The sequence below is a fragment of the Arachis hypogaea genome, chromosome 1, assembly GCF_003086295.3.
Source record: "Arachis hypogaea cultivar Tifrunner chromosome 1, arahy.Tifrunner.gnm2.J5K5, whole genome shotgun sequence".
Lineage (NCBI taxonomy): Eukaryota > Viridiplantae > Streptophyta > Magnoliopsida > Fabales > Fabaceae > Arachis > Arachis hypogaea.
In genome coordinates, this window is record NC_092036.1 from 89,786,201 (window position 1) to 89,858,289 (window position 72,089).

Here is a 72,089-nt window from a genome sequence, read left to right on the forward strand (position 1 = left end):
ATGAGTTCATCCCAGTCGAACATCCAATCACCAAGAAGTCAATGGAGGGACAACAGTACAAGAAAACTCTATCAAATGAGGCGCAGGAGTTCCTCCCAGAATTCCCTCAGATTGATACTGGACCCGCCTAGAAGCATCTGTCACCAAACTGCAAAAACTATGGATCAACTCAAGGAAAAGCAGCAGAATCAAAATTTTATGATCTGCAACTGCTTAAGGAACAGGAGAAGCAAGGGCGTGAACTACAGGAGCTGAAGCGCCAGAAGCTTTCCCTTGAGGCCAGACAACCCACAAATTGAAGGACATCCACCTCCCAAATAAAGGTTGTTGAGTCCTAATCTTAATTCTGTGATAATTCTGCTATTAGAATCTATCTTAGGAGTCATATGAGTATTAATGATTAGTATTTTTATTTTTTTTTATCATTCCAAGTAAGCTATAATTTATTTTTCTCATCATCATTAAACATGAATAAAATAGCAGATATTTTTAGAATAAGGAGGCAATTTTTTTTGAGTTCTTTAATAAGAAAAATTCTAATTATTTATATGTGGTGGCCAACACTTTTTGTCTTCTGAATGAATGCTTAAATATTGCAATATTTTTTATCTTGTTGTTTATGAATGTTAAAACTGTTGGCTTCTTGAAAGAATGATGAAAAAGAGAAATGTTATTGATAATTGAAAATCATAAAATTGATTCTTAAAGCAAGAAAAAGTAGTGAAAAAAAAGAGAGAGAAAGAAAGAAAAAAAAAAGCCAATATCCCTTAAAACCAAAAGGCAAGGATAAAAAAGATCCAAGGCTTTGAGCATCAATGGATAGGAGGGCCTAAAGGAAATAAAATCCTGGCCTAACCGGCTGAACCCAGCTGTCCCTAACCATGTGATTGTGCATGCAGGTCCAAGTGAAAAGCTTGAGACTGAGTGGTTAAAGTCGTGATCCAAAAGAGTGTGCTTAAGAATTCTGGACACCTATAATTGGGGACTTTAGCAAAGCTGAGTCACAATCTAAAAAGGTTTCACCCAGTTATGTGTCTGTGGCATTTATGTATCTGTGGGTAATACTGGAAGACAAAGTGCTTAGGGCCACAGCCAAAACTCATAAAGTAACTATGTTCAATAATCAACATACTAAACTAGGAGAATCAATAACACTATCTAAATTCTGAGTTCCTATGGATGCCATCATTCTAAACTTCAAGGGATGAAGTGAGATGTCAAAACTGTTCAGAAGCAAAAAGTTACTAGTCCCGCTCATCTAATTAGAATTGAGCTTCATGAAAAACTCTAAGATTGCCTCTTGATCCTCGTACATCCTATTTTATTTATTAGTGCTTGGGGACAGCAACAGTTTAAGTTTGTGTTGTGATGAGCGGATATTTTATACGCTTTTAGGGGTGCTTTAATATAGTTTTTAGTAGGATCTAGCTACTTTTTAGTATATTTTTATTAGTTTTTATGCAAAAATCACATTTCTAGATTTACTATGAGTTTGTGTGTTTTTCTGTAATTTCAGGTATTTTCTGGCTGAAATTGAGGGACTGAGCAAAAATCTGATTCAGAGGCTGATAAAGGACTGTTGAGCTGTTGGATTCTGACCTCCCTGCACTCGAAGTGAAATTTTTTGAGCTACAGAAATCCAAATGGCGCACTCTTAATTGCGTTGGAAGTAGACAACCAGGTCTTTCCAGAAATATATAATAGTTTATACTTTTCCCAAGTTTAGATGACGTAAACTAGCGTTTAACGCCAGCTTTCTGCCTTATTCTGGTGCATACGCCAGAAACAAGTTACAAACCAGAGTTAAACGCAAAAACAGGTTATAAACTGGCGTTTAACTCCAAGAATAGCCTATGACGTGAAGCTTCAATGCTCAGCCCTAGCACACACCAAGTGGGCCCCAGGAGTGATTTCTGCACTATCTATCTTAGTTTACTCATTTTCTGTAACCTAGTTACTAGTTGAGTATAAAAATACTTTTAGAGATTATTTCGTACCTCATGACATTTTACATCTGAAATTGTACCTTTGACGCATGAGTCTCTAAACCCATGGTTTGGGGTGAGGACTCTACAGCGTCTCAATGAATTAATGCAAGTATTTTGTTTTCTATTCAATCTCGCTTGTCTCTATTCTAAGATATTCGTTCGCACTTCAACATGATGAATGTGATGATCCGTGACAATCATCACCATTCTCAACCTATGAACACGTGCCTGACAACCACTTCCGTTCTACCTTAGATTGAATGTATATCTCTTGGATTTCTGGTTCATGAGTTTGACTGCCTCTCCTGACAGCAGAGCGTTCAATCCGTGAGTCCAGAGTCTTCGTGGTATAAGCTAGAACCAATTGGCAGCATTCCTGAGATCCGAAAAGTCTAAACCTTGTCTGTGGTATTTTGAGTAGGATCTGGGAGAGGATGTCTGTGACGAGCTTCAAACTCACGAACGTTGGGCGTAGTGACAGACGCAAAAGGATCACTGATCCTATTCCAACACAAGTGAGAACCAACAGATGAATAGCCATGTACATGGACCCTTTTCACTGAGAGGACAGCTGGTAGCCATTGACAACGGTGATCCACCAACATACAGCTTGCCATGGAAGGAGACCTGCGTGCGTGAAGAAGAAGATAGTAGGAAAGCAGAAATTCAAAGGACAGAGCATCTCCAAAACTCCAACCCATTCTCCATTACTACGTAACAAGTATTCATTTCATGCTCTTTCACTTTTCACAATTAAAATTAAGAACCCTATTGATATCCTAACTAAGAATAATAAGATAATCATAACTTGCTTCAAGCCGGCAATCTCCGTGGGATCGACCCTTATTCACATAAGTATTATTTGGATGACCCAGTGCACTTGCTGGTTAGTTGTGCGGAATTACAAAATGTGATTGTAATTTTCGTGCACCACAAGTCGCATACATGTTGAACAGATCCTGAATCAAATTCGATGCAACCGTCGTGACAATCTTCAACCATATGTCACAAGGAAAAGATGCAGCGGACATTCGTATTGGACGAATACATTTCCTTTTTTTTTCTGTTCCTCTTGAAAGTTCCGGTCATTAGCAAGAACTTGGTGGGGGTATTATTGGAAAATATCAAGGGGAGAGACGACCACCAAAGATGCATTCTGTTTGTTCCTATTATATATTTTTAAAATTTTTAAAGGACACTCCTAGCATTTTCCTTTTAATATACTGGCATTAGGGGTACACATCTCCCTAAACGTTTTCTTCCTTTTACCGATGCTTCCAGGTTAAACCAGATATTAATAAAAGTATAGAATATTATATTATTATAATTTAAACTTATCGCAATAGTATATATTATATTAATTAAAATTGTGTCATATCTATCATATTTAGCTGCTTCCATGAACACATATAATACTTTTGTTCTATCCTATTTAACTACTTTGGTTTTACAAAGCAATAATTTAATGCTTCTGTTCGATTGTTCATCTACTGAATGGCTTAATCGACTTTAATGTTCTATTGTTTATAATTTAATTGTTTATTTTAATTACTCATAAAATAACAGTTATGTTTTGCTTTTTTATTGTTCACTTACCTAGTTTAAATTAATCTATTATTTCTCCAAAAATAAAAGACAAAAATTATTTACACATGTTAAAAGAGATTATTTTATATTTTGAAAACTTAAATGTTAGATTAAAAAATTAAAACATGCTAATTACAAAAAATACAAAACAACTTTTCACTTTCCACTATAATGCACAGCAAATACATAAGAAATGTAAAAAATCCTTTATATATACATACATACATACATATATATATATAATATATATATATATATATACACGTTATGGACAAACCTCATCTCTTCTAACTCTTCTTCAGTTCTTTTTTGCTGTCACTCCTTTTCTCAACTCTCTAACTCTCCTTCTCTCTACCACCCTTATCTTATCTCATCGTCGTCTACCAGACTGCCACATTCATCTCCTCTCGCAGTTTTCACTTCTCACTCTCAACGTCACCTCACAAGGTAGAATCGACGTCGCGAGCCTGACACCGACCCACCCCGAGGAGAACCATTGTTGCCAAAAGCATAATCGTTGCTTGAAGCATCGTCGTCGTCAACCTCGTGTCGCCATCTTCTTCTGAGAGAATATTGCAGGAATCTATCACGGACCACAACATTAGTGCTGACAACCTTCACTACTAGAAATAGAGCTTTTTCGGACAAAAATTTCAAACGAAATTTATTCCGTCTGAATGACTTTTTCATTTCGAACAAATTTGAGACAAATGTTGAATAATTTTTAGTGGAGATATTGAAATAATATATTCTGTCCTAAATTTGTCTAAATTTTGTCCCAAATTTTGGCGCCAAAATTTTCATACAGATTAGCAACATATTTTGGACAAAAACTATAATTCGTCCGTATTTCATCTGAATATGCGCAATAATTTCAGACGGATTTGGGACGCATTTTGAAAATGTTAATTTTATCCCAAATTTATCTATAATTAGTCTTAAATGTTTTTACTATAACTAACCTTCGAAGTAGACAAAATTTTTTCCCACAAATTTGAGACAAAAATAGCATCATTTGTAAATTCCGTTTGAAAATTCATCAATTTTCAAACAGATTTCAAATATTTATCAAAAACTTTTAAAATTTAGTATAAAAATATTATTTATATTTTAAATTAGTCTATGATTTGTCCCAAATATTTTTACTATTCTAAAATAAAGTTTTTTTCCTAAATAACCTTAATTATATATAACTTATAAAAAGGTACAGTTTTTGTTTGCACCTTTCAACTCCAAAACTTCTTGATCAAAATATGAAATAATCATCATACCAATTAACATCTTATTCATTATTATACATATTTTTTAAAATTGAATTAATAGGTACGTTAGCGCTTATTTATGCAGGCTTTTTTTTATATAAATAAGTAAATAAAAAAATTCATTCTCATAATACGCATGAAGAGAAAGCTTTACAAAATGCGCAGGCCATTGTTCGCAAAGCACCCACGAAATGGATTTAGTGTCATCATCTCAGGAGAGGCGCACACGAATTGGAACTTCTAGTGGGGAAGCCATTTTGTGCCTAGCGCCAACGAAATGGGTACTTTTGATGGGGTTACCATGAATTTAGTTGGTTTATTTTTAAAATATATTTTTAAATATTTTAAAAATAAAAAAATCATTTAATTTTTTATTAAGTTAATAATTTATTTTTATATAATATCAAATATGAAATAAATTACAATCTTAAAATAATTAATTGAATCATTATAGATCAACCATTAAAATATAAGACTAGTAAATTAATCTATTATTCACCATAACTCTTTTAATTCAGGTAGTACGTACTCAATACTAAATAAAAAAATTTAACAAATATACTTATTTAATCCTAAATTTTAGAACTAAATTGACTATATTAGTTTTTTTCTATCATTGTATATTATGTTTGACTTTTTTTTAGTTAAACTTGGGAGACTCTATCTTTTTATTTTTTTTATATACTCTATCTTCTTTTTTTTATTCTTTTATTTTTATTATATTTAATATTAAATTTCTCATACAAATTTTATATACCATCTTATATTTAATTTTGATTTTTTTAGTTACCTCATATTATTTTTAATTTATTCTTTTAATTATTTACGTTATAATAATTCACATTTTAATTTTTTAACAAATTTAAGATAAAGTGTATCAAAGAATTACATATGTAAAATTCTTAAAAATAAATTAGAAGAGTGCTAGGGGTCAGTAGATTTTGTGATTTGTAGTCATCAATTAGCCATCAGTAGTGTTTTTAATGGTGTGAGATTACATCTAATAGTGGACAATTACTCATTTTTCCTCTAATGATTAAATGCTGGCCAAATTTTAATAAAAGTGCTGGCTCTTAGACTTTCTCAATAAATTATATCCAATCTTCTAAAAAAATAGTAAAAATAAAATATAATAAAAAATCACGTAAAATAAAAAAGTCATATACTTTTTCATAAGATTGTAGTATATTAAAAATTTAAAAAAATACAAATAAATACATTTCTTAGTGGACTTTTTCATACTATTCATTTTGATCTTCATCCTTATTGTTCTCGTCGTCATCCTCGTTCTCATCCTCATCCATATCTTCGTCTTCATCCCAAGTGGCTCATCATCATCATCTTCTTCTTCTTCTTCTTCTTCTTCATATCTTGTACTATTGGTATCCAGTAAATCAACAACAATATCAATATCATTTGAGATATGATTGTTAGATTGATTTGTACCATCTTATTGATATGCAAAATCCTCCGTTGTTTCAATCTCAATCTCACCTCTTGCTTTAGTCTTGAATACAAACCACCATTCTGCTTTTTCCTTGGTGTTGCTCATTGGACGAGGTGCAAAATATACTTGAATTGCTTTATGTGCAATGATAAAACGGATCATATTTACCATATCGTTGATTCTTTCGAATCTGTATGATTCCATACTCTTTGTTTACCTTTGTTCCTTTGCCAATCGTGGGATCAAACCATTCGCATTTAAATAGTACAACTCTTTTTAGTGGTAGCCCAGTATACTCAACTTGGATAATTTCATTAAGCTGGCCATAGAAATCATTTTCATATTCACCATAACCTGTGCCTTTGACATATATTCCATAATTCTGAGTTGACTTTCCACTTGAGTGAGATCTTGTGTGAAACTTGAAGCCATTGACTTTGTAGATAGGCCAACATTTAACAATTCTCAAAGGACCCCATGCCAAGGAATGAATATTCGAATCTGTCACATTATTTAAAGGATCATGAACCTATATTAAATAAGAACCAATAAGTTAGAATATAATATGTCATCTACCAAAAATTGTGTTTACAATAAGACTATCATATCATGTTGACTTACATAATTTTTAAACCATTTTGCAAAATTCGCTTCAATAAATTGATTAACTTGTTCATCACTTAAAGTAATATGATCTTGGCGTATGAAATCCACAAAGATCCTATAGTACATGAATTTCAAATAAATTAAAATTATTAATATAAGAAAATATTATTAATAGTAAGAATATATATAGGAAGATAAATACTCACTCAATATATGGCTTAATTTCATCACAGTTTATTAGTATATGATTCATGGCTGCACTGAATTCTTTGTCATCTAAATAACGAGTTTTGCATTCACCAGCCAAACAACCAGGCAAATTAAAAATAGATAAATTTTGCTCAATTGAATCATCACCTTCATCATTTTGCTTTGCGTCGATGCTAGTTTGGTTAAAATAGTACTCACAAAAATAAGAAATCTCCTCAATTAGGTATGATTCAACGATAGATCCTTCAACATGTGCTTTATTCTTGACCTTTTTCTTAAGATGATGGAGAAATCTATCATGAAAAAATTTATAACAAAATCAAATAACAAATAGTTGACTTAATAAAACAGTAAAAAGAAATTTGAGAGTAAATATAGAGGTGTGAATAAGGTACCTCTCAAAAGGATACATCCATCTATATTGCACAGGACCACCAAGCAATGCTTCAAATGGCAAATGAATAGGTAGATGTTCCATTGAGTCAAAAAAATTCAGGAGGAAAAATACGTTCTAGCTTACATAGCACAATTGGAATATTTTCATTTAACTTATTTAGAACATCATCTCGTAATGATGTTGAGCACAAATCTCGAAAGAATTGACTTAACTCTGTTATTGGCTTCCAGATCTGCTCTGGCAATGAACTAAAGCAATTGACAGTAAACGTTCCATAAATATATGACAATCATGACTTTTCATTCCATATAACTTGTCCTCTTTCATGTCAACACATCTCCCTAAATTTGAAACATACCCATCAGGCATCCTTAACTCTTTCACCCATTCACATATTGCCCTCTTTTGCTGGAGGGTAAATGTGTAGTTTGCTTTAGGTTTTATAATTTTACCTCCACTTTGTTCTGGCAGTTCTAAATTTTTTCGCTTGCAGTATAATGATAGATCCATTCTAGCCTTTGCATTATCTTTAGTCTTCTCTTTGATGTCCATGACAGCATTGAATATATTATCAAATACATTCTTCTCAATATGTATTATATCAAGGTTATGACAGATTAAATTATGACACCAATAAGGCAAATCCCAAAATATGCTTCTTTTGGTCCAATTCTGCATACTTCCATATCCTTCTATCTCAAGTTGCTCAACATCACTTATCTTATCATAATTCTGAACTATATACCATATTTGCTCTCCAGTCAATCTTGGCGGAGGTTTTGATCTCTCAATTCTATTCTTATAGAATGCATCCTTGTTTCTTCTAAACATGTGATTATTTGGCAAGAATTGTCTGTGGCAGTCAAACCATGATGGCTTTCTTCATTTTTAATTGGAATGCCTTGGTTCGTTCCATACAGTATGGACATGCTAGCCTGCCTGCTGTCATCCATCCAGACAACATTCCATATGCAGGAAAATCACTAATAGTCCACAACAATGCAGCTCGCATTACAAAATTTGACTTGGAATGAATATCATAAGTTAAAACGCCATCTTCCCATAGTAGTTTTAGCTCATCAATCAAGGGCTGCAAGTATACATCAATCCTGGTTTTGGGAATACGAGGACCAGGGATAATCATGGATAAAAACATGTAAGGAGTTTTCATGCACATAGAAGGAGGCAGGTTATACGGAGTGACAATTATTGGCCAACATGAATATTGTTTACCAGATTGACCAAAAGAGGTGAATCCATCAGCACATAATCCTAGTCTGACATTGCGTGGTTCTTGAGAAAATTGTGGATGTTTTCTATCAAAATACTTTCATGCTTTTGAATCCGATGGATGCTCAAGAACTCCTTTAAACTCGTGATCAAAATGCCATCGCATGTGAGATGCTGTGTTCATTGAAGCATAAAGTCTTCTTAAACGAGGTATAAGCGGTAAATAGTGCATTCGTTTCAAAGGCACTTGTTTACCCTTTTACCTATCTTGTACCTTGGAGAATGACAAAATTTACATTCCTTTCTTGGTATATCATCCTCCTTGTAATACAGCATACAACCATTAATGCAACAATCAATTTTATTGCTTTTCATGCCAAATTTCGATACTAGCTTCTTTGCTTCATAAAAATTGGAGACAAGTTATCCTTAGGAATCACTTCTTTCATAACTTTCATGAAATTATCAAATATTTGTTGAGATATATTCCCTTTAGCTTTTATACTCAACATTTTAACTGCCATTGATAATTCTGAATGACTAACACATCCCTCAAATAATGGGCGCTGAGCAGACTGTAATAAATCATAAAATTTTTAGTTTCTGCATTCGGAGGCTCCTCCATGTGTTCTTCAAACTGACTCATTAATTCTGGTCCAGCAGCATCAACCACCATAGATTCATATGAATTTCTTGTTGGCACACTAACATGCGGAGAAGAACATGTGCCTTCTTGGTTATCATGATCTACATTCAAATGCAATGGACTCTCTCCATGTGAATCCCAACACCAGTATCTTGGCATGAAACCATATTTATATAAATCTAGTAAAACTTCATCCGGAGTTGAGAAAATTTTATTTTTATGTTTGTTGCAAGGACATCTAAGTAGACTGCCTTCAAGTACAAATTGAGGTTGTTTTGTAACTGTATCAATAAATTGTCGAACACCATTGATAAATTCCTGTCGTAATCCTCCTCGGTTAGGCAAATTTCTATTGTACATCCACTTTCGATGATCTAGAATTTCCATATCTACATATAAAGTATATAATAATTTTCATAATCAATAATTGAGTATAAAACTAAAATTCTATAAATTCTAAAGAATTAAAAAAAATTGAGTATAAAACTAAATTAAATTAAATAAATATAAAATAATTCAGTTGTGTTTATATATAATATATAGAATAATTAGCACATAGATTTCCAAATGAATATACTAGTATGGTGGCATTCCTTATCCTTGCCTTTCAAGAAGACATGGGTTTGAAACCCATTGCATGTCTCATACATAATGACATAAAATTAAATATTATTTTAAAATAATACTAGTTAGTTATTTTTTATTCTCTTTTTTCCTCCGTTTTTTATTCTCTTTCTATCTTCTCTTCAATCGCAGTTAGTTACCATCATATATTAGTTCATAATTATTACACTCAAAAGTGAATACTAATACGTAAAAACAAAAATAAAAAATATTGTTTTAACTTAATAGAAAAGCGGCTGAAGAGACAGTGTAGTGCCTGTTGAGCCGCTAGTATATATATACACAAAAAAATTGAATTTTGATTTCTTGTAGCATTTATAACCAAAGCATATAATAATTTTGATCTATGAAAACTTTCATATATGTTTCTCTTTGTTTGCAAAATATATATCTTAGTAACGTTTTTTGTATGACAATAATATAACTAGCATCACCGTAACATCGAGATGCATATAATTAACTCGTTTTAATAAGTAGGGATTTTCCATGAACCTTTAAATTTAATCTAAAAATTTACTGGTTAAATTAATCATGAAGTTTTTGAGATAATGTTTATCACATATAGATTTTCAAATACAAACATAAAGCACCTATAAAGTGATGCTGAGAAGAAGAAAACGATATAACTAATACGTTATGTATATATGAATCAATTCATCATCGGGATAAAATTTTGTTTAGACACAAATTTATATTTGACATTAATTTAATGGAGAATGTTAGGGAATTAAAATTTCTGTTTAATATAGAAAATACAAAAATTAGATAGTAAATAGTATTATTTTATAAATATAAGATTAAAACATTAAAAAAATGTTGACCACTTAAAAGTTTTTTTTCAATTTTTTATTAAAATTTAAAAAATGTTCTATCCGTTAACATTTTAAAAAATATGAAAAAATAAATTGTGTCACGCATACAAGAATTATATAAACACTATAAAGAAATTAGAGAAAAATTACTTATTTAAGAGTCTCTGGTATGCGCTGTAAGATGGATTAGAGACTTATGAGTGTTGGATTGTCTGACTGGAATGACGGGGTGGGTACTTGAAAAGGACACTCCGATGCTCAAGTAAGAATGGATTTATAAAGTATATGTGTGTGGAATGAAGAACGTAACTGAAGAATCTCTGGTTTTCCTTTATATAATTCGAGACAGTTATCTTATCTTATCTATCTTATCTATTACTGTAAAAGGGATATTTAATTTCAAAATTTGATTTTGTTAAATATTTATCTTTAAAGGTTATTATATAACAAAAATTAAAAAATATAATTTAATTTAAAAACATTTTAAAATTAATATTAAATATAATTTTTTTAAATATCTATCTTTTAGATAACAATATTTCATAACTTATTGAATATATTTTCGTCGTAATCTTATTCATGTTTAATTTGTTAGTGAAAATTAGATATAATTTTAATTTTAAAATTTGTTATATATACTTATTCAAAGTCACTAATTTACTTTGTGCCAAAAAAATAAAACTTTACTCAGAACCGCCTTTTAGTTTCAGGGGATTTTAGTTTTTGAGTGCCTTCTCCCATGTATCACATCTAGGTTACCTTGTCAAAAATCCAACTTTCTTTATCAGAACCCTCAATTTTTGCTTCAAGGTCAATTACGTTCTTGATCTCTTCCCTCCTACTCCGTGCTCCCCCGCTCCTTCTGCGTGCTCTGCCTCCCCTCTGTGGTCGCCGCTGGTGCTTCGCACTCGCCGCTACAACCCTCACACTCTCAGGCCTTCGAACCTCAGGTCTCAGACATCCACCATTCCAGCCTCCAATCCCGCACCTTATACCACCTCCACCATCGTGACTCACGCTTCAGGTAACAGCTTTCAATCGCGAACAACTGCTCTGCCTCCTGCATGTGGGCACCTCCGCCGGTCTCAGAACCCGAACCCCCGCCAGCCTCATACACCGCACCTGAGGCGACCTCCACCCTCTAGCTTCGCTGGATTGGCCTTGTTTTCTTCTTCTCTCTTTGCGTGCTCTGCCACTGCCAAGTTCTAATTTTTGTGAGTAGTGATTGTTACTCAGCTTTGTTTATCAAAAATTTCCTTTCTTCATTGTTAATTTCCTTTCTTCATTATTTATTGTTAATTTCCTTTCTTCATGGCTAATTTTTGTGCATCCCACAGCTTGAGTTGGATTTTTTTTCCTTTATTTATGCATGTTTTTCCTGTTGTTAATGTCAATTTTTCCTTTAATTAGTACAATCCTTTTACCTTTCATCCTTAGAATAATTCTCCTTAATTTTTGACAACAAGCATTGCAGTCAACATTGATTCTCAAAATCATGCAACAATACTGCAAATATAAAAACATGGACTAAAATTAAAATCTATAAAATTATGCTTGAAGAATATGATCAATCAGCTCTTGATATACATTTATGTATGTGAATAGAATAGAAAAAAAATTTACCTTTCCAGTCATGGGGTGGAATTGATAGTACCCAGGATGTGGTTTTATTTTGAGTAAGCCAAAAAGCATACAAATAGAAAAGAAGTTTTTGGCAGTTTTGAGAATATGCATGTTCGTGGAGTATAGGAAACTGATATTCATACCATTTATCTTGTTTCAAACAATAAAATATTATTATATGTTCTTTCATTTTGGAATCTGATTCTTTAATTTGTTGTTGTTTTATGATTTAGTGTGTTTTTTACTTGTAGAAGTGTTTATAGGCAAAAAATAACAAATAATTAATAGAAATTGTAGAAGTAGTGCCTGTGGTCTAGTTTTCAAACATAGTTTCCATGATGTTTTATGAGATTTACTATAGTTTTGATATATAAGGATATATTTTTTAGCCTACCTCATGTAGATTGTTTTGATATATAATGACAATGAAGTATTTGTGTGTGGTAATGGTAGTGTTTAAGTAAATGAAAGAGTGTGAATGATGATGAAGTGTTTGTGTGTGATCAGATTTCTCTAAAAATAGATATGATGATATGATAAATGATTTTAAATTGTTAGCATTCTAACTGTATATTATTTTTGTATTCCTAATTTGACTTACAATAATCAATACTCAATACTTTATTGAATTTAGAATGTCAAGTAGGTTGGTGGCTGAACCAGAGGTCTAATTTCTTTCATTTTGAAAATAAGTTGTAATTACTAGTCTAGTATCCATAATGGTAAAAAACTAAAAAACTTATAAATAAGTCATAATTAATTTATATATAATTTAGTTTGATATTGTAACTTGAAGCCACCGAGGTTCAGATGTGCTATGAATGTAATTTGATGACATTTTGTACTATTAGCATAATATTCAAAATGTTACTAAATGAAGAAAAAAATTGAATTAAGAAAATGCTCCTATAAAAAGAAAGAAATTGAATAAGAAAGAATTAATAGGATACGAAAGAACTAAAAAAATTATTAGATAAGAGAAAAATAAAAAGAGAGATAATTTAAATTATTAATTTCATACTTACCAATTATATTATTATATTATCTCTATTTATAATAAATAACACAACTATTCAAATTGAAATTTTAGACTCACTTTTATTCATTATGGTCAAATGATGTCCACCAACATAGTATCAAGAATAGATTAAGATTCTAGTTTATCCTAGCTAGAATGTAGAATCATATTTCTCCCACTTCCATATGCTTCTTGGGGAACCTTGCACGCAGTGAGTTGTAGAGTAAGCTTTTTCTTCATTAGTTAATCTGTTTTGCTTTCACTCTGTTGCACGCCAAACACAACTGATATTTGATTTTTTACTTTTTAATTAAATGGCACTATATGGAATTGCTGGTAACTTGGCTTGGTCTGTCCCCTTTTCTGCATATAATATATGTGTATATGTATATGTATGCCGACATAAATTTTGTTTATTCTTATTGATTGTTATTATCTTAAAGGAAAAATGCATATTTTTCATATATGTGTATATCACCATTATGGCGCTTAGATTCCACTGACAATATGCAGATGCTACCAATTCTCTATATACTAATTAATTACTCTTATTTTATATATATAGGTTCCGTGCCTTCAGCTATTATTGATTAAGAAATACTTAGTATATAGTCCAATCAAAATGTTTATAATTATTATCAATTTATTACCTTTTTTTAGCATTTTCAATGTTTTCTATTAATCAAAAGCCATGCTATTTCTTCTTTTTTATTTTCTGGGATGATGAGAGTTATATGAGTTGCACATGGTCTCAGGATTGTTAAAGAATTCAATTTACAGATATTACATGTGGCGATGGCTCATTATTATACAGTAGATAGTAGATATTATAAACAGATTATATAAGGCTTCTCCATAAGTATAAATTTTCCTTCTTGTAGATTGAATAGAATCATCCACTGTAGCCATGGATAACAGTAGTGATGTTCCAGCACGTGTTCAGGTTTGTGTAGGATCTACCACTAACTATAATGTAATTACTAGTATTTTCTGTTTTCACCTTTCACACAATCTGCCCCTTTCACACATATAATATTATCCTTGCTATGAATTTTTTAAAATGCTCATGTGTACATATATATTAGTAGTTTAGTACTAAAGCATAGTAGCACTTTATCTTACCTCCTAGTTGATTATTTTGGCAGTTAAGTATTATTTTACGTTGTTATTTTTTTAATTCTTTTGATGATGTACATGTTACTAAAATTTAACTGCAATGTCTTACTAATCTTATAAATCTTTGTTGTTTTAGATGTCAGGTTCTAAAAAAAATAAAAAACACTTGTCAATTAAAGTACAAAAGACTGGTAATAAGAAGGTGATTAGTGCACACAAAACTAAGTTTTCACACCTTAAGCCTACAAAATCACGAGTTCCAGTTCCTTCACATGTATCTAAAAAGCCTTCAGCATTACCACCCTCTTCTTCCCAGCCACCACAAAAATTCAAGAGAAATTTACTATCTTCCCATGCCGATCATACACCATCACCATCACCAGCTGAATCACTGGTGGACGAAATTGTGATCCTCTTTGTATTTGCATGAGATTTATTTAATAGCTATTGACTATATGTGGACAAAACTCCGTTCAACTTAACCAACAAGTGTACTGGGTCATCCAAGTAATACCTTACGTGAGTAAGGGTCGATCCCACAGAGATTGTTGGTATGAAGCAAGCTATGGTCACCTTGTAAATCTCAGTTAGGCAGATTAAATGGTTTATGATAAGTTCGAAAATAAATAATAAATAGAAAATAAAATAAGATAGAAATACTTATGTAAATCAATAGTGGGAATTTCAGATAGGCGTATGGATATGCTGTGCTCCTCTTGAATCTCTACTTTCTTATTACATTCATCCAATCCTTCTTACTCCTTTCCATGGCAACCTGTATGTAGGGCGTCACCGTCGTCAATGGCTACTTTTCATCCTCTCTGGAAAATGGTCCTATGCGCTATCACTGCATGGCTAATCGTCTGGAGGCATTACCCTTGTCGATGGCTACATCCCATCCTCTCAGTGAAAATGGTCCTATGCTCTGTCACAGCACGGCTAATCATCTGTCAGTTCTCAATCAGGTTGGAATAGAATCCCTTGATTCTTTTGCATCTGTCACTAACGCCCAGCCTTCAGGAGTTTGAAGCTCGTCACAGTCATTCAATACCGGAATCTTACTCGGAATACCACAGACAAGGTTAGACTTTTCGGATTCCCATGAATGTCGCCATCTATCTAGCTTATACAACGAAGATTCTGTTGGGGAATCTAAGAGATATGCGCCCGGCCTAAGGTAGAACGGAAGTGGTTGTCAGTCACGTGCGTTCATAGGTGAGAATGATGATGAGTGTCACGGATCATCACATTCATCAAGTTGTTGTGCAACATGTATCTTGGAATAAGAATAAAAGAGAATTGAATGGAAAATAATAGTAATTGTATTGAAACTTGAGGTACAGCAGAGCTCCACACCCTTAATCTATGGTGTGTAGAAACTCCACCGTTGAAAATACATAAGTGAAAGGTTTAGGAATGGCCGAATGGCCAGCCCCCTTGAAGGTGATCAAAAGACCGAATGGTCAAAAGACTCCTAATACACTAGTAAAAAGTCTTATTTATACTATACTAGCTACTAGGGTTTACATGAGTAAGTAATTGATGCATAAATCCACTTCCGGGGCCCACTTGGTGTATGCTTGGGCTGAGCTTGATCTATCCATGAGCTGAGGCTTTTATTGGAGTTGAACGCCAAGTTATAGCGTGTTTCTGGCGTTCAACTCCGGGTTGTGACGTATTTCTGGCGTTTGACTCCAGACAACAGCATATACTTGGCGTTGAGCGCCACTTTACGTCGTCAATTCCCGAATAAAGTATGAACTATTATATATTACTAGAAAGCTCTAGATGTCTACTTTCCAACGCCGTTGAGAGCGCGCCATTTGGAGTGCTGTAGCTCCAGAAAATCCATTTTGAGTGCAGGGAGGTCAGATTCCAACAGCATCAGCAGTCCTTTTGTCAGCCTTTTTCAGAGTTTTGCTCAAGTCCCTCAATTTCAGCCAGAAATTACCTGAAATCACAGAAAAACACACAAACTCATAGTAAAGTCCAGAAATGTGAATTTAACATAAAAACTAGTGAAAACATCCCTAAAAGTAGCTTGAACTTACTAAAAACTACCTAAAAACAATGCCAAAAAGCGTATAAATTATCCGCTCATCACAACACCAAACTTAAATTGTTGCTTGTCCCCAAGCAACTGAAAATCAAAGAGAATAAAAAGAAGAGAATATACTATAAATTCCAAAATATCAATGAATATTAATTCTAATTAGATGAGCGGGACTTGTAGCTTTTTGCTTCTGAACAGTTTTGGCATTTTACTTTTTCCCTTGAAGTTTAGAATGATTGGCTTCTCTAGGAACTTAGAATTTCGGATAGTGTTATTGACTTTCCTAGTTAAGTATGTTGATTCTTGAACACAGCTACTTATGAGTCTTGGCCGTGGCCCTAAGCACTTTGTTTTCCAGTATTACCACTGGATACATAAATGCCACAGACACATGACTGGGTGAACCTTTTCAGATTGTGACTCACCTTTGCTAGAGTCCCCAGTTAGAGGTGTCCAGAGCTCTTAAGCACACTTTTTTTGCTTTGGATCATGACTTTAACCACTCAGTCTCAAGCTTTTCACTTGGACCTTCATGACACAAGCACATGGTTAGGGACAACTTGATTTAGCTGCTTAGGCCTGGATTTTATTTCCTTGGGCCCTGCTATCCATTGATGCTCAAAGCCTTGGATCCTTTTTACCCTTGTCTTTTGATTTTAAGGGCCATTGGCTTTTTCTGCTATATTTTTCTTCTTTCTATTTTTTTTGCCATTTTTTTTCGCAAGCTTTTTACTTTTCACTGCTTTTTCTTGCTTCAAGAATCAATTTTCATGATTTTTCAGATTGTCAATAACATTTCTCTTTGTTCATCATTCTTTCAAGAGCCAACAGTTTTAACATTCATAAACAACAAGATAAAAAATATGCACTGTTCAAGCATTCATTTAGAAAACAAAAAGTATTGTCACCACATCAATATAATTGAACTAAATTCAAGGATAAATTCGAAATTCATGTACTTCTTGTTCTTTTGAATTAAAAACATTTTTCATTTAAGAAAGGTGAAAGATTAATAGAATTATTCATAACTTTAAGGCATAGTTACTAAACACTAATGATCATGAAGTAGAGACACAAAACATAGATAAACATATAATATAAAAACCGAACAGCAGAAAAGTAAGAACAAGGAATGAATCCACCTTAGTGGCATCTTCTTCTTGAAGGACCAACAATGTCCTTAAGCTCTTCTATGTCCATTCCTTGCCTTTGTTGCTCCTCCCTCATTGCTCTTTGATCTTCTCTTATTTCATGGAGAATGATGGAATGCTCATGATGTTCCACCCTTAATTGTTCCACATTGTAGCTCAAATCTTCTAAGGAAGTGTTGAGTTGTTCCCAATAGTTGTTGGGAGGAAAGTGCATCCCTTGAGGCATCTCAGGGATTTTTTGATGATGAGCTTCCTCATGCATCTCTTGAGATCCGTGAAGGGTCTCTCTTGCTTGCTCCATCCTCTTCCTGGTGATGGGCTTATCCTCCTCAATGGAGATGTCTCCTTCTATGATAACTCCAGCTGAGTAACATAGATGGCAAATAAGTTGAGGAAAAGCTAGCCTTGCCATGGTGGAGGGCTTTTCGGCTATTTTGTAGATTTCATTGGAGATGACTTCATGAACTTCTACTTCCTCTCCAATCATGATGCTATGAATCATGATGGCCCGATCCATAGTAACTTCAGATCGGTTGCTAGTGGGAATGATGGAGCGTTGAATGAACTCCAACCATCCTCTAGCCACAGGCTTGAGGTCCAGTCTTCTTAGTTGAACTGGCTTGCCTTTGGAGTCTCTTTTCCATTGAGCTCCTTCCACACATATGTCCATTAGGACTTGGTCCAACCTTTGATTAAAGTTGACCCTTCTAGTGTAGGGGCGTACATCTCCTTGCATCATGGGCAAGTGGAACGCCAACCTCACATTTTCCGGACTAAAATCTAAGTATTTCCCTCGAACCATTGTGAGATAATTCTTTGGACTCGGGTTCATACTTTGATCATGGTTCCTAGTGATCCATGCATTGGCATAGAACTCTTGAACCATTAAGATTCCGACTTGTTGCTTGAGGTTGGTTATGACTTCCCAACCTCTTCTTCGGATTTCATGTCGGATCTCCGGATACTCATTTTTCTTGAGCTTGAAAGGGACCTCAGGGATCACTTTCTTCTTTTCCACAACATCATAGAAGTTGTCTTGATGGCTTTTGAAGATGAATCTTTCCATCTCCCATGACTCGGAGGTGGAAGCTTTTGTCTTCCCTTTTCCTTTTCTAGAGGATTCTCCGGCCTTAGGTGCCATTGATGGTAATGGAAAACAAAAAAGATTATGCTTTGACCACACCAAACTTAAAATATTGCTCATCCTCGAGCAATAGAAGAAAGAAGAGAAGAAGAAGAAGAAGAAAATATGGAGGAGAAGGGGGAGTGTAGGTTTCGGCCAAGGTATAGAAGAGGGGGTAGTGTTGTGTGAAAATGAAGTAGAATGGAAGGTATATATAGGGAGAGGGGAGAGGGTAAAGTTTCGGTCATGTAGGGTGGGTTTGGGTGGGAAAGTGTTTTTGAATTTTGAAGGTAGGTGGGGTTTATGGGGAAGAGTGGATGGATGTGAATGGTGAAGGGGGTAATTGGGAAGAGAGATTGAAGTTGTTGGGAAGTGTGACATGGGGAAGAGTGTTATAGGATTAGGAGGTAAGGTGAGAATATGTTAGGTGGGGATCCTGTGGGATCCACAGATCCTGTGGGATCCACAGATCCTGAGAAGATCCTGTGGGGTCCACAGATCCTGAGGTGATCTTGGGGGTCCACAGATCCTGAGGTGTCAAGGAATTGCATCCCTGCACCAATTAGGCATGTAGAATGCCTTTGCATACCATTCTGGCGTTTAAACGCCGAGGTGATGCACGTTCTGGGCGTTCAACGCCCATGTGAAGCATGTTCTGGGCGTTCAACGCCCATATGTAGCATGTTTCTGGCGTTGAACGCCAGTTTCATGCTTGTTACTGGCGTTCAGCGCCAGCTTTCCTTAAGGCACATTCCTGGCGTTCAAACGCCAGAATGTTGTTTGTTTCTGGCGTTCAGCGCCAGATTCATGCTCTGTTCTGGCGTTGAACGCCAGCCAGATGCTTCTTACTAGCGTTGAACGCCAGTCTGTCCTTCCTCCAGGGTGTGATTTTTCTTCTGCTGTTTTTGATTCTGTTTTTAATTTTTACATTTTTTTCGTGACTCCACATGATCATGTACCTAATAAAACATAAAATAACAATAAAATAAAAATTAGATAAATAAAATTGGGTTGCCTCCCAACAAGCGCTCTTTTAATGTCATTAGCTTGACAGTGGGCTCTCTTGGAGCCTCACAGGTGATCAGGTCAATGTTGTATAGTCCCAACACCAAACTTAGAGTTTGGATATGGGGTCTTAACACCAGACTTAGTGTTTGGTTGTGGCCTCCCAACACCAAACTTAGAGTTTGACTGTGGGGGCTCTTCTTGACTCTGAACTGAGAGAAGCTCTTTGTGCTCACTCTCTTTTGTCACAGAGGGATGGCCATGTGCCTTAAACACAAGGTAGTCCCCATTCAATTGAAGGACTAATTCACCTCTGTTGACATCTATCACAGCTCCTGCTGTAGCTAGGAAAGGTCTTCCAAGGATGATGCATTCATCCTCTTCCTTTCCAGTGTCTAATATTATGAAATCAGCAGGGATGTAAAAGCCTTCAACCTTTACTAACACGTCCTCTACTACTCCATAAGCTTGTCTTAATGACTTGTCTGCCAATTGTAATGAGAATAAGGTAGGTTGTACCTCAATGATCCTCAGCTTCTCCATTACAGAGAGTGGCATAAGATTTATCCCTGACCCCAGATCACATAGAGCTTTTTCAAAGGTCATGGTGCCTATGTTACAAGGTATTAAGAACTTGTCAGGATCTTGTCTCTTTTGAGGTAAAATTTTCTGAATCTAGGTGTCTAGTTCACCAATGAGCAAGGGAGGTTCATTTTCCCAAGTCTCATTACCAAACAACTTGGCATTCAGCTTCATGATAGCTCTTAAATATTGAGCAACTTGCTCTCCAGTCACATCTTCATCCTCTTCAGAGGAAGAATAGTCTTCAGAGCTCATTAATGGCAGAAGGAGATTTAATGGAATCTCTATGGTCTCTATATGAGCCTCAGATTCCTTTGGATCCTTAATAGAAAACTCCTTCTTGCTTGAGAGACGTCCCAGGAGATCTTCCTCACTAGGATTTTTGTCCTTCTCCTCCCTTGTGCATTCGGCCATTTTGATCACATCAATGGCCTTGCACTCTCCTTTTGGATTCTCTTCTGTATTGCTTGGGAGAATACTGGGAGGAGTTTCAATGACTTTCTTACTCAGCTGGCCCACTTGTGTCTCCAGATTTCTGATGGAGGATCTTGTTTCACTCATGAAACTGAAAGTGGCCTTTGACAGATCAGAGACTAGATTGGCTAAATTAGAAGTGTTTTGTTCAGAATTCTCTGTCTGTTGCTGAGAAAATGATGGAAAAGGCTTGTTATTGCTCAGCCTATTGTGTCCACCATTGTTAAAGCCTTGTTGAGGCTTTTGTTGATCCTTCCATGAGAAATTTGGATGATTTCTCCATGATGAATTATAGGTGTTTCCATAAGGTTCACCCATATAATTAACCTCTGCCATTGCAGGGTTCTCAGGATCATAAGCTTCTTCAGAAGCTGCCTCTTTAGTACTGTTGGATGCATTTTGCCATCCATTCAGACTTTGAGAGATCATGTTGACTTGCTGAGTCAACACTTTGTTCTGAGCCAATATGGCATTCAGAGCATCAATCTCAAGAACTCCCTTCCTTTGAGGCGTCCCATTATTAATGGAATTTCTCTCAGAAGTGTACATGAATTGGTTATTTGCAACCATGTCAATAAGCTCTTGAGCTTCTACAGGTGTTTTCTTTAGGTGAATGGATCCACCTGCGGAATGGTCCAATGACATTTTCAAAAATTCAGATAGACCATAATAGAATATATCTAATATGGTCCATTCTGAAAACATGTCAGATGGACACCTTTTGGTCAGCTGCTTGTATCTTTCCCAAGCTTCATAGAGGGATTCACCATCTTTTTGTTTGAAGGTTTAAACATCCACTCTCAGCTTGCTCAGCTTTTGAGGAAGAAAGAATTTATCCAAGAAGGCTGTGACCAGCTTCTCCCAGGAGTCCAGGCTATCCTTAGGTTGTGAATCCAACCATATTCTAGCTCTGTCTCTTACAGCAAAAGGGAAAAGCATGAGCCTGTAGACTTCAGGATCTACTCCATTCGTCTTAACAGTCTCACAAATCTGCAAGAACTCAGTTAAAAACTGATAAGGATCTTCAGATGGAAGTCCATAAAACTTGCAGTTCTGTTGCATTAAAGCAACTAGTTGAGGCTTAAGCTCAAAATTATTGGCTCCAATGGCAGGAATGGAGATGCTTCTTCCATCAAATTTGGAAGTTGGTTTGGTAAAGTCACCAAGCATCCTTCTTGTATTATCATTATTGGGTTCGGCTGCCATCTCCTTCTCTTGTTCAAAAATTTCTGAAAGGTTACTTCTGGATTGTTGTAATTTAGCTTCTCTTAGTTTCCTCTTCAAAGTCCTTTCAGGTTCAGGGTCAGCTTCAACAAGAGTGCTTTTGTCCTTGTTCCTGCTCATATGAAAGAGAAGAAAACAAGAAAAGAAAGAGGAATCCTCTATGTCACAGTATAGAGATTCCTTTATGCTAGTAGAAAAAGAAAGGGGAGAAGAGTGAAGAAGAATAGGTTCGGATTTTTAGATGAAGGGAGGTGAAGAGAAGTGTTAGTAAATAAATAATTAAATAAAATAAGAAAAGAGAGGGAGAATTTCGAAAATAATTTTGAAAAAGAGGTTAGTATTTTTGAAAATTAAAGATAAGATAAGATTAAAATTTAAATTTAAAACAATTAAAAAGAATTTTTGAAAAAGAGAGAGGTATTTTTGAAAATTGAAGAGGGAAAAGTAGTTAGGTGGTTTTGAAAAAGATATGAAACAAACAAAATGTCAAAGAGTTAGTTGAAAAAGATATTAAAATCAATTTTGAAAAGATAAGAAGATAAGAAGTTAGATAAGATATTTTGAAATTAAATTTTTGAAAAAGATAAAATTTTGAAAAAGATATGATAAGATATGTTTGAAAAAGATTTAATTTTTAAATTTAAAATTACTTACTTCACTAACAAGAAACTACAAGATAAGATTCTAGAACTTAAAGATTGAACCTTCTTTAACAAGAAAGTAACAAACTTCAAATTTTTGAATCAATCACATTAATTGTTAGTGAGTTTTCGAAAATTTGATATAAAGATAAGAAAAAGATTTTGAAAATAATTTGAAAAAGAATTTAAAAAGATAAGATTTTTAAAATTGAAATTTTGACTTGACTTGTAAGACACAACTAATTTTAAAAATTTTTTGACTAAGTCAACTCAAATTTTCGAAAATTATGAGAAAAATAAGGAAAAGATATTTTTTTTATTTTTAAATTTTTAATGATGAGGGAGAAAAATATAATTATGACCCAAAACTTAAAAATTTTGGATCAAAACTCATGATGCATGCAAGAACACTATGAATGTCAAGATGAACATCAAGAACACTTTGAAGATCATGATGAACATCAAGAACATAATTTTGAAAAATTTTTGATGCAAAGAAAACATGCAAGACACCAAACTTAGAAATCTTTAATGCATGGACTCTAACAAACGAAAAATGCATATGAAAAACAACAAACAACACAAAACAAGAAATCATCAAGATCAAACAAGAGGATTTACCAAGAATATCTTGAAGATCATGAAGAACACTATGAATGCATGAAATTTTTCGAAAAATGCAAGTAAAATTTTTAAAACATGCAATTGACACCAAACTTAAAAATTGACTCAAGACTCAAACAAGAAACATAAAATATTTTTTATTTTTATGATTTTATAAATTTTTTTGGATTTTTATTATATTTTTCGAAAATAAAGTTTGGAAAAACGAAAAAGAAAAGAAAAATTTTGAAAAAGATTTTTGAAGAGAAAATTACCTAATCTGAGCAACAAGATGAACCGTCAGTTGTCCATACTCGAATAATCCCCGACAACGGCGCCAAAAACTTGGTGGACGAAATTGTGATCCTCTTTGTATTTGCATGAGATTTATTTAATGGCTATTGACTATATGTGGACACAACTCCGTTCAACTTAACCAGCAAGTGTACTGGGTCATCCAAGTAATACCTTACGTGAGTAAGGGTCGATTCCACAGAGATTGTTGGTATGAAGCAAGCTATGGTCACCTTGTAAATCTCAATTAGGCAGATTAAATGGTTTACGATAAGTTCGAAAATAAATAATAAACAGAAAATAAAATAAGATAGAAATACTTATGTAAATCAATAGTGGGAATTTCATATAGGCGTATGGATATGTTGTGCTCCTCTTGAATCTCTACTTTCTTATTACATTCATCCAATTCTTCTTACTCTTTTCCATGGCAAGCTGTATGTAGGGCGTCACCGTCGTCAATGGCTATTTTTCATCCTCTCTGGAAAATGGTCCTATGCGCTGTCACTGCATGGCTAATCGTCTGGAGGCATCACCCTTGTCGATGGCTACATCCCATCCTCTCAGTGAAAATGGTCCTATGCTCTGTCACAGCATGGCTAATCATCTGTCGGTTCTCAATCAGGTTGGAATAGAATCCCTTGATTCTTTTGCGTCTGTCACTAACGCCCAGCCTTCAGGAGTTTGAAGCTCGTCACAGTCATTCAAAACCAGAATCTTATTCGGAATACCACAGACAAGGTTAGACTTTCCGGATTCCCATGAATGCTGCCATCTATCTAGCTTATACCACGAAGATTCTGTTGGGGAATCTAAGAGATATGCGCCCGGCCTAAGGTAGAACGGAAGTGGTTGTCAGTCACATGCGTTCATAGGTGAGAATGATGATGAGTGTCACGGATCATCACATTCATCAAGTTGTTGTGCAACGTATATCTTGGAATAAGAATAAAAGAGAATTGAATGGAAAATAATAGTAATTGTATTGAAATTTGAGGTACAGCAGAGCTCCACACCCTTAATCTATGGTGTGTAGAAACTCCACCGTTGAAAATACATAAGTGAAAGGTGCAGGCACGGCTGAATGGCCAGCCCCCTTGAAGGTGATCAAAAGACCGAATGGTCAAAAGACTCCTAATACACTAGTAAAAAGTCTTATTTATACTATACTAGCTACTAGGGTTTACATGAGTAAGTAATTGATGCATAAATCCACTTCCAGGGCCCAATTGGTGTATGCTTGGGCTGAGCTTGATCTATCCACGAGCTGAGGCTTTTATTGGAGTTGAACGCCAAGTTATAGCGTGTTTCTGGCGTTCAACTCCGGGTTGTGACGTATTTCTGGCGTTTGACTCCAGACAGCAGCATATACTTGGCGTTGAGCGCCACTTTACGTCGTCAATTCCCGAATAAAGTATGAACTATTATATATTACTAGAAAGCTCTGGATGTCTACTTTCTAACGCCGTTGAGAGCGCGACATTTGGAGTGCTGTAGCTCCAGAAAATCCATTTTGAGTGCAGGGAGGTCAGATTCCAACAGCATCAGCAGTCCTTTTGTCAGCCTTTTTCAGAGTTTTGCTCAAGTCCCTCAATTTCAGCCAGAAATTACCTGAAATCACAGAAAAACACACAAACTCATAGTAAAGTCCAGAAATGTGAATTTAACATAAAAACTAGTGAAAACATCCCTAAAAGTAGCTTGAACTTACTAAAAACTACCTAAAAACAATGCCAAAAAGCGTATAAATTATCCACTCATCAATCACCATACTGTTCACCTATCCAACCTCAGTCATTTGATAATGCTCCTAATAATGAATGAAATTTACATCATGCTCACTCATCGGATGAAAATCGTCACGATGAATCTCTTGCTCAAGAAGGTGAACTTGTCACTCAAGAAGGGCTCTTGAAAATAGAGCATTTTGGCAATGAGTAAGTACAACAATCAGTTTTCTGTTTTAACGTTCTCTCTATATTGTTTTTATTGTGAATACATGTGGAATTACTAATTATTTGAACTTCTTATAGGTTTAATCCATGTACTGCTGTTCGTCATGTAACAAATGCCATTAAGAGCAAATTTTCAGAATTCTGCCCTTCTTAGAGACATGCTAGTGAGCAAATGCGAGATTTGTGGTTTACTAAATTTAAAGTAAGTATTTATTATCATTTTTTTTGTTATTTTGATATTCTACATAGTGGATAATTTAATGTATATGTTTGTTTTCTTTTATAGAAAAATTGTATGTGGGAACCTCAACACAATGCAAGAATTTGTCAAATTTTTTAGATTAAAGGGAGTGATCGATTAAGATCATTGATGAATCAGGAGAGACACAATTATTCAAAAGACCCTAACCATGTACCAAAATATATTCCTGAACTCGTTTGGCGTCAACTATTACATTATTTTGCTACAGATTCGAAATTTAAGAACTGGTCAGCAGCAAATACTGTGAATCGAGCATCAAATGCTGGAAGTTTCATGCATACTGGTGGTTCCGTATCTATGGGTGAACATGCACACAGAATGGTAAGATAAAAAATAGTTTATTTATAGTCTTATTCTTATTATTTTGCAATGTTTTCTTATTCATTTTTCTTTCCTATCGATTAAAACTGTTATATTATAAGAGAAAGCTACGGGAGTAAAACCTTCTCTAGAGGAGGTTTATACTAAATGCCACACCAAAAAAGACAAAAGTTGGATTGATGAAAGATCTGAGAAAGTCATTGTATGTGATGCTAATTTGTTCTTCTTTTTGTTTTTTTAAACTACTAATTTTCACTATATGTTAGTATTTGTTCATGACATATTTAGTTGCGATTAACATGAATTGATTTTGTAGGGTGAATTCAAAAAGCGAAAGACAGAACTTTCTCAAGTAGCTTTATCCTTGGATATTAAGGAAGATGTTGAGGCATCTAAGGAAAGCCTAGATATACCAGATGATTATACTGTTTGGAATGAAGTTGTGACAAAGGGAAAAAAGAAAGCTGCTTTTGGCTTAGGTTCTTTTGGTTTAGATCTCTCTTCAAAGTTGGATTCCAGAAATTGTTCAGAGACATCTAAAGACAATCTAAATATTGAGCAAGAACTTTACATGTGGAAAGAAAAAGCAAAGGAGCAAGAAATGATCAATGAAGAGCAAAAGGTTAAGTTGAAAGATGCTGAGCACAAGTTAAAAGATCAAGGACGCCAACTAAAAGTTTAACAGAAAAGAATTGGTTCTACTGAAAAGACAATTCATGCTTTGTATAAAAAGTTGAATCTCCCACTTCCTTCAACCTTGTCTGATCCTACGGAAGATGAGCTTGGGACATGCTCTAGTGATGATAACATGAGTGATTGATATTTGGAGTATATGTTTCTTCTGATTTAGATTAAGAAATTTTTAGGTGAATTAGTTAGTACGTTTTATTTTATTCATGATATTTGACCTTTTTAAAGGCTTTCTTTATTTTAGTTTAAGTATTTTTTTCTGATTTTAGTTTGATTACATTTATGGACAAAAGTATTTTAATAATAAATATTTTTTTAACTCTTTTATGGTAATTAACTTTTTCATTATTTGATTATGTGTTTATAATTTCGATTATGTAATATGAAAAAAATGATTATGATGGTCTTAATATAGAAAGCAAATCGAATATAATTTATTTTCTAAAATATTTATCTATTAAATAGCAAATTATTTTGTATGAAAATTATTTAAAATATTATATTAAATTTGTAGAAAATTTGTGCGAAAATAATTTTTGGTTTTGTATGAAATTTGTTTCAAATACGTAAATTCTTTTAAATTAAATTTGTCTGAAATTTAATTGAAGAAAAATATTTGATTTGTCTAAAATTTATTTGAAAAAAATTTGTTATATTTGACTAAATTCGTTAGAAATTTGTTTGAAATAAATTATATTTTTTGTTTGAAATTTGTTTAAAATACGTTGTTTTTATGTTAGCTAATCTGTTTGAAATTCGTCTAAAATACATCATAATAGTTAGAAATCTAGCAGATAAATTCCTATTCGAAATCTGTCACAAAATCGTCTGAAAAAAATTTCGGACGAAATTTCAGACAAAATTTAAATTAGCAACAAGGCTTTTTGGGACAAAAAAATTCGTTCCAAATTTGTTTGAAAGAAAAAATTTGTCTATAATTTGTTCGAAATTTATTTCAATTTCGTCTCAAAATTCGTCCGAAAAAGCCCTATTTCTAGTAGTGCTTGCGGAGCTGTCGATTTCCAATATGATCGACATCATCCATAGAGATGAAAAATGCGCAGATTGTGACCTGGTTGAGGCTGCATTAGTCAAAAGGGAGAAGAATTTGAAGGCTAAACTTCAAACAACCACAGAACAACTCAGGGTGGCGAAGGTGGCGCAGTTGACCGCCAACGTCAAGTTGAAAGCAAAGGAGATGCAAGTGGAGGAAGGGAAGAAGGCACTGCGACGGCTAGAAATGATGTTGCGCATGGCGTGGCACAAGAATGAAATGACAGTTAACCAAATGGATGACAAAGCAAATGAATTGATGACGCAGATCACCGAGCTTCATCAACGGGAACATCATGAGGTGGCAAAGTGGCGTGAACTGGAACACAGGGTTGATGCCTTGGAAGACAAGCATAGAGTCTTGCTCGGTGGGGATGGTGTTCAAGCAGAGTAGACGGCACATAGCTGCAACAATCAGGAGCCCGCCGGGAAGAATCAAGACGATGTTGGAGGTATTTGACTTGGTGCATATGTTTGATATGTTTATGTTATGTTGTTTTCCGTCGAGGCCTGTATGAACAATTTATTTGCTTAGTTTGTTTAGTCACCCTTTTGATTTTCAGGAGTACTACTTAAAACTCGGTCACGATAATTATATCTACTTTCATCGGTTCGTTCTTAAAGTCTGTTTGTCTTGAATTGTTTTAAATTACTCATAACTCAGACCTCTATTTATAAATCAGCCAATATAAAACACACGTCTAAAGTTATGTGAGCGGTTGACGCATAATTAGGGATTTATGTTGCGCTCGTGTCAATTACCATTCCCAAATCATGACTCCGGAACATATCGGCAACAATTTACGTTCCTTTATGGGTAAAGTAAGTAGTATTATACCACAACAAGAAAGAAGAAACTTTTTGAGTTATTTTCATTTTGATTTGGAAGATTAATATTCTATTCTAAGTAGTAAGCATATATTCGTTTCACATTGTTTAATCCATATGCGGTTAACTGTTAACATTGTGTCGTGTCTTACATTAGCACAAGCAACGCGTTTGATTGTAAGAATATTTACGGGTTTCTCCCAACAAAAATTATATATTTTTTAACATACCGTCATTTTACGCTAGATAATCAAACAAAAGAATGTCATCGTATTATCATTTTTAGCATATTCTAATATTATGTCAAATTATAAAAGAGAAACATCTTTCCATTTAAATTTCTTGGATCAACAAAGAATACGAAGGGACTGGTTTAAACAAATTTCAAAGTACTTCTCTCTGAGGTTATAATAAAGAATTTGGATCCTCTAAATTTTGAATTTCTACTTTAGAGGGTAAAGTGTGATCTCTCACCCTTGACTGGTTTCTCTCTTATATTTTTTCTTGGTCCTACCCATAAAATAAATAGTGAGAGATAACACTTTACCTTCTAAAGTTAAATTCAAAATTTAGAGAATCTAAATCCTATAATAAACCAATTAGTGCAATTAAATAATAATAAATCCTTAAAAATCCTCTCCAATGGCTGAATTTTAAAGGACAACTAAAGAACCTCTAAACCAATTATATTGTATGAATACAATCCCATATTTAATTGATACATATATGCATGTTCATTATTCAAATTTTTTATTCGTGTTATAAACCATCATCAATTTTTAGTGCACACATCATTGAATCTTACATTAATCAACTAAGTTGATTTTACAGAATATTTTAATTATCATATCCTATAGTAATTTAATACTGTTGTTAAATTGTTCAACTAATAATTATACATGCAATAACTGTTTTGGTTTTTCTCTTCTTTGTTCAAGCATGTGAGTTTTTTTTTTTGGTATAGTAAATAGGACCATGCTAAAGGATTAGTCTAGTTTTAATAACATTATTAATAACCCAACCCATGAGCCCAATATTCATTTCAGAAAAAATATACATCTCCATATAAAAAAAAAAGATACTATGCAGGTCTATTATTTTTTTCAGATAGGTATTGGATCAACTAAGTCCAACCCAACTTGTGCCAACATGACCCGTCTTACCCGAAATATCTTCAGCCTCTCCTTCGTCAGTCTCTCACCCACCATCTCCATGCCGCTTCGATCCTTCATTGTTGATCATCTCCAACAAAGCCAAACATCTACCCGAAACAACACTCCTTGTCATCCATTGGGGATCGAATCCCGTTCCGGTGATGACACTAATGTCGCGTCATCCTCCGAATGAATGAATCGTGACAAATGCGCCATTCACAGAGTCGGCAACTTTGCATCGTGATTCCGTGGAAGAAAACTTCCTGCAACTTGAATGATGGTCAGTGACAAAAACGGAAACATCAAAGCGTTTATTCTAGGCGACAAACGATGTCCAAAACGCATCTCCTTTCCAGTCCAACTTCATCATCATTTAGTTTAACATAAAACATAATACTTAACTCTAATTTTAGCTTACAAATTCATAAATTTTTACTATATTAACCCAGATAGATTTTAGATCTAACAATAATAACCACCAAAAAATTAATTTTTTTAAAGTGACTCTTCTGACACAAAACCTACAAAAGATATTCACTAATCAATTAAAAAAGACAAGTAACAAGTAATCTCTATTGTTGGATAAAAAAAACAAAAAAAATTCAATAGTCCTTGTTAACAGGTGCACCGATCAACCAAAGATAAATGCTATGCACACTGGTCAGCCAAATATGCACGTCACATAGAGTCCATGTCCATGAATCTAATATCGGTCTAGTCATCCAAATTTTTGAGGATAAAATTGTATTTATGAGAATACTATATGAATTAACTTTGGAAGAAAAAAGTTATTAGTCTCTTATCTAAGAACACACCAAGTGAGGAACTTTTTAAATTTCCATTTATAGCTCATGTATCATATAAAAAAATTATATAAGCTTTTGCATCATAAAAGAGAATAGGCACTAAAGATTTTCCTTTCTTCTCTAATAGAAAGGACGAACTTTAATTTTTATTGTGCTTCTTTGTATTACAGACCAATTTTATTATAGTCTTGCCATATTTAATTAATTGAAATAAAGATATATTAATTTAGTTGCTAATTTTTTTTATAATGTGTTATAATATGTTATTCGAAATTTAGTTTGGATAAAAATGACAGCTATATTTGTAGAAATATTATTAAAATTTACAGACTTAAAAATAAATTACTATGAAACATTAGTCATATACAAGAAAAATAAATTTAAATTCATAATTAATAACAACAATATATAATCCGAGTCTTAATTAATTAGCAATATTATTTAATATAAAGAAAAATAAAGTTAAATATTTTGACAACATCTATTATAAAATTGACATATGTGTTTAACATGGTTAAGTAGAGACGTTGGGGTTATATTTTTTATCATAAAGTTAAACATAATTGGAAATGAATAATGAAGTGTTTGTAAATTTTGATTGTGGTCGGAAAATAAGTAATTGACTATATAATAAAAAAAATTTGAAAACTAAAATTACAAAAAACTTGTATGTTTGAATTTTGAAATGTATTTGATATTGAAAAATTTTGATTTGGATTTTTAAAATTTGAAAGTTGAGTCTGTTGGGTATTTTGAATTTTAAGAAAAATTTCAGGTAACTAAAAAAAGGGGTTCAATTGATTTTGAATTTGAATTTTTTATTTGAGTGGCAGCCAAAATATGAGTAATTATTGTTTTGGAAAAATATTAGAGAATTTTAAAAGAACTTGTGTAAATTGAAGCTGAGTGTAAATAGTATTTACAGAGTAATAATGAACTTTGGATTTGTCTATCATGGGGAAGTATAAAGTGGCTCTTTAAGGTCTAAAGAGAATATGCTATTTTTGTGGTTGTGATGATTTCTTACACTATTTTTTTATATTGCATGAATGACTTCTAACTTAGTAAAATTATAATGAATAAATTAAAAAATGGCCCAATTATACTAATAATTTTAAGGCGTAATAAATTTAGTGAAAGAAAAATGTGGATTTTTTGAGATTAACATATATTTAGTAAAATTAATTTATTAAATAGGTTACCTATATATCGATCATAATTTAATTTTACTCCTTTTAAAATTAATAAAAAATATATTAGCCAAATATATATTCTTAATATAAAACTAGTTTCATTTTCCGTACTTTGCACAAGAATTTAAATTATAATTGTAAATAAATATTATTTAATATGAATATAAATTAATTTATTTTAAAATAATTGATGATATATATTTTTTTAGTATGTAAATAATAATATTTGATGTGTAATTTACTAAAAGTTTATTTATTATTATTTTTTTAAAAACTGTAGCATGAAAAGATAGTAACTTTATTTTTTATTAGTTAAAAAATTATCCGTATTTTTTTATTATGCAATTAACTTGATTAATAATTTTTATTATTGTTTTCCTTCCAAAAAAATATCAACTTATATTATTCATATATTTTTTTAAAACTAATAAGTAAAAAGATATTAGTATTATTATATTTGTTATTTTAGATAATTGGGTTTATTTGGGGTTGAAAATTACACAAATGTTGTTAGAAATGAAAAATTCAATTTTAATTTTTACGTAGGTCTTACACTTGATAATCGGGTCTTACACTATTTGGTTAGAAATGAAAAATTCGATTTTAATTTTTACAAGACTAAAATACTTTTTTAGTTTAATTTAAATGATTAAGATATCATCTTTAAAACTTAAACAAAAATAAATTTTTAGTATTAATTTTGAAAAATACTAACCCTTCAAGTCTAAGGATGTTTAATTGTATTTGAAAATTAGTATTTGAATTTCATTATAAAAACTAAAATTTTTGTAGAATTTATTTTAAAAGACTAAAAAACTTTTTAACATTAATTTTAAAAAGACTAAATTAACGAAATTATTCATTTATATTGTATAATTGTATTAGAAATTATAAATTTTATATATATAAAAAAGACTCAAATAATCTTATACTAAACTTTTAAAAGATTAAATTAACTTTTTTAGGATTAATCTTATTAAATGGCTAAAATACGCTTTTATAATGAAATTTGTTTAATATATACTAAGAATTATAAATTTAAATTTTTAAAAAAACTAAAATACTCATATGATTAATGTTTAAGAGAATAAAACAATCTTTGAAGATTAATTTGAAAAAAATATTAAAATATCATCGTAAGATTATTAATCTATACTATTTGATTGTATTAGAATTTGAAAATTTAAATATAATTAAAAAAACTAAAATACTTTTGTAGTTTATATTTAGAGTACTAAAATATCTTTTAATATGAACAAAATTAAATTATTCTTATAGAATTAATTAAAATTGTTTGATTATATTAGAAATGAAAAAAATTAACTGTTAAAAGATTAAAATAATTTTATTAGAATTTATTTTAAATTTAGTTATATTAAAGATTGTAATTTAACTTTTAAAAAGAATAAAATATCTCTGTAATTAATTTGCATACTTATATTTTTTAATTGAATTATTGAAAAAATATTAGACTATAATAAGACTTTCTTTAAAAAAGTGATAAAAATTGTTGAGACTCAATAACACATACAAATAAAAATCATCATTGATTTGAGCACACAAAAATGTGCGTGTAAAGCTGTAATGTTGTGCACGTCACCAAAAATTTGGATTCATAAGATAAAATTATAAAAAGCTCAAAAACCTGTATTTTTTAGAGAACCCCAACATTATCTCCAATTCTATTATTTACCTTGGTCCTTTAAGCACCCAAATATACTTTCACCATCCTAGAAAGCTCCATGAACTTTATCATTACTGAAAGAATGAAAGTATCTGTCGCAACGTTTACTTTTAATTCTAAATTATTTTAATATTTTTTCAAATGCTTAATGACACTTGGCATCAATTTATTAGACATTCTATGCCCCTCTTCAGAAGAATTCTCATATCCCGTGAGCAACCACTAAAAGTATTGTTCTTCCAATGCATAAAGCAATTTTCAATTACACTTGTGTTACATTTCAAAAAAAAAATTACACTTGTGTTAAAACAGAAAATCTATTTTTCTACAGTTGTAGGTTCTCTAAGATCCCATGATACAAAAAATTGAGTCATTTTAATGCTAATTAGTAATTTGTCCTAAATTGTTTTTTATTTGTACATATCTTTGTGTCTAAATATATTTTTATGCTAAAGTATCCCTTTATTTTCAATTTATATATACTTATATAGTACCAAATACACCTTAAAAAATTAAATAATGTAAATTAACTGTTGTAAAATAAATTAAAGGTATACTAAATATAAGATGTATAAATAGAAGACTCTAATATTAATATAATTAGCTTAATAAAAATTATTCATATATTTATAATTAGTAACAAAAGAAAGAGAGAGAGAAACTATTCATACAGAATAAAGAGAGAGAAAGATGTTTTTAGTAATATAAAGGAAGAGAGAGGATTTTATTATTGCTGTGTATCTTCCCTTTGCCTTAGTACATGTATTTATAGGCACATAAAATTTACGTTTCAAACTTCTTCATTCTAAGAATTTATTTCCTTCAGCATAGGGAAAATGTGCATGGGCATCCATCATCCTTATCTATCCATGTCACAACACTCCCCCTTGGATGACCATTTAGGATTATTGCCTCGTTAAAACCTTAATAAAGAAAAACCCAGTGGGAAAAAACTTTAGTGAAGGAAAAAGAGTACAATATCCTTTAGTGATGGGGACTGCCTTATTAAAAACCTTGTCAAGAAAAATCCAATGGGAAAAAAACCTGACTAAAGGAAAAAGAGTACAGTCTTCCCCTCTTGTCGACATCATTTGATGTCTCGAAATCGGCGCATCCCAATCTCATGTACCAATCTTTCAAAGGAATTTTGGGAGTGACTTTGTTAATAAATCTGCTAGATTGTCACTTGAACGGATCTGTTGGACATCAATTGTCCCTTGATTTTGAAGATCATGAGTGAAGAAGAATTTGGGAGAAATATGCTTTGTTCTATCGCCTTTGATGTATCCACCTTTAAGTTGAGCAATGCACGCTGTATTATCTTCAAACAGGACAGTTGGAGCTATCTTATGATCAATCAGTCCATATGATGACAGAATATATTGGATCAAACTCCTGAGCCAAAAACACTCGCGACTTACTTCATGAATCGCTAGTATTTCGGCATGATGAGAAGATGTTGCAGCAATCGTCTGTTTTGTGGACCTCCAAGATATAACCGTTCCACCATATGTGAACAGATATCCTGTTTGAGATCTCCCTTTATGTGGATCAGACAAGTATCCAACATCTGCATAACCAACTAATTGTGACTTGGATCCATAGGGATAAAACAATCTCATATCAACCGTTCCATGAAGATATCAAAAAATTTGTTTGATTCCACTCCAATGACTTCTGGTTGGAAAGGAATTATATATTGCTAGTAAATTCACCGCGAATGATATGTCAGGTCGCGTATTAGTAGCAAGATACATTAGCGCTCCAATTGTACTAAGATATGGTACTTCAGAACCAAGGATATCTTCATTTTCTTCTTTAGGACGAAATTGATCCTTTTCCACATCCAAAGATCTTATGATCATTGGGGTACTTAATGGATGTGACTTATCCATATAAAATCTTTTCAAAATTTTCTCTGTGTATGTTGTTTAATGAATAAAGATCCCATTTTTTATATACTCGATCTACAGGCCAAGACAAAATTTAGTCCTTCCAAGATCTTTCATCTCAAACTCTTCTTTTAGAGTTTTTATAATTGTTGGAATCTCTTCAAGAGTCCCAATGATATTTAAATCATCAACATACACAGCAATTATAATGAATCCAGATGCAGTTTTCTTTATGAAAACACACGGACATATATCATCATTCTTGAATTCGTTTTTGGCCAAATATTCAGTAAGACGATTATACCACATTCGTCTAGATTGATTTAGATCATATAAAGATCTTTGCAATTTGACTGAGTATAACCCTTGCGAATATTCATTGGATGGTTTAGATATCTTTAGTCCTTCAAGGACTTTCATATAGATATCCCGATCTAATGAGCCATATAAATAGGCTGTTACCACATCCATTAAATGCATATGCAGTTTATGATATGCAGATAAACTGACCAAATAATGCAATGTTATCGTATCCACTACATGGGAATACGTTTCTTCATAATCTATACCGGGCCTTTGTGAGAAACCTTGTGCCACAAGTCGGGCTTTGTAGCACAAAACTTCATTTTTCTCATTTCGTTTTCTCACAAATACCTACCTGTATCCAACAGGTTTTACATCTTCTGGTGTACGGACTATAAGTCCGAAGACTTCACGTTTTGCAAGTGAGTCTAATTCAGCCTTCATGGCTTCTTTCCATTTTGGTCAATCATTCTTTTATCGACATTCTTCGACTGATCTTGGCTCAAGATCATTACTTTCATGCATGATATTTAATGCCACATTATATGCAAATATTTCATTGACAATTGTCTTATTTCGGTCCCATTTCTCTCCTGTAAAGACATAATTTATCGAGATCTCGTCATTTTCACAATTTTCAGGTACCTGAACGTCTTCTGGCGTTAACATTATATCAGAATTTTGGACAACTGTAAGTGTCTCTACTATGTCTTTTTCAACAGGAATCGTATTTACCTCTTTTCTTTTCCGAGGATTTTTGTCTTTGGAACCAACAGGTCCGCCACGCTTCTGGCGTGAATTTGCTTCAGTGGCTACTTGTCCTATTGGGACATCAATTCAAATTGGGGTATTTTTCGCTAGTATATAAGATTTGGTTATCCTCTTTATATCGAAAAATGCATCAGGCAATTCATTTGTTATTCTTTGCAAATGTATAATCTTTTGAACTTCTAGTTCACATTGCCCTGATCGAGGATCTAAATGCATCAACGATGATGCATTCTAATTAAGTTCCTTTTCAGGAAGCTTATTCTCTCCCCCTAATGTTGAAAATTTTGATTCATCAAAATGACAATCCACAAACCGGGCTTTAAATACATCTACAGTTTGTATCTCAAGATACTTCACTATAGAGGGAGAATCATATCCAACATATATCCCCAATTTTCTTTGCGGTCCCATTTTGGTGCGTTAGGTGGTACAATGGGAACATATATCGCACACCCAAATATTCTTAAATGGGAAACATTTGGCTGCTGGCCAAAAGCTAATTGCATAGGAGAGAACTGATAATAACTCGTTGGCCTCAAACGAATAAGTGCTGCGGCATGTAAAATAGCATGCTCCCAAACCAAGGTTGGGAGATTTGTTCTCATAAGTAAGGGTCTAGCAATTAATTAGAGGCATTTAATAAGTGATTCTACTAACCCATTTTGTGTGTAAACATAAGCTACTGGATGTTCAACACTTATTCCATTAGCCATACAATAAGCATCAAAAGTTTGGGAAGTAAATTCACCAGCATTATCAAGACGAATTGCTTTGATTGGATTTTCTGGAAATTGTGCTTTTAATCGAATAATTTGAGCCAGTAATCTCGCAAACGCCAGGTTGCGAGAAGATAATAAGCACACATGTGACCATCTCGAAGATGCGTCTATCAGGACCATAAAATATCTAAAAGATCCACATAGTGAATGAATAGGTCCACATATATCACCTTGAATCCTTTCTAGCAATCCAGGGGACTCAAATTCAATCTTTACTGGTGATGGCCTTAAAATTAACTTTTCTTGAGAACATGCAGCACAACAAAATTCACTAGATTTAAGAATCTTCTGGTTCTTTAGTGAATGTCCATGAGAGTTTTCAATAATTCTCTTTATCATGATTGTTCCCGAATGACCCAATCTATCATGCCAAGTTATGAATTTATTTGGGCTAGTAAACTTCTGGTTTACAATGGCATGTGATTTAATTGCACTAATATTGGTATAATACAATCCAGATGAAATTGAGGGTAACTTTTCTAATATAACCTTCTTATTTGAATCATGAGTTGTGATACATAAATACTCATGATTTCACTCATTCATTGTCTCAACATGATATCTATTTCGGCGAATATCTTTGAAACTCAACAAGTTCCTCAGGAACTTGGTAGATAATAGTGCATTATTTATTATAAATTTTATTTCTCCAGGAAACAAAATTATAGCTCTTCCGGAGCCTTCTATCACATTGCCCGAGCCAATAATAGTATTAACATATTCATCTTTTGGCACAAGATGGGTAAAATATATATTAATTTTAAGAATAGTGTGTGAACTCGCACTATTTGCAAGGCAAATATCTTTAGAATATGTCCTTGCCATTTTTCTTCAAAAACAAATGATAATAATAATAATAAAATGAGTAGAAGTACATGCACAGTAAAATTATTCATATGAATACTTAACAAACACATACATATATCAAACTATTCCATCATTGATCAAATAGCCAATATTTCCTTCAGGATCCTCAAAGAAATTAGATACATCATAATGAATGGTGGAATTTTCATAATTTGAAACAAAATTTGTTTCCTTTCCTTTGTCATCCTTTTTCAAGGATACTTGATAAAGATCAACTAGGTGCCTTGGGGTACAACAGGTACGTGACCAATGGCCCTTTCCACTACAACGGAAGCATTTATCCTCAATTGATTTACTTTGCCCATTGTTTATTTCTTTATCCCACTTCTGGTGAGATCCTTTCTTATGAACATAATTTCTTTTCCTTCCATAACTTTTCTTGTTATCAAAATCTTGCCATTTATCTGTTTTGGGGTTATAATTTGCCGCATTTACTTCAGAAAATGGGGCGGCGCCAGCTGGGCGCCCCTTCCTGATTTCTTAAGAGTAACTCATTGTTGCGTTCAGCAACAAGAAAGCAAGAAATTAGCTCAAACAAAACTTTTAAATCCTTTTTCTCGATTGCTATTGCAGGAGGTCGTCTTATTCAAAACCCCAATTATGAAATCCCTTCTCGCCCACTTCACACCTCGGAACGTGTATGGAAGGTCGATAAAGTTTTCTCTAACATATTGAGCTTGAGGAGGTATCACCTCTTTTGATGATTGTACCTTTCTTCAAGGTCTTTCCACAGATCTGCAGGATCTTTTAATGTGGGATATTCATTTTTCAATCATACGTCAAGATGACGACGAAAGAAAATTATGGCTTTGGCTATATCCTTCTGGGATGTATTATTTTCAGCCTTAATGGTATCTCCAAGATCCATTGAATCAAGATGGATTTTAACATCTAGTATCCATGATAAATAATTATTTTCAGATATATCAAAAGCATTATATTCAAGATGAAAGAGATTCGCATAATAAAAATTTGTTACCTGAAGTCTTCCTAAAATTTCTTTAGAGTTTCGTGCTGATAACGTGTTGTAAAATAAATTAAAGGTATACTAAATATAAGATGTGTAAATAGAAGACTCTAATATTAATATAATTAGCTTAATAGAAATTATTCATATATTTATAATTAAGAACAAAAGAAAGAGAGAGAGAAACTATTCATAGAGAATAAAGAGAGAGAAATATGTTTTTAGTAATAAAAAGGAAGAGAGAGGATTTTAGTATTGCTGTGTATCTTCTCTTTGCCTTAGTACATGTATTTATAGGCACATAAAGTTTACGTTTCAAACTTCTTCATTCTAAGAATTTATTTCCTTCAGCATAGAGAAAATGTGCTTCTCATAAATGGGCATCCATCATCCTTATCTATCCATGTCACAACATTAACTAGTTTATTAACTTTCCTTTTATACAAGTTCAATCAAGCAGAATAATTTTGATATTTTCAATTTAGCACTGAACAAAATATGAAATTGCGTGTCTAAAGATCTCTGAGAAATGTTGCAGGAAGTAGTGAACCCAATTCAGTACTTGGGAAGTTTGTAATTTTGTATGAAACGATAAATGAATTGAATATATATAGCGCTACTACATAAACGGTTACAATCCAAAGCGATCAAAGAATATGGAGCATTAACTTTGCTGCAATAAGTTGCACACATTTATAATTATATTCATGCAGTTTCTACAGATGTTGTTAAGGATGAAAATGTGATTTGTTTCAGCAAAATGACTACTATAGAAGCATAAATAATAACTAAGCCAACAAGAAATTCACTTCCAATACGTAATTTAAATCACAAAGTTAACTTTTTTATTGGTACATAAAGAAGTGGAAGTTGTCCCTAAACCAAGAGTTGTTCAGTTCCTGCTAACGAAATTACAACACTTATGATTCAATACTTCAATCACAATGAATTTCTTGACTCATTTTCATGATGTTGCAGACTTTGAAACAAACATTTTTCAAGGACCCAATCTTCAATCATTGCTTGAGACGTCACAGGTTGATCAGAAGGTAAAAGAAGCCCTGCCCCTAACACCACAACATTAGTGAGTGACTTCCATTGTTGGACATAGCCAACAAGCTCTCCGTTCACCTTCCATATCTTCCTCTCTGCATTCAAACAATCCTCAATCTCTTCCCACTTCATCGTCTTCACCCACGCCTCGACCTGAACCACTCCATCCTGAATATCATGCTGACCTTGATATAACAACACCCTAGTGTTCCTCACCAAAACCTCTACCATGTACCTCACACTCTTCATCACATCAGCATGTAACACACGCCAACCACATCGCTGCATCCTTCAAACACAAGTGACTCATTCTTCACCCCTAAGGCCTTCTTAGCTTCCACATTGTTCAAGAATTTATCAACTACATCATCGCCATATGGCTTTTTCCTTGTGTAATCAAACAGAGTAGCTGATGCGTGAGCATCTTTCCTATCTTTTCCTAGTGAATTTGCATCCAATTCGTTGAGTTTAATAAAGAATTAATTATCCTTTAGCCAAAGATGGATGCTACTTTGAGTTTTGCAATTTTATTTATTTTAGGTAGCATTCGATTGGATATGATGGAGTTTCTACAGCACAAGAACAAAAGGAGATGGTAGCGAGGAGCGACGCGTACGCGTGCCTGACGCGTGCGCCTGATTTGGAGATATCCATGGCAACGCGTGCGCGTGACTGACGCGTACGCGTGATTTGAAGATTTGCTCAGCGACGTGTACGCGTGACCGACGCGTCCGCATGACTCGCAGAAAAGACCATCGACGCGTACGCGTGACTGACGCGTACGCGTGACATGCGCCACGTGCAGAAAACGCAGAAAATGCTGGGGTGATTTTTGGGCCCCATTTTAGCACCCAAGTTAGGTACAGATCTAGTGAAACCAAGTGATCCCCACGTTACAAGACGCGGAGTAGTTAGTTAATTCTGATTTAAATTCAAATTTGATTTTAAAATAGGAAAAGATATTATCTTAATTTTAAATATTAGATTTTTAAATTAATTAGGATTAGTTATAAAAAGGGGAGACTTCTCTTCTATTAGGTAGATTCCATTAGGGGGATTCTATTAGGGAATTCTATACAAATTTACATTCCGCATTCCATGAGCAACTAATCCTCCACTGTTAAGGTTAGGAGCTATGTCCATTTGTATGGATTGATTTTATTGCTTTTTCTATTTTAATTTATGCATGGATTTATAATTTAAGAATTGTTTTCGCTCTTTATTTTATGAATTTGGGTGGAACAGAAGTATGACCCTCTTTCTAATTAAGTTCTTGTATAACATGGAAAAGCTCTATACTTGAACAACGGCTTGAAAACAAATTTTCTTAAATTTTAATTATCTGAATTTAATAGGATACATGACATATAGTCCTTTTATTTCTTAGGTAATTAGAGTTTTTGTGGCATATAAACTAGAAATTGATTATCACCCTCTAATTGGAATTAATTGACCAAGGAATTGGCAGTTAATGAATTTTAGAGGAGACTAGGAAGGTATAAGGAATTAGGGTCTAGTCACATACAGTTTGCCATAAATTAAATCCTACATAATTAAAATAGTTAGTAAGAAAAGTAAATCCGGAAAAATAGATAACTCTGAAGCCTTAACTGCCTTCTCAATATTTTATTCCCAACTTATTTATCTGCCTATCTTTAATATTCTAAATTTATTGTTAATGCTTTTGAACTTCCAAACACTATTTTCTGTTTGTCTAACTAAGCCTATCAAACACTATTGTTGCTTAATCCATCAATCCTCGTGGGATCGACCCTTACTCACGTAAGGTATTACTTGGTACGACCCGGTGCACTTGCCGGTTAGTTTGTGGGTTGTAAAATACCGCATCAAGTTTTCTGCATCAAGAAGAAGAAGAGCACCCGACGCGCAAGCATCGCTGACGCGTACACGTCATATGCATGTGCGTGAAAAATAAAATTTGACAGAGAGATGCGTGGGAGTGGCGCAGGAATGACTCCTTTCGCACAAACAAGCCCACGCGTACGCGTACCCTACGCGTGCGCGTCATTCATGATTTTGGCACTCCACGCGTATGCGTTAGTGACGCGTATGCGTGACCTTAAAAATTGACGTAAATAAGTGTTTGGACAGAGAGTTGTGCTTGTTTGGGGCTGAAAGTGTGCTAGACGTACAAAATTGACCACGCATACGCGTCCCTGATGCCTACGCGTTATTTGACGAAACGGCCATCCACGTGTGCGCGTGCATGACGCGAACGCGTCGTATGCCAATATTGGTTCCCTAGCCACGCGAACAGAGAGTTGTGCGTACGCGCGGCTGCCTTCGCGTGAATCGCGCAAAACCCAGGGCACACGGACGCGTGCCTAACGCTTACGCATCATTAAGAAAATTCCGTGACCCACGCGTACGCGTGCTACAGGCGTACGCGTCGCCTGCGCCGTACAACTCCACTAGTTTGCCGCCCAAGATTCAATTTTCTTTTCCCTCTCCCAATCCTAATTCTCTCTTGTTCTTTTATCCTTTTCTTTTTCTTTCATCATAATATTTGTCTCTTTCTATTTTCAGTTCTTCTTTGCTTGAGGACAAGCAAACCATTAAGTTTGGTGTTGACGCTTCGCTTAAAGGTTTTCTGTTTATTCCTATGGCACTAAAAGAGAGGCGAATCATCTTCACGGAGGAGCACAACCTGAAGAATAAAGTGACCGCTAGGATAACTAAGGTGGTTGAGTTCCTTTCATATTTTTTATTCCTCCCCTCTTTCTATGTTATGTTCCAGTTTTCTGCTATTTTGCGTTGTTTGTTGCATGATCCTTTATTAGTGAGAATCCTAGGTCTAGTTTAGTTTTCCCTTAATTGCTTTAATTCTGAAAAGATGTCTCATGTATTACTCACTGAGCTTGAATTCAAATAAAAAATACAGAAGTGATGTATTGCATGAGAAATTGAGTTAATTTTAAAAGTAGTCTTATTTACTTAAATGTGATGGTATTTTCTATAATTCTGAATGCATGACATGAACAATGCATATTTTTTATAGTGAAGTTTATGAATGTTAAAATTGTTAGCTCTTGAAAGAATGATGAAAGAAGAGAAATATTATTAATAGTCTGAAAAATCATAAAATTGATTCTTGAAGCAAGAAATAGTAGTGAAAAACACAAAGCTTGCGAAAAAAATTAAATAAAAAAAAGAAAAGAAAAAAACAAGCAGAAAAAACCAATAACCCTTTAAATTAAAAGGCAAAGGGTAAAAAAGATCCAATGCTTTGAGCATTAATGGATAAGAGGGCCCAAAGGAATAAAATCCTGGCCTAAGCAGCTAAATTAAGTTGTCCTTAACCATGTGCTTGTGGCGTGAAGGTGTCAAGTGGAAAGCTTGAGACTGAGCGGTTAAAGTTGTGATCCAAATCAAAAAGAGTGTGCTTAAGAACTCTGGGCACCTCTAACTGGGGACTCTAGCAAAGCCGAGTCACAATCTTCAAAGGTTCACCTAGTTATGTGTCTGTGGCATTTATGTATCCGGTGGTAATACTAGAAAACAAAATGCTTAGGGTCACGGCCAAGACTCATAAAGTAGCTGTGTTCAAGAATCAACATACTAAACTAGGAGAATCAATAACACTATCTGAATTCTGAGTTCTTATGGATGCCAATCATTCTGAACTTCAAAGGATAAAGTGAAATGCCAAAACTATTCAGGATTGCAGTTGTAAACCCCACTATAAGAAGAGACATGGGGTTAATCGAACTCTCATTCTCATGCAAATTCACATCCTAAGCTTATATTAGTTTTGGTTGCTTGAGGACAAGCAACAGTTTAAGTTTGGTGTTGTGATGCGTGAGCATCTTTCCTATCTTTTCCTAGTGAATTTGCATCTAATTTGTTGAGTTTAATAAAGAATTAATTATCTTTTAGCCAATATGGATGCTACTTTGAATCTTTTGCAATGTTATTGGTTGTGAGTTATATTTGGGGTTTTTAAAATTTTAGACAAGAAATATAAATGGCAAAGAAAATAAACTAACAACTATAAAAGGCTCTTGGCAAGGTATGAAAATTAGAAGTCCTATCCTAGTTATCATTCTCAATTGTGATGAGAATTGTTCATTGCTACCACTTAGTTAACCCTTACTAAATAAAGGAAAGTCAAGTGGATGAATTGACTTCAGCCACAAGTCCTAGCCAACTCCCAAGAAAAGACTAGCTTTAGTGCACTCCAAACCAATTAGCAATCTCTCCAATTACCAATCAACAAAGGAATTAGATAACTCAAGTGTCACTAATTACTCTACCTAGGCCAAGAGGAACAAAACCTACACTAAAATCCAACCAAGCATTTCATCAAACACTTGGAAGGCACAAAAGAAAAGCATAGTAATTTGAGAACAAGAATAGAATCTAACAACAATTATTGCAAAGAATTAACAACAACAATCAAGGAAATCACAATTATCATGAATTACCTCAAATTGCATTATTGAAAGAGGAAATAAAAGAACAACAATCTATCCGAAACAAAATGAAGAATTACAATTATTAAAGCACATAACTAGAAAGAGGAGGAGGAGAAGATTAAGAATTGGTAAAGGAAAAGTGAATCAAAGCATGAATTAAACCTAGATCTGAGAGAGAGATTAACCTAAACCTAATCCTAATTCTAGAGAGAAGTGAGAGCTTCTCTCTCTAAAACTAACTCTAAACTAATCCTAATTATGCTATATGCTAGATTGATTCCTTCCTTCCCCTCAATCCTTGATCTTTTTATTCCTTCCTATCAGCATTTGGCGCCAAAATGGGTTCAGAAACCCTCTCAAATCGCCAGGCACGTGTTGCTTTAATGAGGTCATGTGCGGTCATCGACGCGTGCGCGCACGGTACGCGTGCGCGTCCCTGGTCGATTCTGCAATGTGCGCGCGGGTGCCTTGTGCGCGTGCGCGTGTATGGCTGACTTTGCTTCTTTGACTTTTTATGCTTCTCTCCACTTGTATGCTTCCTTTCTTGCTTCCTTTGATCCATGCCTAGCCTATTTCAATCCTAGAATTACTAGCAAACACATCAAGGCATCTTATGGAATCAAGGAGAAATTAGAATTCATCAAAATAAGGCTTAAAAAGCATGTTTTTACACTTAAGCATAAATATGGGAGAGATAACAAAACCATGCTAATTCATAGGCTAAATGTGACAAAAGGTTATCAAAATACTCTAAATTCAATACAAGATAAACCCTAAAAATGGGGTTTATCAACCTTCCCACACTTAAACCTTAGCATGTCCTCATGCTAAAATAAGAAGGAACTAAGGGGTGTGACATTTATTGAATGCAACTAAACTATATGAGTCCTATCTAAATGCAACTATCTAAAGTAAATACAAATGCTTAGTTCAAACAAATCAATTCTCAAGAGAACATGTGTAAGCACAATAGTTAGGGCAATAGGAATTAAATCCAAACCACAATTGTATTGAATTATTAAAAAGAGTTCAAACTTGCAAGAATATAAATAATATGAGTGAACCCATGTAATTGAACTTTTGAACCCTCACCGGATGTGTATCCGCTCTATTCACTCAAGTGTTTAAGGGTTAATTCGCTCAATTCTCTTCTAATCATGCTTTCCAAAATTTGATTTTCTTCTAACAATCAACACTTATTCAATGCATGCATACATTCATCATGAGGTCTTTCATTTAGGTTGTAATGGGGTTAGGGTCAAGGTAGGATCATTTATGGTTAAGTGGACTAGGATTTGAATCTTTAATTAGCATAGACTTCCCCACCTAACTATATAATGACCTATACAAGTTCAAACTATTCTAACTACCCATTCTTCACTTTTTTTTTCTTCTTACATATTCATGCATTCTATTCTTTAATTCATAACACTTATGCATTGATTCCTTTTTGTTGAGCTTTACCTTGGGGCATTTTGTCCCCTTTTTATTATTTTTCTTCCTTTTTCTTTCTTTCTTTCTTTTTTTTTTCTTTTCTATTCTTTTTGTTTTTCTCATTTTCACTTTTATTTCTTTTTCTTTTCATTTTTCTTTTTCTTTCAAACTATACACAAGAACATCAATGCATAAGGTCTATACATTTAATCAATACATGAGTATGTACCAATTCCCCAATATAAAAATACAAAACACAAACACCCTTTTATCCCAACCAATGTTCCCAAGCCTTACCAACGTTGAATAATAAACAATCTCACTAGCCTAGGCTAATCAAAGATCCAAACAAGGACTTTTCATTGGTTCTCCGTCTTGGGCTTGTAATGTGCTAAAATGAGAATAAGTTGGTTAAGCATAGGCTCAAAATTGGCTAACAATGGGGAGTAAAAGGTAGGCTATTTGGGTAAGTAGGCTAATGAAATAATGGCCTCAATCATACAAATGCATGAATACAATAAATAAATGGACATATAGAACCAAACAAATCAAGGATCACAATCATAGATAGAGAACAATTTCACACAAGAATGGAAAATAAGTGGTTATAAAATGTAACCACATCAATAGGCTCAAGTCTCACAAGCTTGTGTTCTTAATTCAATACATGCTTCACAACGTATGAATTCAAGCAAGTTTCACAAAAAATTTTCTTTCAATCAATTGGGTTAATGCCCTATATTTAAATTTCTTGAAAAATCTCAATATTTGACTAAGCATTGTTGTGATTGAAAAATGCAAAAATTTCCTTAGTTTACCCTTTTCTTTTCCGCTTAAAACCAATTTCTTATGCAAAAAAGGTGACTAAGTGTTTGCAATTCAAAGTATGATTTCTAATCACAACCACAAACTAAAAAGAAAGATATGCAAAAATGTATAAAGAAAAATCCAACTAAAAGTATGAAAGCTATCACCTAAAACATCTAAAGATATCCATAAGCATCAAAATATCTAAAATCCAAAATAAGCAGTAAAGGTATCCAAAACGAACCAAAATAGCAAGAGTATCTAAAATGAGCTCAAAATGCATCAAATATATACAAAAAGGTATGCAAAATAAGATAACTAGGAAAGTGGCCAAAATGTTCACCGGTCCTCTAATGATGCTACCGGTGACCTCCCCACACTTAAGATCAAGCATCGTCCTCGATGCTAAACCGGAGGATCAGTGGAAGGTACAACGGTAGGCTCTGGCTCTGGCTATGGCTATGGGACTGGCTCCTCATGGGTCTGATGTGTCTCTGTGATGTCTAGGGCATCTGCAGGGGCATCTTGCTGAGTCGGTGCCTCCGCATCCTCCTCCTGATGATCCTGCTCATCGGAGGCCGGAGAGTCGAGAAACGGAGGTAACTCAGCACCCAGAGAAATGAGTACCTGGTCCATCCGATCCAGTCGGCGTCTGACATGGAGTCTCTCGCGCTCTAAAAACCGAAATAGACGCTGGACCAGTAAGTAGGTGGGCTCAGGTGCTGTAGGAGGAACTGTCGATGAAGAGGGAGCTGCTGCTGTAGAGGGAGATGGGGCTGCTGTAGGGACTGATGGTCCAGCTGTCCCCACTACTGCTTTAGCCCTGGAACGGCGTCTAGCTGGGGGCTTCTCGTGCACCCAACCACCCCAAGGAATAGTAACCTCCCTGTCATCTGCATCAGGGGGTGGTGGTATCACATCATCATCTAGCCAGGGGACCTCAGCTAGGGCCGCCATACTCGTGACCAAAGTAGGAAATGGAAGTAGGCCACGAATATGCGCCCGCCACATGCACTGTCGGATAAGTCGAGGAAAATAGACATCCTTCCCCTCCATGACACACCCAATCAGCAGAAGCATCTCCATAGGGATCTCAGAGAAGTGAGTGGTAGGCAAGACATAGTGGGCAAAGATCATCTGCCAAGTCTTGGCCTCCCTGGTCAGCTGAGCAAACAGCATCCCCTTAGGCTTGGTGTTGGTCGCATCCATGACCCATGTAGCATCCGGTAACCCAATCACGCGCCTAAGCGCCTCATAATCAAAGGTCATGCTGTGTATGGCCAACTCGGCCTGCTGATGGGCGCAAGTGCCATCAGGAATATGTCGGCACTGCAAAGCCTCCTCAATGGCAGTCTCAGTAATCATGATCTCTCTACCCCTCAACTGAACCGAATCCAAAGTGGGACGGAAGAAGTTGCAATAAAATTCTTTCACCCAAGAGATGTTAATATCCCCCAAATCCCTGTCAACAAAATCTATACCCAACTCAAGGATTCGACTGGTTATGGACCGTCGGACATCATTGGGGAGAACAAGCTTCTTTTCGGTATTCAGTTTTGTTGTCCTATACTTGGAAAGTCGAAGCTCACAGTAGAGATTGGGGAACTTAGTCGGGTCAGTAGAAGGTAACAGCTGATTTTCTTTTTCTTCGTCATTTAGAGGATTCTTAGCATAATTCTTATAGATGGAGGGAATAGAGGGTGTAGAGTGTTTTCTTTCCTTGGAAGCAGTGGCTATGGCTTTTTCTTTATCCGACATCCTGAAAAATATGATAGAATATAAGCAATGACACACTTAGCATGTAACAGAGAAAGCATGTTCAGAATATCAATTGACTAATAAACAATCATGATGTGAACTGAATTTGAAAAGAGTTGGTAAACAAGTAAGCATAAGTGAACAAGGAAACAAGAATGCAATGTTCACTAAAGTCAACAACTCTTACTCAATAAGCAATAATATCATCATACTTTTGAAAGAATGGTTAAAGAGGGTTAAAGGTGAGTAGAAGTTAGATGGTGAAAGAAATTAGTAAGGTAGAAAGGTGGATTAGTGGTATGATGATATTTAGGCTCAAATAAAAGAGAAGTTCTGGTTCATGTTCACCATGATTGGTGCAGATCCGGGAAGTCAAAAGGAAACGGAAATTAGCCCAAATTACAATAGAGATTAAGATGAAAACAGATTTCTTAAAAATTGGGCAGCATTCCGGCTTAAAATTGGACGTTCCCGGGTAGCAAAATGGCACAAACAACATGATTACAATATCAATTAATCACAGCAGCGATAATATAGCATCCAGGCAACACAGATGGCACACAGAGCAACTCAAAATTGGCACTTATCAGACAAGTCAGCAAACAGAATATGAACACAAATGGAGCACTTATCAGACCTAGAATCCTCTATCCAGTCCTAGCTACCTAACCACAATTATTTCTAACTAATCCTAACATGCAACATTTGAATTCAAACTAACTAAAAGAAAATTACAGAAGCTAACAAAATGTAATAATGAAAAACAAACAGAGTATGAACAGGAACCTGGGAGCGGGAAGAACTGAGAATGGTAAGGAAAATTGGGATTAACTGAAAATGCACGGGGGAAGAACTGTGAACGCCGAGGCAGAAGTCCGCACCGCCGTGGACGGTGGCGGTGAAGATGGCGGCTGCAGTGGTTGGGTGTTTGACCGACAGAGAGTGAGTGGAGGAGAGAGAGAGAGCGAGTAGGGTTGATGGTGAGAGAAGGAGGTTGGGGTTGGCCGTGCGGCGGTGGTGGCCGGCGGTGAAGGGGCTGCGACCGGTGGCGATGATGGTGGTTGATGGAGTTGAAGGAAGGGGGAGATGAGAGTGAGAGAAGAGAGTGCGTGACTGCGCAACGCTCTTCGCGTATTAGGGTTATCCCCTGTTTTGAATCGATGCGAATGTGCACCCTGCGCGTCCGCGTACATTGAGAAAACTTGGGACCCATGCGTGAGCGTGCAGTGCGCTCAAGCGTGGATTGGCAGACTATGCAACGGCGCGTGCGCGTACAGCGCGTGCACGTGTACATGGGATTGGGTCTGAGGCTTAGAGTGGGCTTGACGCGCGCCCAACTCTCGGGGCAAAAGCCTAGAGTGGCGGCAGCATGTAAGGGACGCGCGCGCGGAAAGTGCGCGTCCGCGTACGTCGGTAATTTGTGATAAGGCACGCTAGCGCGATGCATGCGCTCGCGTCTGTTCCTCCCTGGGCATATGGGTGCGCACGCGGCAGGTGCGCGTCCGCGCAAATCGAGTTGGGCTGGGGCTTAAAGTTGGCCCAGATCCGGCTCAACTCTCTGGGGCTTGGCTCAAAAAAATTGCAGCAGCAGATCGACGCGGGCGCGGCAGGTGCGCATCCGCGTGAACTTTCATGTTCTCATAATCTGCGCACACGCACGTAGTGCGCGTCAGCGTGTGTCAGGTTGGGCTCATGGCATAGTGGTTGCCCAAGAGAAGCCCAACTCTCTGGAATGTGGGTGGTGGTGTATCCGCACAGGGACGCGTGCACGTACATTGTGCGCGCGCGTCCACCCTTTTTTTATCAGAAAAAAATTACGCTCAAGTACTCCCCATACTGTTCACAACTCCTTATGCATCTACTACAAAACACAAAAGTGCAATTCACAAAAATGCAATATGATATTATTCATCTACTACTAAACACAACATACATGTGACTAAGCTAACAATTAAGTTGTACAAACAAATTTATGTGAAACATCTACCTACAATGGTAACTCAAATCACTTATTAAGCAAATTTAAAAGAGAGTGGAAAGAGTTTACCATGGTGGGGTGTCTCCCACCTAGCACTTTTAGTTTAAGTCCTTAAGTTGGACATGTTGAGGTGCTTATTGTCATGGTGGCTTATGTTTGTACTCATCCTTGAATCTCCAAGGATCTTTGCTTCTCAATTGGTTGACAGAATTTCCAACCATCTTCATCAAGCTTAGGCAAAGTTCTACCCAAGATATGAGTCCCCATAGTTGGTCTTCACATAGTGAACCAGGATCCCATATCTTATCTTCACACCCATCTGTTAGTTGAGTTTCATGATTTTTCCGTACGGGTGGTAGACATAAGGGTGATTGACACATAGAATTCTCTTTATTCCACCAATGCTTCCTTCTAGATCCATATACGGTGATTTCCGTTCCATCCTCATTCCTATACCTTCGAGTCTTGGCCTTTATGATTTTTATACCGAATTTCCAACCACTACACAACTCTCTCCTATTCCTAACTCCACAAAGAGCTCTAAGTTGACCATCATTTTCAATTAAACCATATTCAAGTGAGAAAGTGAAGCTTAGGGATGAGAGTTTTACCCACTTGAATGTTGTGTTGGATGGTGACTTGGGAAGGGAGACCTCCCCACACTTAGACAATGCAAGGTCTACTTTTTTAGGCTCTTCTTTAGTTGTTTCCACCTCTTCACAAGCTTCTTCAATTTCAACATTTTCCCCTTTTTCACTTGGCTTGGTGTTGTCTTCAAGAGCTTCAGTTTCTTGCCCGATGAGAGGTGATTCAAAATTGGATAGGAATTCGTTGATGGATGGTGGACGAAATTGTGATCCATATTCTTTTGTTCTTGTATGAAATTATTATTGTGGCACCAGTTGAATTCACAATTCCGTTCAACTAACCAGCAAGTGTACTGGGTCGTCCAAGTAATAAACCTTACGCGAGTAAGGGTCGATCCCACAGAGATTGTTGGTATGAAGCAAGCTATGGTCACCTTGTAAATCTCAGTTAAGCATATTAAATTTGTTTATGGGTTTTCGAAAATAGAAATAAGAAAATAAATAATAAAAGGGATAGAGTACTTATGCAGATTCATTGGTGGGAATTTCAGATAAGCGAATGGAGATACTGTATGCTCAAGGACGCCTACTATTCTCCTGCTTCAACTCAGTCCTTCTTACTCCTTTCCATGGCAAGCAGTGTATAGGGGTTCACCATCAGCGGTGGCTACTTTCAATCCTCTCGGGAAAATGATCCTCTGCGGCTGTCACTCGCATGGCTAATCGTCTGGAGGCATCACCCATGGTTGATGGCTACATCCCATCCTCGCAGTGAAAACTATGCTCACGCGCTCTGTCACAGCACGGCTAATCACTGGTTGGTTCCCGCTCCTGCTGGAATAGAATCCCTTGATTCTTTTGCGTCTGTCACTAACGCCCAGCACTTGCGAGTCTGAAGCACGTCACAGTCATTCATTACCGGAATCCTACTCGGAATACCACAGACAAGGTTAGACTTTCCGGATTCCCAGGATCCTACTCGGAATACCACAGACAAGGTGAGACTTTTCGGATCCTCATAAATGCCGCCATCTATCTAGCTTATACCACGAAGATTCTGTTGGGGAATCTAAGAGATACACATTCAAGCTCTGTTGCATGTAGAACGGAAGTGGTTGTCAATCACGTGCGTTCATAAGTGAGAATGATAATGAGGGTTACTTATCATCACATTCATCATGTTCTTGGGTACGAATGAATATCTTGGAATAAGAATAAGAGAGATTTGAATAAAAGAAAATAGAATTGCATTAATACTTGAGGTACAGCAGAGCTCCACACCCTTAATCTATGGTGTGCAGAAACTCCACCGTTGAAAACACATGAGTAAAAGGTTCAGGCATGGCCGAATGGCCAGCCCCCATGGTCTAAGAACTATGCGTTCAAAGATCTGATCCTAAGATCTAAAGTGATCAAAAGATTTTTTTTACAATAGTTAAATGTTCTATTTATAATAAACTAGCTTCTAGGGTTTACATGAGTAAGTAATTGATGCATAAATCCACTTCCGGGGCCCACTTGGTGTATGTTTGGGCTGAGCTTGATCAATTCACGAGCTGAGGCTTCTCTTGGAGTTGAACTCTGAGTTATGATGTGTTTTGGGCGTTCAACTCCGGATCATGACGTTTTTCTGGCGTTTAACTCCAGACAGCAGCATGAACTTGGCGTTCAACGCCAAGTTACGTCGTCTTTCTTCGAATAAAGCATGGACTATTATATATTGCTGGAAAGCTCTGGATGTCTAATTTCCAACGCCGTTGAGAGCGCGCCAATTGAAATTCTGTAGCTCCAGAAATCCATTTTGAGTGCAGGGAGGTCAGATTCCAACAGCATCAGCAGTCCTTTTGTCAGCCTTCTTCAGAGTTTTGCTCAAGTCCCTCAATTTCAGCCAGAATTTACCTGAAATCACAGAAAAACACACAAACTCATAGTAAAGTCCAGAAATGTGAATTTAACATAAAAACTAATGAAAACATCCCTAAAAGTAGCTCAAACTTACTAAAAACTATCTAAAAACAATGCCAAAAAGCGTATAAATTATCCGCTCATCACAACACCAAACTTAAATTGTTGCTTGTCCCCAAGCAACTGAAAATCAAATAGGATAAAAGAAGAGAATATACTATAAATTCCAGAATATCAATGAATATTAATTCTAATTTAGATGAGCGGGACTTGTAGCTTTTTGCTTCTGAACAGTTTTGGCATCTCACTTTTTCCTTTGTAGTTTAGAGTGATTGGCGTCTCTGGGAACTTAGAATTTGGGATAGTGTTATTGACTTTCCTAGTTAAGCATGTTGATTCTTGAACACAGCTACTTATGAGTCTTGGCTGTGGCCCTAAGCACTTTGTTTTCCAGTATTACCACCGGATACATAAATGCCACAGACACATAACTGGGTGAACCTTTTCAGATTGTGACTCAGCTTTGCTAGAGTCCCCAGTTAGTGGTGTCCAGAGCTCTTAAGCACACTCTTTTGCTTTGGATCACGACTTTAACCACTCAGTCTCAAGCTTTTCACTTGGACCTTCATGACACAAGCACATGGTTAGGGACAGCTTGATTTAGCCGCTTAGGCCTGGATTTTATTTCCTTGGGCCCTCCTATCCATTGATGCTCAAAGCCTTGGATCCTTTTTACCCTTGCCTTTTGGTTTTAAGGGCTATTGGCTTTTTCTACTGCTCCTTCTTTTTCTTTCTATATTTTTTTCGCCATTTTTTTTCGCAAGCTTCCTTTTTCACTGCTTTCTCTTGCTTCAAGAATCAATTTCATGATTTTTTTCAAATCATCAATAACATTTCTCTTTGTTCATCATTCTTTCAAGAGCCAACAATTTTAACACTCATAAACAACAAGATCAAAAATATGCACTGTTCAAGCATTCATTCAGAAAACAAAAAGTATTGTCACCACATCAATATAATTAAATTAAATTCAAGGATAAATTTGAAATTCATGTATTTCTTGTTCTTTTGAATTAAAACATTTTTCATTTAAGAGAGGTGAAGGATTAATGGATTTTATTCATAGCTTTAAGGCATGGTTACACACTAATGATCATGAAATAAAGACACAAAACATAGATAAACACAATACTAAAAACCGAAAACAGAAAGAAATAAAGAACAAGGAATGAATCCACCTTTAGTGGCGTCTTCTTCTTGAAGGTCCAACAATGTCCTTAAGCTCTTCTATGTCCCTTCCTTGCCTTTGTTGCTCCTCCCTCATTGCTCTTTGATCTTCCCTTATTTCTTGGAGAATGATGGAGTGCTCATGATGTTCCACCCTTAATTGTTCAACATTATGGCTCAAATCTTCTAAGGAGGTATTGAGTTGCTCCCAATAGTTGTTGGGAGGAAAGTGCATTCCTTGAGGCATCTCAGGAATTTGTTGATGATGAGCTTCCTCATGCACTTCTTGAGGGCCGTGAGGAGCTTCTCTTGCTTGCTCCATCCTTTTCTTGGTGATGGGCTTGTCTTCTTCAATGGAGACATCTCTTTCTATGATAACTCCGCTGAGTAACATAGATGGCAAATAAGGTGAGGGAAGGCTATCCGTGCCATGGGTGAAGGCTTGTCGGCTATTTTGTAGAGTTCATTGGAGATGACCTCATGAACTTCTACTTCCTCTCCAATCATGATGCTATGGATCATGATGGCCCGATCCACAGTAACTTCAGATCGGTTGCTAGTAGGAATGATGGATCTTTGGATGAACTCCAACCATCCTCTAGCCACAGGCTTGAGATCCAGTCTTCTTAGTTGAACTGGCTTGCCTTTGGAGTCTATTCTCCACTGAGCTCCTTCCACACATATGTCCATAAGGACTTGGTCCAACCTTTGATTAAAGTTGACCCTTCTAGTGTAGGGGCGTTCATCTCCTTGCATCATGGGCAAGTGAAACGCCAACCTTACATTTTCCGGACTAAAATCTAAGTATTTCCCCCGAACCATTGTGAGATAGTTCTTTGGATTTGGGTTCATACTTTGATCATGGTTCCTAGTGATCCATGCATTGGCATAGAACTCTTGAACCATCAATATTCCGACTTGTTGCATGGGGTTGGTTAAGACTTCCCAACCTCTTCTTTGGATTTCATGTCGGATTTCCGGATACTCATTCTTTTTAAGCTTGAAAGGGACCTCGGGGATCACCTTCTTCTTTGCCACAACATCATAGAAGTGGTCTTGATGGCTCTTGGAGATGAATCTTTCCTTCTCCCATGACTCGGAGGTGGAAGCTTTTGTCTTCCCTTTCCCTTTTTTAGAGGATACTCCGGCCTTAGGTGCCATTGATGGTAATGGAAAAACAAAGAGCTTATGCTTTTACCACACCAAACTTAAAATTTTGCTCGCCCTCGAGCAAGAAAGAAAAGAAGAGTAGAAGAAGAAGAAGAGAAGATGGTAGAAAGGGAAAGAAGTAGGTTCGGCTATGTGGGAGAAGGAGGGGTTGTGTTGTGTGGAAATGAAGTAGAATGGAAGGGAATTTATAGGGAGAGGGAGGGTGGGTGTTCGGCGCTTTTGGGTGGGAATGGGTGGGAAATTGAATTTGAATTTTATGAAGGTAGGTGTGGTTTATGGGGAAGAGTGGGTTGATGTGAATGGTGAATGGGGTAATTGGGAAGAGGAATTGAGGTGATTGGTGAAGGTTTTTGGGAAGTGTGACATGGGAAAGAGTGAAATGAGATTAGGATTAAGAGAGTGTGATTAGGATTAAAAGAAAGGTGGGAATATGGTAGGTGGGGATCCTGTGGGGTCCACAGATCCTGAGGTGATCCTGTGGGGTCCACAGATCCTGAGGTGAAAAGAAATACCATTCCTTCACCAAATAGGCATGTAAAATGCCTTCGTGCATCATTCTGGCGTTCAAACGCCCATTGGTGCACGTTCTGGGCGTTCAACGCCCATGTAATGCATGTTTCTGGCGTTGAACGCCAGTTTCATGCTTGTTGCTGGCGTTCAGCGCCAGCTTGTCTCCTCTAGGCACATTCCTGGCGTTCAGCGCCAGGATGTTGCTTGTTTCTGGCGTTCAGCGCCAGAATGGTGCTCTGTTCTGGCGTTGAACGCCAGCCAGATGCATCTTACTGGCGTTGAACGCCAGCCTGTGCGTCCTCCAGGGTGAAAAATTTTTTTCTTCTGTTTTTGACTCTGTTTTTAATTTTTTTGATTTTTTCGTGACTCCTCATGATCATGTACCTAATAAAACACAAAATAACAATAAAACAAAATAAAATAAAAATTAGATAAATAAAATTGGGTTGCCTCCCAACAAGTGCTTCTTTAATGTCAATAGCTTGACAGTGGCTCTCATGAAGCCACAAGGTGATCAGGTCAATGTTAGTGTGTAGTCCCAACACCAAATTTAGAGTTTGGATATGGGATCTTAACACCAAACTTAGAGTTTGGTTGTGGCCTCACAACACCAAACTTAGAGTTTGACTGTGTGGGCTCTTCTTGACTCTGAACTGAGAGAAGCTCTTCATGCTTACTCTCTTTTGTCACAGAGGGATGGCCCTGTGCCTGAAACACAAGGTAGTCCCCATTCAATTGAAGGACTAACTCACCTCTGTTGACATCTATCACAGCTTCTGCTGTGGCTAGGAAAGGTCTTCCAAGGATGATGCAATCATCCTCTTCCTTCCTAGTGTCTAAGATTATGAAATCAGCAGGGATGTAAAGGCCTTCAACCTTTACTAACACGTCCTCTACTATTCCATAAGCTTGTCTCATTGACTTGTCTGCCAATTGTAATGAGAACAAGGCAGGTTGTACCTCAAGAATCCCTAGCTTCTCCATTACAGAGAGTGGCATAAGATTTATCCCTGACCCTAGATCACATAGAGCTTTTTCAAAGCTCACGGTGCCAATGGTACAAGGTATTGAGAACTTGCCAGGATCTTGTTTCTTTTGAGGTAGAGTTCTCTGAATCCAAGTATCCAGTTCACTAATGAGCAAGGGAGGTTCACTTTCCCAAGTCTCATTACCAAACAACTTGGCATTCAGCTTCATGATAGCTCCTAAGTATTGAGCAATTTGCTCTCCAGTCACATCCTCCTCCTCTTCAGAGGAAGAATAGTCTTCAGAGCTCATGAATGGCAGAAGGAGGTTTAATGGAATCTCTATGGTCTCTATATGAGCCTCAGATTCTTTTGGATCCTTAATAGGAAACTCCTTCTTGCTTGAGGGACGTCCCAGGAGGTCTTCCTCACTAGGATTTTCGTCCTCCTCCTCCCTTGTGCATTCGGCCATATTGACTGAATCAATGGCCTTGCACTCTCCTTTTGGATTTTCTTCTGTATTGCTTGGGAGAATACTGGGAGGAGTTTCAATGACTTTCTTACTCAGCTGGCCCACTTGTGCCTCCAAATTTCTGATGGAGGATCTTGTTTCATTCATGAAACTGAAAGTGGCCTTTGACAGATCAGAGACAATATTGGCTAAATTAGAAGTGTTTTGTTCAGAGTTCTCTGTCTGTTGCTGAGAAGATGATGGATATGGCTTGCTGTTGCCCAACCTATTGCGTCCACCATTGTTAAAGCCTTGTTGAAGCTTTTGTTGATCCTTCCAGGAGAAATTTGGATGATTTCTCCATGATGGATTATAGGTGTTTCCATATGGTTCACCCATATAATTAACCTCTGCCATGGCAGGGTTCTCAGGATCATAAGCTTCTTCAGAAGCTACCTCTCTAGTACTATTGGATGCATGTTGCAATCCGTTCAGATTTTGTGAGATTATGTTGACCTGTTGAGTCAACATTTTGTTCTGAGCCAATATGGCATTCAGAGCATCAATTTCAAGAACTCCTTTCTTCTGAGTATCCCATTATTCACGGAATTCCTCTCAGAGGTATACATGAATTGGTTGTTTGCAACCATGTCAATGAGTTCTTGAGCCTCTTCAGGCGTTTTCTTCAGGTGAATAGATCCACCTGCAGAATGGTCCAATGACATTTTCGAAAATTCAGAGAGACCATAATAGAATATATCTAATAGGGTCCATTCTGAAAACATGTCAGATGGACATCTTTTGGTCAACTGCTTGTATCTTTCCCAAGCTTCATAGAGGGATTCACCATCTTTTTGTTTGAAGGTTTGAACATCCACTCTCAGCTTGCTCAGCTTTTGAGGAGGAAAGAATTTATCTAAGAAGGCAGTGACCAGCTTATCCCAGGAGTCCAGGCTATCCTTAGGTTGTGATTCCAACCATATTCTAGCTCTGTCTCTTACAGCAAAAGGGAAAAGCATGAGTCTGTAGACTTCAGGATCAACTCCATTCGTCTTTACAGTCTCACAGATCTGCAAGAACTCAGTTAAGAACTGATAAGGATCTTCAGATGGAAGTCCATAAAACTTGCAGTTTTGTTGCATTAAGGCAACTAGTTGAGGCTTAAGCTCAAAGTTATTGGCTCCAATGGCAGGAATGGAGATGCTTCTTCCATCAAACTTGGATGTTGGCTTTGTGAAGTCACCAAGCATTCTCCTTGCATTATTATTATTATTATTTTCGGCTGCCATCTCCTTCTCCTGTTCGAAAATTTCTGAAAGGTTATTTCTGGATTGTTGTAATTTAGCTTCTCTTAATTTTCTCTTCAGAGTCCTTTCAGGTTCTGGATCAATTTCAACAAGAGTGCCTTTTTCCCTGTTCCTGCTCATATGAAAGAGAAGAAAACAAGAAAAGAAAGAGGAATCCTCTATGTCACAGTATAGAGATTCCTTTATGTTAGTAGAAGAAGAAAGGGGGAAAAGAATGAAGAAGGGTGGATTCGGATTTTTGGATGAAGAGAGGTGAAGAGAAGTGTTAGTAATTAATTAATTAAATAGAATAAGAGAAGGGAAGAGAAATTTCGAAAATAATTTTTTGAAAAAGAGTTAGTGATTTTCGAAAATTAAAGATAAATGTAATTGAAATGAAAATTTGAAACAATTAATTAATTAAAAAGAAATTTTGAAAAAGGGATGAGATATTTTCGAAAATTAGAGAGGGAGAAGTAGTTAGGTGGTTTTGAAAAAGATAAGAAACAAACAAAAAGTTAGTTAGTTGATTGAAAAAGATTTGAAATCAAATTTTGAAAAAGATAAGAAGATAAGAAGTTAGATAAGATATTTTGAAATCAAATTTTGAAAAAGATAAAATTTTTGAAAAAGATAAGATAAAAAGATAAGATTTTTAAGAAAAAGATATTTTGAAAAAGATTTAATTTTTAAAATTACTTAACTAAAAAGAAACTACAAGATAGGATTCTAGAACTTAAAGATTGAACCTTTCTTAACAAGAAAGTAACAAACTTCAAATTTTTGAACCAATCACATTAATTGTTAGCTAATTTTCGAAAATTTGATATAAAGATAAGAAAAAGATTTTTGAAAATATTTTGAAAAATAATTTTGAAATTTTCGAAAATGATAAAAAAAATGAAAAGGATATGATTTTTGAAAAAGATTTTAAAAAGATAAGATTTTTAAAATTGAAATTTTGACTTGACTTGTAAGAAACAACTAATTTTAAAAATTTTTGACTAAGTCAATCCCAAAATTTCGAAAATTTGGAGGGAAATAAGGAAAAGATATTTTTTTGATTTTTGAAATTTTTAATTATGAGAGAGAAAAACAACAAAAATACTCAATGCATGAAATTTTTAGATCAAAACAATGAATGCATGCAAGAATGCTATGAATGTCAAGATGAACACCAAGAACGCTTTGAAGATCATGATGAACATCAAGAACATAATTTTGAAAATTTTTGATGCAAAGAAAACATGCAAGACACCAAACTTAGAAATTTTTAATGCTTAAAAAATATGAATGCAAAGGTGCACATGAAAAACAAGAAAAGACACAAAACAAGAAATCATCAAGATCAAACAAGAAGACTTGTCAAGAACAACTTGAAGATCATGAAGAACACTATGAATGCATGAGATTTTCGAAAAAAAATGCAAGAAAAAAATTTTAAAGCATGCAATTGACACCAAACTTGAAATTAACACAAGACTCAAACAAGAAACACAAAATATTTTTGATTTTTATGATTTTCTAATTTTTTTGTATTTTTATTGATTTTTTTCGAAAAACATTTTTGGAAAAACGAAAAAGAAAAGAAAAATTTTTGAAAAAGTTTTTTGAAAAGAAAATTACCTAATCTGAGCAACAAGATGAACCGTCAGTTGTCCATACTCGAACAATCCCCGGCAACGGCGCCAAAAACTTGGTGTTGTTGCCGGATTAAAGACTTGGCACCATTGTGGGTTGGAAACAATTGTTTGAATTGTTGTTCGAAATTGATTGTTCCCCGGCAATGGCGCCAAAAACTTGGTGGACGAAATTGTGATCCATATTCTTTTGTTCTTGTATGAAATTATTATTGTGGCACCAGTTGAATTCACAATTCCGTTCAACTAACCAGCAAGTGTACTGGGTCGTCCAAGTAATAAACCTTACGCGAGTAAGGGTCGATCCCACAGAGATTGTTGGTATGAAGCAAGCTATGGTCACCTTGTAAATCTCAGTTAAGCAGATTAAATTTGTTTATGGGTTTTCGAAAATAGAAATAAGAAAATAAATAATAAAAGGGATAGAGTACTTATGCAGATTCATTGGTGGGAATTTCAGATAAGCGAATGGAGATACTGTATGCTCAAGGACGCCTGCTATTCTCCCGCTTCAACTCAGTCCTTCTTACTCCTTTCCATGGCAAGCTGTGTATAGGGGTTCACCATCAGCGGTGGCTACTTTCAATCCTCTCAGGAAAATGATCATCTGCGGCTGTCACTCGCATGGCTAATCGTCTGGAGGCATCACCCATGGTTGATGGCTACATCCCATCCTCGCAGTGAAAACTATGCTCACGCGCTCTGTCACAGCACGACTAATCACTGGTTGGTTCCCGCTCCTGCTGGAATAGAATCCCTTGATTCTTTTGCGTCTGTCACTAACGCCCAGCACTTGCGAGTCTGAAGCACGTCACAGTCATTCATTACCGGAATCCTACTCGGAATACCACAGACAAGGTTAGACTTTCCGGATTCCCAGGATCCTACTCGGAATACCACAGACAAGGTGAGACTTTCCGGATCCTCATAAATGCCGCCATCTATCTAGCTTATACCACGAAGATTCTGTTGGGGAATCTAAGAGATACACATTCAAGCTCTGTTGCATGTAGAACGGAAGTGGTTGTCAATCACGTGCGTTCATAAGTGAGAATGATAATGAGGGTTACTTATCATCACATTCATCATGTTCTTGGGTACGAATGAATATCTTGGAATAAGAATAAGAGAGATTTGAATAAAAGAAAATAGAATTGCATTAATACTTGAGGTACAGCAGAGCTCCACACCCTTAATCTATGGTGTGCAGAAACTCCACCGTTGAAAACACATGAGTAAAAGGTTCAGGCATGGCCGAATGGCCAGCCCCCATGGTCTAAGAACTATGCGTTCAAAGATCTGATCCTAAGATCTAAAGTGATCAAAAGATTTTTTTTACAATAGTTAAATGTTCTATTTATAATAAACTAGCTCCTAGGGTTTACATGAGTAAATAATTGATGCATAAATCCACTTCCGGGGCCCACTTGGTGTATGTTTGGGCTGAGCTTGATCAATTCACGAGCTGAGGCTTCTCTTGGAGTTGAACTCTGAGTTATGACGTGTTTTGGGCGTTCAACTCCGGATCATGACGTTTTTCTGGCGTTTAACTCCAGACAGCAGCATGAACTTGGCGTTCAACGCCAAGTTACGTCGTCTTTCTTCGAATAAAGCATGGACTATTATATATTGCTGGAAAGCTCTGGATGTCTACTTTCCAACGCCGTTGAGAGCGCGCCAATTGGAATTCTGTAGCTCCAGAAAATCCATTTTGAGTGCAGGGAGATCAGATTCCAACAGAATCAGCAGTCCTTTTGTCAGCCTTCTTCAGAGTTTTGCTCAAGTCCCTCAATTTCAGCCAGAATTTACCTGAAATCACAGAAAAACACACAAACTCATAGTAAAGTCCAGAAATGTAAATTTAACATAAAAACTAATGAAAACATCCCTAAAAGTAGCTCAAACTTACTAAAAACTATCTAAAAACAATGCCAAAAAGCGTATAAATTATCCGCTCATCAATGGACAAATCCATCTCTTGATCAACCTCTTCATAATCTTCAATTTCGATATACACCATGCCAACTTTTTCCTCTTGGTAGCTCTCTTTCGATTTACTCTCTTTCTCATTGCTCACCAAGGGTACGGGAGGTCGTGCATATTCTTTTATAATTTCAACTTCATGTCCAATGGGAGAGGATTCCATTGTAGAGAGAAATTCATCCATGATTGAATCCATCTCTTGATAAACCTCTTCCAAGTCTTCAACTATGACATGCCTCGGAGGTTGCGCACCCTCTTCAACATCAATATCAAGCTTCTTGGAAGGGTTCTCCATGATGCTACATTCCCATGGACTTTTAACATCTCCTAAATCTTCGACCACTTCTTCCTTTTCTTCGATAATCATGGCTTTCTCTAGTTCTCCAATACAAAATGGCATCCCTCATCCCCCACCGGAGTTTCCAATCTCTCCTTCATGCTAAGCTCTTCAATTGATTCTCCATATGTGGCTATGGAAGCATCTTGAGTGTTCAAACATTTGTAGGCTAAAGTATGCACTACCTTGGTCAAGTTAGTCACAAACTTAAGTGTATCCCGCTTCATGGCTTCTTGTCCTTGAAGTAACAAAGTGAGAGGATCGTCTATTGGGGTTTGGGGTGAGTAAGAAGGTTCATTATTTTGGAGAGAGGGTTCATGGTAGGAAGGTGGTTCTTCTTGGTAAGGGTATGGAGATTGTGTGTATTGAGGTGATTCTTGGGAGTAATCTTGATAGGGTTATGGTGGTTCTATAGGTTCTTGCTCATAATGATCACAAGGATGTGGTATGGGTGATTGGTTATATGATGGATAAGGGTCATAGGAAGGTGCTTGATGTGGAGAGGCTTGTGAGTATGGTTGAGGTTTATGTTGAGGATATGGTTCATAAGCATATGGTGGCGGTTCTTGAAAGTCACAAGGTGATTCACCATAGCCATTGGAGTAATATGCATCATAGAATGGCTCTTTTTCATAGTGCATTGGTGGAGGTTGTTGCCATGAGGATTGATCATATGCATATGGCTTCTCCCACCTTTGATTGTCCCATCCTTGATACACATTCTCATTGAAGTTCTCATTTCCTACAACATAGTTAGAACCAAACTCATAGCCAAAGTGAGAATTCATAATGGAAAAACAAAAATAAAACTAACAAAAACTAGAAAACAAGCAAAAGACAATCATATTCACACTATTCACATATGTACAATAAGCAATAACATAACACCATTGCAAATCCCCGGCAACGGCGCCATTTTGATGATTGGATTTTTGACGGTTTAGAATTTCACTAATGAAATCTCGTTGTAAAGTATAGTTTCTAAACCAAACAATAATCCTTTCATATAAAAAGTTGTTTGTCACTAGTACAAACCCCTAAAATTTATAAACCGAAGTATTGGACCTCGGGTCGTTCTCCCTAGGAATTGTAATGAAGTGTCTTGTTATTGGTTGTGAGTTATATTTGGGGTTTTTAAAATTTTAGACAAGAAATATAAATGGCAAAGAAAATAAACTAACAACTATAAAAGGCTCTTGGCAAGGTATGAAAATTAGAAGTCCTATCCTAGTTATCCTTCTCAATTGTGATGAGAATTGTTCATTGCTACCACTTAGTTAACCCTTACTAAATAAAGGAAAGTCAAGTGGATGAATTGACTTGAGCTACAAGTCCTAGCCAACTCCCAAGAAAAGACTAGCTTTAGTGCACTCCAAACCAATTAGCAATCTCTCCAATTACCAATCAACAAAGGAATTAGATAACTCAAGTGTCACTAATTACTCTACCTAGGCCAAGAGGAACAAAACCTACACTAAAATCCAACCAAGCATTTCATCAAACACTTGGAAGGCACAAAAGAAAAGCATAGTAATTTGAGAACAAGAATAGAATCTAACAACAATTATTGCAAAGAATTAACAACAACAATCAAGAAAATCACAATTATCATGAATTACCTCAAATTGCATTATTGAAAGAGGAAATAAAAGAACAACAATCTATCCAAAACAAAATGAAGAATTACAATTATTAAAGCACATAACTAGAAAGAGGAGGAGGAGAAGATTAAGAATTGGTAAAGGAAAAGTGAATCAAAGCATGAATTAAACCTAGATCTGAGAGAGAGATTAACCTAAACCTAATCCTAATTCTAGAGAGAAGTGAGAGCTTCTCTCTCTAAAACTAACTCTAAACTAATCCTAATTATGCTATATGCTAGATTGATTCCTTCCTTCCCCTCAATCCTTGATCTTTTTATTCCTTCCTATCAGCATTTGGCGCCAAAATGGGTTCAGAAACCCTCTCAAATCGCCAGGCACGTGTTGCTTTAATGAGGTCATGTGCGGTCATCGACGCGTGCGCGCACGGTACGCGTGCGCGTCCCTGGTCGATTCTGCAATGTGCGCGCGGGCGCCTTGTGCGCGTGCGCGTGTATGGCTGACTTTGCTTCTTTGACTTTTTATGCTTCTCTCCACTTGTATGCTTCCTTCCTTGCTTCCTTTGATCCATGCCTAGCCTATTTCAATCCTGAAATTACTAGCAAACACATCAAGGCATCTTATGGAATCAAGGAGAAATTAGAATTCATCAAAATAAGGCTTAAAAAGCATGTTTTTACACTTAAGCATAAATATGGGAGAGATAACAAAACCATGCTAATTCATAGGCTAAATGTGACAAAAGGTTATCAAAATACTCTAAATTCAATACAAGATAAACCCTAAAAATGGGGTTTATCAGCGCCACGTGCAGCAAACGCAGAAAATGGTAGGGGTGATTTCTGGGCCCCATTTTAGCACCCAAGTTAGGTGCGGATCCAGTGAAGTCAAGTGGTCCCCACGTTACAAGACGCGGAGTAGTTAGTTAATTCTGCTTTAAATTCAAATTTAATTTTAAAATAGGAAAAGATATTATCTTAATTTTAAATATTAGATTTTTAAATTAATTAGGATTAGTTATAAAAAGGGGAGACTTCTCTTCTATTAGGTAGATTCCATTAGGGGAATTCTATTAGGGAATTCTATACAAATTTACATTCCGCATTCCATGAGCAACTAATCCTCCACTGTTAAGGTTAGGAGCTCTGTCTATTTGTATGAATTGATTTTATTACTTTTTCTATTTTAATTTATGCATGGATTTATAATTTAAGAATTGTTTTTGCTCTTTATTTTATGAATTTGGGTGGAACAGAAGTATGACCCTCTTTCTAATTGAGTTCTTGTAATAACTTGGAAAAGCTCTATACTTGAACAACAGCTTGAAAATAAATTCTCCTAAATTTTAATTATCTGAATTTAACAGGATACGTGACATATAATCCTTTTATTTCTTGGGTAATTAGAGTTTTTGTGGCATATAAACTAGAAATTGATTATCACCCTCTAATTGGAATTAATTGACCAAGGAATTGGCAGTTAATGAATATTAGAGGAGACTAGGAAGGTCTAAGGAATTAGGGTCTAGTCACATACAGTTTGCCATAAATTAAATCCAACATAATTAAAATAGTTAGTAAAAAAAGTAAATCCGGAAAAATAGATAACTCTGAAGCCTTAACTGCCTTCTCAATATTTTATTCCCAACTTATTTATCTGCCTATCTTTAATATTCTAAATTTATTGTTAATGCTTTTGAACTTCCAAACACTATTTTCTATTTGTCTAACTAAGCCTATCAGACACTATTGTTGCTTAATCCATCAATCCTCATGGGATCGACCCTTACTCACGTAAGGTATTATTTGGTACGACTCGGTGCACTTGGCGGTTAGTTTGTGGGTTGTAAAATACCGCATCAGTAGCCAACCCTGTTACATTCCTCAATTTTCGCAAAACCACATTCCTTGCATCGGTTGCAGTGCTCCAATTCCCAACCTGCACTAACCTAACCGTTTCCAATTGATCCTTCTCCAACTCATTCCTCTGCCTCTCATTGATCAAACCAATATAATAAGCATTAACAGCATGTGTAACCACTTGTATAACAGCGTCAGTAACCCATCTCCAATAGCCAAACCAGTCAAATTCACTCTCTTAGAACCGCGCAGATGCAAATTTTCCTTCAATATATAGTATCCAATATCAGGAACATACTTTCCAGCATAACTTTCACCGGTAATATAAATAGGACGGTTCTTGAAAACAGGATCATGCTCAACAAACCTTGTTATAGCAGCAAAGAGATGCTTTGCAACACCATTTTGATCAGTTGGGATTTCTTGTGGTGTTGCTGCTACGCTAAATCCAGAACCAATGGGGTTATCAAGAAATAGGAGGCCATAGGGTGAAGTGTAAGGGGTGATTCATCAGTGAGAGTCCATGGTCTAAGCTCATAGAAGTTGCTAATCATGGAGGAGCATCCGGGGCCACCTTGGAGCAAAATGAGAAGTGGGATTTGGGAGAGAGGTAAAGTTGAGTTATGAGCTTCATAGAAAGCATAGAAGATAGCAGAGAAAGATGTGGTACTTAGTAGGAAGAGCTGCTTTTGAAATTGGATTGTTTGGATTTGAAGAAGCTGAGTGTGAGACTAAGGAGTAGAAGGGGGTAGTTAACTACATTTGCTTTGTGCTCTTGACTCTACAACTGTGCAGAAAGATAAGTGTGAGGCTATTTGTTTGACTTTTTTAGAGATGGATCTGCATCTGCTCCTAGATTATCTACTTATGTGTCAGAATCAGATGCAATTATGTAAAATGATTTTTGTTTTATGTCTTTCAACCTGCTTTATCTGTTGGTGATGTTTAGCCTAATATTCTTTCTCAAAACAAATTATCAATAAGCAACATACAATAAACATGTAACAATATAAAAGTTAAGTTAACCTTAACACATTAATATTTTTCAAGTTTAAAAGTAACCTATGTTAACGTAGAAAAGGGAGAAATTGAAGTAAAAAATAAAAATCATCATTTTGCCAAATAAAAAAAAAAAAATCTCCACCCCACAGGCTGCACCTCCAATTTCATCTGTTAAGGCCTAAGGGAGAATGTTTCACATAAGGCTAGGGTTCCCAGCACCACCCACACCAACAGGTATTCATTCCTCTCGATTTTTTTTAATATGAAACCCTAAACCCTATCACTCCCACTGAATCATCCTCCTCTGCCCTCCGACCTCCAGCCTCCCGCCGTCGCATCCTCCGCCGCTGAAGCACCGCCCTCGCTCCTCGTGTGCTCCGCTACTGGCGCATCACGCGTCCACTGCCTCCTTCACCTCGCGTCTTCTCTGCCATCCTCGCTTCGCGTCTTCTTCGCCGTCGTCTCTTCACGTCCTCGCTGACTTCGAATTCTCGCTGTCACCGCGTCTATGAAGCTTCTCCGCCGATAATTATGGTAAATTGAAGATTGTGATAATGCAAGTTTTTTATCAATTCCTTAGTATGCTGAATTTTCAGTTTGGAAGTAGCTGACATCAGAGCTCAATTTTCTCAGTAAACATTATTCAAAATCTGACTTGTACTCAGTATTGTACTTGGTACTTATCAGAAGTTTGTAACGAAGTAGCTTAAGTATACAGATCAAGTTTCTAAGGTTGTGAGTTGCAGAGATGTGTGGCTAGGTACAGAGAACATGGCAGCATATTTTCTTATACAAACTATCAGAAAGAAAAGCTTGATACATTAGTTAGGTCTAACCTTAAAGGGATTGGCAATAACAATACAATGGTAAAACACTAGGACAGCATGAAACATATGCCTGAAGACAAACAGTAGTGAGATAACAGATAATATGTTGTTCATAGTGAGATTCCTCAAGCACTTAGACTTCTGATTATTAATTCCTTAGATTTTTTTCCAGTGTAGTAAAATGTGGTTATATATAGACTCATAGGCTGTAAGGATCAAGGCTGTTTTATATCTCTGCCTAATATCTTTCAACACTTCTTGTTATCTCCCAACCAGGTTTCCTTTCTCTCTGTTTTCTTCTTGCGGGCTTTTGCATCTTCTTGTTGAGACACTAGAATTATCGTCATGGGATTCATCGTTCAGTTTAATTATTGGATCTTCACTTCATACTATCTGATTCAATTATTCTCCTACTCAACAAACCTCAATCATTCTCGTACTTAATTGGGATTCTCTCTCTAGTTATTTTATTTTATTTAGTTACCTACCCTTTCTTTTCCTTGTGCAAGAAGATATTACATCCTTTTGCTTATAGTTTATGGGTGGTTGGTTATGTTCTTTCCTAGCAAAGCTTGATTCTTTTCGACTTGTTAGTTATTACAATTTCTGTTCAAGAACATAATTTAAAAGAAAAAAGAAAATTAATGTTTTTGTTTCGTTGGTTTTCCACTATGGTTACTTTTCATTCTTGATTTGGTTTTGGATTTGTGGAACTTAATTTGATTGCACACATTTTCATCTGGACTAAGTTCTAGACGTTAGAAGTTGTATAAAGTGAAATCTTTTTGTTGTGGGGCTGGTTAATCCAGGCCTCAGCCAATTTATGTATAATGTTGTTAATTGTGACAGTTGGGATATTCAATGAATCAACGTGGAGCTGGTCTAGTCATAGTGGTCTAATTGATATTCCATGATTATATATATATATATATATATATATATATATATATATATATATATATATATATATATATATATATATATATATATATATGCTTGAACTGAACAAATGGCATACATATAAGTGTTAGTGGGAAATCATTGTAGAAACTTGTTAGTCATCTAGTTTTACTTCCTTAACAGTGATGCTGAAGCTTTCCTTGTCGATTGCTACTGTGCGGAGAAGTAGGTGGAGAATTAATATTGAGGCCATTAACTTATTCAATGGAGAGAGCTTGTGCATTAGAATAAAGACGAATTAGTATTATTATATTCTGAATGCAGAAACTTGAAAATGGGAGCAAGAAATAGATGCTTCAACACATACTGGGGCCGTCTGTTAAGTATTATTTAACCTCCCACTTAGTTATTCACCAAGCTCAGTAAAAATGCAATCTTTTGGTGGAAATTGCTTGAGATATCATAACTACTTCAGTAGGAACAACTCGATCCAAAATTTATTCTCTTTCCCAAGCTCATTTCTTCAGAAGTTCCCTGAGCTCATGTTCAAGGGCCTCATCTGTCAGAGACCACAAAAGATGTGTCTTTTTCATGATACCCAGAAATTTGAACCCCTTTTGTTTCAAATTACTGCTGGCCACGATAAATTTCCTATAATATTTGCACCTATTTGCGTCAATTATCATTGCTATTCAACCAGGGCTCCCTCAAGGTCTTATAGAAAAAGGGTTCGCAAGAGGTTGTTGAAATCCCTAAAGCCTACTTTAGATCAAACAAAATTTCACTTGGCACTGTCCCAAATTCCACCAAGGTTCACCCCTGAAGAACTGTGCAATGTGATGACTCTTCGAAGTGACCCTTTGGTTTGTTTAGAGCTGTTTCATTGGGCATCTCAGCAGCCAAGGTTCCGGCACGATGTTTCCACTTTTCATGTCACCATAAAGAAGCTTGGTGCTGCAAAGATGTATCAAGAAATGGATGATATTGTGAACCAACTGCTTGCAGATCCTTTGATCGGTTCAGAGGCACTGTACAACACCGTTATATATTATTTCACTGAGGCCAGGAAGCTGAGTAGAGCTGTGAATATATTTAAGCAAATGAAGAACAGTAGGAATTCAAATTGTAGGCCTTCAATTAGGACTTATAATATTCTATTTGCTGCACTTTTGGGTAGGGGTAGCAACACCTATATAAATTATGTGTATATGGAGACGATTAGAAGTTTGTTCAAGCAAATGGTGAATGACGGTGTAGAGCCAGACATATTTTCGTTAAATGCTATGCTAAAAGGTTATGTCCTTTCTCTCCATGTTAACGATGCGTTGAGGATATTCCATCAGATGGGTGTGGTTTACAATTGCCAGCCAAACTCCTTTACCTATGATTACTTGATTCATGGGTTGTGTGCTCAAGGCCGGACGAAAAATGCAGAAGAATTATGTCATGAGATGAAGATCAAGGGTTTCATCCCAAGTAGCAAATCTTACAATTCACTTGTCAATGCTTTGGCGCTTGGTGGAGAAATTGAGGAGGCAGTAAGTTATCTATGGGAGATGACCGAAAAACAGAGGTCTGCGGATTTTATTACTTATAGGACCGTGCTCGATGAGATTTGCCGACGAGGAAGTGTTCAGGAGGCAATGAGCTTATTGCGCAAGTTTCAGGATAAGGACCTTCTTGACGGGCATGCTTACAGGAAGCTTCTTTATGTGCTTGAAGATGACTATGGGAATTCTGTCAACAGAATTGATTGAGGTACAACAATCATAGATTCTTTTATCATTTAATTGTTTGGGAATTTCTCTGGTGAAGAGTGAAGTTGGTTGAAGAATGAAGATTGTAACTATATTTTTTAGAATATGCATTGCACATGTTTTTATTTTTTAGTATTTCTCTATATTGTAAAAAGAACAATCTTCCTTCTTCATTGAAAAACACTCTTCACTGTTGATATGTCCTAATTGTTGACATATCCTGTCAACCATTAGTTGTATGTATTTGTAATTTCACATGAGATGTTCCAGGTTTCATATTCTCTTGTATGTGTAGCAGGTGAACGCCTAAAAGTTTGTTTATAGTTTTATATATCCAAGTCTTGGAACCCGAAAAAACAATCAAACCTATGTAGAATTATGCAAATAAATTATTAACCATACTACATGGATATAAAAATTCAGCCACTGTATAGGAATAGATATTTGGTGTTAGTGTAAGACATTCGATTCTGATGCTGTAAAAGAAATTTATTATTCTATTGTAAAACGTTTGATTAATCCGGTAGTTAGTTATTTTGTTAGAAAATGTATGAATCAGCATATATAAATATACATGGCGAATGATAGAGGGATTGGTTTTTGGTATTTATTGAGCATTTTTATAAACAAAACAATCGAGTTTAGTTTGGATCAATAATGAATTTATCCGAAGTCTTATATTTAGATTTCAGTGTCTCTAACGAATCTTATTTATTGTATTTGTTTCGTCTCTATTACTCTCTAATGAAAATTCTTAAATGGGATGACAAAAGATACACAGGATATAATATTGAGAGAAAAATTGAGATAAAAAACTTGATGGAGATTATTAAGTCATGGGATTTGGCTAAATTAGTTATTGCTAAAATGGCTGATTTTGTCGAGATGGATTGTATTGATGATAATATTTTACTTCATCTGATTGTGGTAGGTTAGTAACTTATGATTGTCTGAGTTTGTTAGTAAAATTAAAGTGTGTTTAGAAGGTTAATTGAACTCGGTTGGTTTTTATAGTCTTTATCAAATTTATAATTAAGTCTATATATATATGTATATTTTCAATTAGGATTTTATATTGTGTTTATTTTATAATTAGGTCAGTATAATAAGTGAATTAAGAGTTAACTAAATAGTTTTCTGCAAATTAAAGGTATCTAGTATTACAATAAAAAATTTAATTAGATCTTTGATCACATGATTTTTAGAAAAAATATTTCGTTAATTTTATTATTTTTGACATAAAAAGAATCTAATTACAAAGTTAAAAGTAGTGTAGAGATTCAATTGGAAAAAATATATAAAAATTTAATTAAAAATTTGGTAAAACTATAAAGACTAACAAGTTGGTAACCAGTCAACAGCATGTAAGGACAGA

The 72,089-nt window shown here is 35.4% G+C and overlaps 2 protein-coding genes and 2 non-coding genes across 5 annotated transcripts; 3 read left to right on the plus strand and 1 right to left on the minus strand.

Moving 5' to 3' along the window:
• The first annotated feature begins 21,657 nt into the window (after positions 1–21,657).
• LOC112713237 (small nucleolar RNA R71) lies at positions 21,658–21,761 on the plus strand. Its single transcript, XR_003158216.1, has one exon. It is a non-coding gene; the product is annotated as a small nucleolar RNA R71 (small nucleolar RNA).
• Positions 21,762–40,180: 18,419 nt separating this feature from the next.
• Positions 40,181–40,582, minus strand: LOC140183710 (serine carboxypeptidase-like 50). Its single transcript, XM_072232332.1, has one exon. It carries the CDS (start codon positions 40,580–40,582, stop codon positions 40,181–40,183), a length of 402 nt encoding a protein of 133 aa, XP_072088433.1.
• A 17,723-nt stretch (positions 40,583–58,305) lies between these two features.
• Positions 58,306–58,409, plus strand: LOC112711169 (small nucleolar RNA R71). The gene has a single exon (XR_003157316.1). It is a non-coding gene; the product is annotated as a small nucleolar RNA R71 (small nucleolar RNA).
• Positions 58,410–67,308: 8,899 nt separating this feature from the next.
• LOC112695866 (pentatricopeptide repeat-containing protein At2g27800, mitochondrial) lies at positions 67,309–71,132 on the plus strand. Of its 2 annotated transcripts, XM_029298697.2 has the most exons (3): positions 67,309–67,464; positions 67,553–67,764; positions 69,141–71,132. In XM_029298697.2, the coding sequence occupies exon 3, from the start codon at positions 69,386–69,388 to the stop codon at positions 70,712–70,714; it is 1,329 nt and encodes a 442-aa protein (XP_029154530.1). In that variant the 5' UTR covers positions 67,309–67,464; positions 67,553–67,764; positions 69,141–69,385; the 3' UTR covers positions 70,715–71,132. The 2 variants fall into 2 exon arrangements, with proteins under 2 accessions (XP_029154530.1, XP_025604175.1); XM_025748390.3 differs by having other exon boundaries at positions 67,309–67,764.
• The last annotated feature ends 957 nt before the right edge of the window (positions 71,133–72,089 follow it).

Bases quoted from the DNA above. Each gene is read 5' to 3' on its own strand.
- LOC112695866 (XM_025748390.3), top strand. From the start codon at position 69,386: ATGCAATCTTTTGGTGGAAATTGCTTGAGATATCATAACTACTTCAGT.
- LOC140183710 (XM_072232332.1), bottom strand. From the start codon at position 40,582: ATGCAGCGATGTGGTTGGCGTGTGTTACATGCTGATGTGATGAAGAGT.